Raw genomic sequence first — 72,089 nt, 5'->3', positions numbered from 1 at the left:
GAGAGAGAGAGAGACTGCACTTTCAAATATCAAAAGACATTTTAAAACTTAATTAATAAAACATGTAATTGAAACGGAGGCACAAGAATTAATTAAAGGGGGTTTAAGAAGGATAAAGAATGGGTTTAATGGGGGTTTCATTAAAGGGGTAGGAGGAAGTTTTAGTTACAAGAAACAAGGGGTAGGGGGGTAAGGGGGGCAACATGTAAATGGGAGTAGGGGGGATTCTAAAGGCATACATTGATAGATCAAAAGTGTTTCAAGGATAACACACATAGGAACATCCTAATTTCCATTATGTCACATTGGATATAGAGTTTAGAAGAAAATAAAGCCATGCATGCACATGCATTTACATATACAAATACATATGCATGTGTGTTTGCGTGTGCACGCACACGTGTATGTGTGTACACACACACACAGGTTGCCACTCACTGGATGAGTCTTCCAGGTATCCAAGTTCACCTTAAGAACTTGACCTTCCTTTCTTAGATATATCATATTGGTACCCCAATCATGGATCAGACCAGATGTTCTCATGTACGGTCTTCCCAGGATAATGTCAGATGAGTCAAGCTGGTTGCCAAAGTCCATGACAAAAAACCATACCTTGTAGGATAGTCCAAATGTTCTGATCTTGAGATCCTTGATTACACCTACCGGTCGAGTTGTTGCTCCATCAACAAGCTTAACTTTCAATGTAGTTCTCTCCATGGGTGATCTTTCCCATTTTTCCTAGCATTGTTTGGTCATGATGCTAACTCCTGCTCCTCCATCCAAGATAGCCGTAACTACTTGGTTTTGGTAGGATATTGGAATAACAACATTAGTATCATTGCTTTCAGAATAACATCCCAATTTGTTTATTGGAACTGCTGGTAATTCTTGTAAACCTTTCATGGATGGTTCAGGGGGTTCTGAAGGTCCGTTTGGCACTCTAGACATCGAATCCAAGTGACCATTCATCCAATCACACAAGTCATACCATAGTGTAGGATTTCCCTTCAATAATGATGCTATTGGTGTTTTCACTTCGCTGGATAGGAATGTGGATAGTCCTGTGACATCCCTTGTTCTATCGAGTCATGTGACTGCATCAGACATTCGTTCATCAAAGTCGAATGCAAATCTAGGTCCTTGTCCTTCTTCTTCTAAATGTTTCATACATGGATCCTCTTCAAACATCATGTCCATAAAAAACGAACTGTTGTTGGAAGAGCTCACATGACTTTCCTCCCTCACGACTAAAGAAATTCTCAGAGGTGACTTAGGTGATGGGTAAGATAAATGAGTAGGGAATGTGGTATCCCCTACTATTTGAGTTCTTTTTTGGGCTTCTTCTTTTTGCTCATATTCCGCTATAAGAGCTTAGGCTTGCGCTAGCCGTTCCATCTCCACCGGTGGATTCGGATATTCATTTAATCCTCAAGGGGTACTTGATCTAAGATCTCCCTTGGCTTGTACACTCTGTGGCTTTTGGCTCGTTTGTGGGTTCTTTTCACTAGCCACACTAGCCGTTCTTCATGTTCCTTCGCAAGTGGCTATCTCTTCTTTTGACCCACTTTGCACAATGGGAACTTGGATCCTTGGATGTGTTAGCATGTTTTTCCTTCTCATGCTTCTTCAATTCTTGCCTCATATACCAAGCTTGTAATCTTGTCAAAGCTTTTAGAGGTATGTGGGCAGCATTTAGAGGTATGTGGGCTACACGTCCTCTCTCAATTCCAAGAAGATTAAGATTGGTCATCTTCTGGTCATTTGCTGGAGTTGTGGGTCTTCTCATGGGACAATCTTTATACAAGTGTTCGACACCACACCCACTACATAATGGCATGTTTGGTATTGGGGGTGATTGCAGTGCTTGTGGTTGTGCTTGAGCATTGTTTTTGTAGGGACAATCCTTGTAATAATGGTTGCCTTGACATCCATAGCACATTATGGGTTGTCCAGGTTCATTCCTATATGGACATTCACTTGCCCACTGGCATTGTCTGATAAACATGAATATGTTGATCACCATGAAGTACATAGTGACTTATGTAACTTATATACTTTGGGTCTTCTTCTGTGTATGTCATTGGAGGATTCATCGATACTTCCATCACCACTTCTGTCTCCACCCATTCTCCTAGTAATTCTTCCACCAATACTTGGTTCATTGGTGTGATACATGGTGGTGGCGGTTATAATCATATTACTTTGGGGGGGCAACGAAAAAGTTTGGGCTCTATACTGCTGTCCTTAGATTACAGGTGTTGCACCTATTGGTCCCATTGGCTGGATTGCTTGTCTTGGAGGAGCTGGCAATGCGAGTTGTGGTCTTGGTTGATATATTGGAGGCTAGGGTGGTGCTTGTGGATAACGACATTGAGATGTCTCGTGATTTCCCCATCTCACACAATGTCCACAGTACAATAGAGGAGGTCTTGCCCTTAGTCTAGGACATTCGTTTGTCAGGTGATTTCCATTGCACATCCCACACCATACATTATCTCTTCATGGAAACAAATGTGGGTTGGTCGGAGCCCCTCTAAGTACTACTGCTTGGCCTGGCGGATTTAATCTCTTTAAGAGTTTCTTGGCCAACTCTTCTATATTAAGGTCCTTAGAAGAATGTGGTCCTTCCTTCAAATCCTTTGATGTGGATGATCTTGAGTGATGTGATCCACTATTTGATGGTGATGGTGATGTTGGTCTATCTATGTCATTATCCATCATATTATCTCCAAGTTTGATCGTTGCCTTACTGCATAACTCAAATGATTCAGGGTTCATTACAAATAGTACGTCATGCAACTTTTTGTTTTTTAAGCCCACTAAGAATCTTGGTAGCAGTTGTGCATCACTGAGCTGTTCATGTGGCTCACAATGGGTATTCAAGTGTTTGATCTTAGCAATGTAATCCTGAAGTGATAAGTGCTCTTGTCGCACTTGATACAATTGGTTTATCGGACTTTATCTCGATCGGCTAGGCGAGAATCCTATGATAAAAGCTTTTTGAAGCTGAGTCCAAATTAATCCTTTCTTCTGGTTCTAAGGCTCCATACCGCTATCCTACCTTTCTATCCAAGCTCAGCTCGAAGGCATTCACCTTATCCAAATCACCTACTTCATCAAAGGTTTCACAAATCTACTCGAATCTTTCTATATGTGAGATCGGGTCTCCTTCACCAAGGAACTTGATGAGTAATTTCGAGATAGCAATAGGACGATTTTGGACAAGATTATGATCTCTGCCTCCATGGTGTTGGGGTGGGTTTGCTTCCCCCCCTTCCTAGAGCTTGTACTAGGATTCTTAAGGCATCATCCATAAGAATTGTCTAATTTGCTGGAGGTGGCGGTGGTGGTGCATAATATCCTCCCATGCCTTGATTTGGTCCATTTGGTGGTGCTTGTGTGATAGGTGGATTTTGAGGATGGGCTTCAAATATGGGTACTGAATTTCCCATTCCTCCTATAGGATTGATTGGATTTTGTGTGACTTGTGTCACCGTGGCTCTAAAAGCTATGAAGGTTTCCATATGTCTTGGCATAGTCACGTTCTGAGTAGAACCAAATGTAGTAGCAGCTACTGTGAAGAATTGATCCGTTGTCCAAGTACTAATACTAAACAATGATCCAAATCTTGCTCCAGAAGCTATAGTGGTTGGTTGGAATTGGGGGGATGCGTCAATTTTACGAGCAAAAACCTATGAGCAAGTTTATCCGAGCGTGTTTTTCAAGAGATTTTTTAAAATGTTTTTCTTTAGGAAACATGGTTTTTACACTTTTATTTTCACTAGAACTAGATCCCTTTATCATAAAAATATACAGACTAGTCACTCATTCATTTTTACACAACATAATTTTCTTATTTAGAGACATCCCTTTGTACCCCTGTTATTACCTTAAAAAAGTGTTGATTCCTTTAAGAAACATTCCTCATAATCACTCTCAATGTAATAATACTATGCATATATAATTACTTATTAACACATTTATATCATATGGCAATATCTTTTTAGTGTTTTTATAGCATATTTATGGACATGTTTCTAAAGAAGTTTAAATTACTATAAATAAGTATTAACTTGGGCTTATATATCACTCTCATAAAATACATGTAATATTTAATACTATATATGAAAGATTTTCCAAAATATAACTCCATAGATGTGCTCAAATGGGATGTTCCAATCAATTTGAGTGGTTGAATGACTATATTTGGACATTGGATATGAAAGTTATGTCACTTTTAAAAGTGCTGTCCAAGGTAGTTTCGCCAGCGAAACTACCTTGGGAGACTTGCTTCAAAGGGGTTTCGCTGGCGAAACTACCTGGATGGCTTGCTTCAATGAGTTTTCTTTGAAGAAACTCTTTCATGAAGATAGGTTGAGAGAGGGTTTTCAATGTCACCCCCTATTAAGTAAAAGTTGTAAGAAGGATCATAAGGGAATTTTCATAGAGAAGTCTACTCTACATGTGGGTTTCTTCAAAAGCCATCCCATTATGCTCTCACCATTCCTACAGATTCACCTAAAGATTTTTGTATAAAATAGGCATTGCTATAATACTTTGCATATTTCTAAGTGAAACTATGTTTTCTTCTGATCGATTTTTGCCATATTTATGCATAGTTGGAAGCTTTTTTTTTCCTTCGCTCGGACGCTCGGAAGATTTCGCTCAGAAAATGCTCGTCCCCGAATTGGGGTGGTTCATTTTCCCAAGCTATGGTATTGTAGAGTGAAAATGTGGTCCTGGGAATTCGCTTCGCTACCCTTTCTGTGTTGACAGGTGGTTCTCTAGGATACTCAGGGAAAGGATTGGTTTGTGTGTCTCCTAGGTTATATCTATTCGAAATGAACTTGTGGTCTTCTTGTGTAATCTTCTCCACAATTATAAAATCTGGAGGTTCTTGCTGAGGACTCCCTTGTCATTGGTTCCGTGGTTGGAGGTCGTCTCTATCGGAGGCTCGGTCTCTTGTAAAGTTGTTCTCCTGGAAAATGGGTTTTCTATGTTGTTTGGATCTTGGAATCCAAATCTACCCATGATGTTGGAGATACCTTGGTAGAGTCTAGTAGCTATAGAAGATGTAGGGGATTTCCCTTCCACTGATGCAGAATTAGGAGCCACCGTGACCCTCATCTCAATTTTTGATCCATGCTACCAACAAGACTAGAGGTATCCTCTAAACTTGACTCCTCTGGTTGTCTTGGTCCTTGAACAGAAGATGAACTGTAATTTGACCCCTCTGTCCTTAAGTGTGCAAAGCTAGGAATGTTAAAATGTGAGGACTCCTAATTGGTGTTGGAAGCACTGTCTTCAAGTTCTGGATCAGCTCCTAAGATTCTGCCTGACCCAAGGTGCATGTACCTTGGTCACTAGCCTTGTAGACTCTAGACTTGATTTCTTGGTTTTTTGGACACTCTGAATCTTGGAACTAGGTCCCTTATTGTTTATTGACCTGAGGGAGGCTTTTGGGTACTATCTGGGTGATATGAGTCCTGTAGCCACGACATGGCCACAAAATCTGGAAGTTGTGTTATGCCTTGGAAAGTCTTTCTAAATGTCCCTCAACCCTTTTGGATGGTCATTGGCACCTGGAAATTCTCCAATCTAACTCAAAATGACAACGTGGCCACAACACTTAGTGTACTCTATCAAGTTCAAAAGTTGTCTTTTTGCATTTTGGCAAGTTCTAGGTCATGTTTCACTCCTAGGGGAAGGTTTTTGTTTAGTTTGGTGATGGTCAATTTCTATAGCCACGGTGTGGCCACATAGATTGGCTTGTTTTTGCTTGAGCACACTTCCCTTAGGTTTTTACAAGTCCTTGGACTTTCGTTGCCCAGTCTTGGTCAAAAAGTGATGAATTTTGAGAGTCTAAGACTACGGGGGCACACCTTAGTGCAAATGATCAGTTATGATGATTTTGATAGTTGTTCGTCTTGGTTGATGATCATGAGGTCCAATTGTGTTGTCCAGATGAGTTTGACACCTTTTAGATGACTTTAGTCTATGTAGCCACGGCGTGGCCACAACTTGACTTGGTGGGAATTTCTACTTGGGCAACTCCTAGATGTTTCCTTAGTCCTATTGAGTCCCAATGACACACTGGTGACTTTTCTGATTTTGATGCTTGATCAATCCCAAAATTCTTTGGTACCTTGTTGGAGTGTTTTGGCACAAGTCCCAGTTCAATTTTCTATCTTAAGTAGGAGTAATTCACCACGTGGGCACACACCCTACTCACTTAATATGACTCATGATTGATCTTCACAATGCAGGAATGAGCTTGGGTATGATCCTTGAAGCATTTTCTAGCTTTGGGGGGTGCTTTCTGAATCAAAAGGACACTGCCTACTCCTGTAGCCACGGCATGGCTACACTTTTATGTTAAAAGAATTTTGTGCCTTAGCAGTTCCTCAGTGTTTTGGCACTGATTTGGAAGGTTTTGGGCACAACTCTCAGTTCACTTGGATAATTACGGGGGAACCGTGGCCACAACGTGGGCACAAACTGGACTTAACTTATTTCAATGGTTGATGAAGTTCTCAAGTGTAAGCAAGTGTTTGGGAGTTGGACACGTGTTTTTCAGAGATGTTCTTGTCTTGGGCAAATTTTGCTAGCATTTTGTTTCCCTCCTTGGAGACTCACGGGGGCACAAATGGCCAATGTTCAAGTTTTAGTTAGATGTTGTCCAAGTGCTAGAGGCACTCTTTGTCCAAGTCCAAGTTAATTTTAAGCGTGTTAACGTGATGATTTTCAGTACGGGGGCACACTTTTGACTTGTGTTTTTTAGGTGCTTTTTGTGTTTTAGCCACTAGATCTAAGGCCTAGAAATGCAATGCAACAAGTTTCAAGCACAAAGAAATGAAAATAATTCAAGATCCAAGGTCAAAGTGGACTACGTGGGCACACAAAATATCCCGTGGTAGGTGGACACGTGTTAGCTAACTGGTGGCTGTGAGCAGATAAGAATTATGTCGAGGATATCCACCCCTAAAGCGGTGCCCACGGCGTGGCTACACTTGACTATGGGGGCACAGAGCCATGACGTGGCTACATAGGATAGCTACCCGAGACTCGGCCTATGTCAAATTTTGGCTCTGTCAGCCTTGTTTTTTGAGTTTTTTGCCTATGTTTTTTGCTACAGAGGTGCCTAGAGTCTACTCTACACTATAATGACAAAGAATCAACAAAAAATAATAATAATTTGAAAGATTTCGGAGGTTTTCGAGACAATGGCCTGTCACATCAACTTCGAGACTATGACCTTCCAATCCCTCTAGCTTGACAATGACAAGTGATTTGACTCCACAATCTTCGTAGCAATCACCTCACCTACTTTTCAACACAAATATGCATAAAAAACACAACAAACATGCCCGAATTGGCCCCTAGACTACTCGCCCCTAAGGCTTCTACTACTCCACAACCAACCTTTCCATGCTAGTCATTTCAAGGTGGGCAATGGGTGGTTAATGAGAGAGATCGGTGCTTAGAAAGCCCAATGCATCTATTCCCGACAACGGCGCCAAAATTGTCAAGTCTTTTCAAACTAACATGTCATGGGGATCTTGTAATGATCCTACAAAGCACTCATCTTTGTGGTAACCTTTGTTTGGAAGCAACTAAACCTACCGACTGGCAAGAGTGTCAATCTTGCTCCCATTCTCACACAATGCAAGCATTCACCATAGAAGGGAAAGAAGAGAGGAGAGAGTATCAATCGTGAGCATGGTGAAGGGTGAAGTACGTAACACGAATGCAAGTAAAGGGAAGTAGAAGGATGCAAGAGCACAACAACAATGGTGGAGATGAGTTGAAGGAAACTCGAGCTCTTCTATTGCCAATAGTGAGAATCAAGACCAAAGACAAAAAACTAGCCTTTATACAGAGGCTTTTTAGGGTTTATCCCTAACCCTAGCGCATAAAAGTGCTCTTTTCTTCCTCATTTGTTTGCATTACATGGCCAAAATGGCGAGGCTTTTCGTAGCTCTTTCTACTCCTAGTGTAGAAAACAAAATGTTGGTTCACTGCATGCGGTATTCCACTAGATTCTACACTATAAGCCGAAGTAGAACTAGGAGGTTAACAACTAAGGACACAACAATTTTTGCATCTTCTGCAAACCAATTCATACAAAAGCACAACCCTATTGCTGCCATTCAAATGTTGTTCCCGCAATTTCTTGTATTTATTCTTAGGTAGGTATATGTTTAGTGCAATGGGTTGGCTATTCGTTTTGGACACAACATTTCTCAACACAAAGTGACAAAAGCTAATCGTCTTGAATCTTTCCAGAATTTTTACATAGTAAGAGCGGTGATTGCTCTAGAACATTAGCTACATTGTTTGCAAAATTAAGAATCTTATAATCTAATAGTGCAAAACCTACTACAATTTAAAGAGACACTTCATAAAGAAATGGTACCATAATTCAATTGTCTACATCTTCAACATCACTGATGATCGAATTGATTGCTACATCAAGTGTCCTAGCTTGGTAACTCTATAAGTGCAATTTTTTTTTGAACAAATACTGGATCAACTATAAACGGTTCATGGAGCTCAATCCTAGTGGAGGACAAGTCAAAAGTTAAGTTATAGTCAAATTTTCAAATGCCATTGTGTGCTTTTTATTGCAGACGGAGAATCACCAATGTTTAAGGTTTTGAAAAATTTGGCATGATATACCTCACCTATGGCAAGGGTAATGCATTCACCTCCCTCCCTATCAATTAGGTCTAATTTCAAACTCTGATATCACTAAAAGAGACAAGCCATTCATCAGCATCGTCAACCTTCATGCATAGACATAGAGAGACAACCACAGTCCACATATATAAGTCCAAGAGTGGAAGATAAGTTGTTAATACAAAGCAAATAGTCACCGATGTTGGGCATGCACAAGTTCTAGAGTAGGTGAATTAAGGGAGCATAATGCAAAGAGCGTAATAGAAGAAAGCATGTACTAGGTAGGTTGTGATATCAACAGACACTTGAGCCAACAGCAGTTTTAATGGCATGTGTTTATCGAAGAGCTATCACATGACAAAAGAATAACAAGACTTCACAGCGTCATCGAAAGAGACCAAGGTGAGAAGGCCAACCATAGATACACAAACATAACATCCGACATGGGGAAGAAGGGGGTGCACATGAGGTGTAACCATCGAGGGAAGCACCTCGAGGGCCAAAAAAGGAGGGGTTTCTATTGAAGGATGGTGAAGGAGAAGTGAAGAGTAGCAGTAAGAACAAGTGTTGAATCTTAATTAAGATTCAAAGGACATCACGAAATAGAAAGTAGGAGAAAATAGAAAGAGGAAGAAAATGGTGGAGGAAAGAGAAAGTAGAGAAAAATAGGGAGGCCCAACCAATCACAAAATAGCTATAAGCAAGAATATGCCATTTGGGAAGTTTACATGCGATGAATTTGATCGAACACGTATTTATCAAAATTTCATAAAATAAATAGGCCCAATTTTTATTTCTGCAACGTCGCTTTCACTTAGTCCTGCCAAAGGCACACAAAAAATGGACGCATGCAACATGCTACTTCCCACGTCCACAACCTTGTAACTATCTTCTGCAAAAACAAAACAATGTTGTGAATGCCTCACCTCACTACACGCTCTCTCTCCTCACTACAAACTCTCTCTCCTGTGTGCTACCTTACAAGGTCACTCTTGTCTCTCCTACCTTACCTCTTCCTCCGCTGCAAGCTCTCTCTCGCTCTCTCTCTCTCTCTCTCTCTCTCTCTCTCTCTCGCACAAGACAGAAGCCATTTCTAGTTTAATGTAATGTGACCTCCAATATTTTTTTGATTTGAAGTTTGAATTTAAAAAAAGGAAAAACCTACAAAAAACACTAAAGGTTTTTTTTATCGACAATTAAGCTAAGGCAGATCACTCTCCCTATTCTCTCCCTCCGCTCACTTCCCTCTCTCCCTGGCTCCGCCCTATATAGTCCCTCGAGGGCTTGTCGAACACATGCCACCCATTTCGAAAACTCTCGATTCGAGAAAATTATGTCACCGCCTTAATTTTTGCACTGCCTTAGTTTTCTAAGCCATCTTTGTCATCTTGTTTTCATAATGGCTCTGCTTTGCCTAAAAATTTGTGACTTTTGATTGGAATGCCCGATCAACTGAATTCTAATACCAATATTTTTAATAAAAAATTAAGATGCTAGTAGGGACCCCAATGTGGCACTTTAAATTTGACATTCAAGCACACTAATGTTGCCTACAACAACAGTTAATTAACATATTAAGAGCAACATTCGATTAACTCACCCACCTAACGTAAGCCATGCCTAAATAGATCTCGTAACGCAAAGCTAACCTAACCTAGCAAACTTACCTAATTAACTCACCCCACCTAACCTAACCCATGCCTAAATTGATCTTGTCACACAAAGCTAACCTAACCTAACAAACTTACCTAACCTAGACCTAACCATTCCCTAACCTGGCCATCGCTCCTTTGTGCTGCTCTCCAAGCCATTAATATCCACAGTGAGCCTAGGACTTTGTTTGCATGTTAGGTCAGCATAAGCCGAGCATCGATCTCCGTCCTGAACTGATTTGGGGTCTCTAGTCCGGGCCCGAGTTAAGCAGGTCCCTTGTGTCAACCCCCTGGCATGCGGTTCAAGAACGCCATGGCCTGGTCCTTGATTTGTGGGGACAACAAACAAAGTTGACCTAGGGTAATGTTGGGCCTGACTTCCATCAAATCCTGGATCAAGGAGTAGAATTGGGTCGTTGCCTTTTGTAACCTCATTCTCCTAGCTTCTATTGACGTAGGGTAATGTTGGGCCTGAATTCCATCAAATCCTGGATCAAGGAGTAGAATTGGGTCATTGACTTTTGTAACCTCATTCTCCAAGCTTCTGTTCGAGTGTCAAAGCTCACGCGAGGTGGAGGGTGCAAATGTGATTGTCCAACCATTGACTCGTGATGTCCCTTCTAGCTTCCTCTCACCTTCCCTCTTCCTCTTCCCTCTTTCTCGCATGAAACCACATATTGCAACAATTCGAAGGCTGCTTGCATGAAACTTGTGAATGACTCATGCTATGCATTGATCCCACAAGGAGTAGCTAGGAGTGGAGACTCTGTCAGCATACCTTCAACATCCCCATGACATGTGAGTCACCGTCGCTGAGACCCTGCCGCTGAGACCCACTATATTTTTGGCACCGCTGCCGGGGATAAAAGGTATGCTTTTGCATTTGCACTTGTCTTCCATATATTCCCATTGCACAAGTCTTCAAGCTTACCTTGGAGCTTGTTAATGGAGTTGTAGAAGAGAAGAGAGGTGGAAAGTGAGAGAGGACGAAAGTCTACTTTTCTTTGTAAGAAAGCTATCTGTGAGCATGGGAAGCTTGTCTTTGATGCTTTTTGGTATTTCAAGTTGATAGGAACTAAGTACACTTGATTGCTAAGGTGTATGTAAGGTCGAAACACCTCAAAAAACAACAAAAATAAGGATTCTTGCCAAGTTTTGAAGTAGTTGTGTATCTTAGAACTCACCTTTTCTGAATTTTTGCATTTTGGCTTTCAAAAGGTGTTTTGTTTTCAAGTTTTTTTCATTGAGTAGGTAGATTAGGTAGTGTAGCATCCCCCCATCACAAAAAATCATGAACAGATACTGCAAAATCATAAAAAATCAACAACTCTCAGTCGGTGACATTGTGTGACTCCCGCTGAGTCGACGTTATAGCCCTATCGCACCGACCAAATACCCCGCCGATCGACGTTCTAGCCGTATCCTACCGGTCAACCTACGTTGACCCGATGTCGTAGTGCTATCCCATCGACCTAACCTCTAACCACGGTCTACCCTCTCGCACCGAGTTAATGTGTCAGAGTTACTTCTGTGTCGACATGACAACCGTTGACCGACACAGTAGAGTTACCCCGCCGAACATTGCTATCCTACTACTCTGCCGCCGACGTGGTGAACCCACCCCCACGCCCGTGGTCATAGTCGTTCCCCTCCGCTCATCGCGTTACTCCCATCACGCCACCCATCGCTATTTTAATCCCGCCGTTCGATATTTTACACTTACCCCGCCACTCGTCGCAATACACTTATCCCATTGATCATCGCCGTTCTGATTCCCACGCCCGCCGCGATACTATCCCACTGACCGACGTGTTAGTAAGATCCCTCCGAGACAACTATCCCGCCGCCCGTTGTTATTTCATACCCGTATGCCTGCGAGGATAGCCCTTGCGATCGTTTGCGCCAACCACGTGGCAATAATTATCCCGCCGATCATCGCGATACATCTATCCCACCACCCGATGTTATATTCTTATTCTACCACCGTCACTATACGCTTACGCCACCGCCCATCGCTAAAACCGTATTACACCGCACGTTGCTATACCCATAGCCCACCAACCAATGCTATAGATCTATCCCGCCGATCAATGCGATACCTCTGGGGTAGCCAAAGAATTAAAACAATTCTAGAACCTCAGTTCAACCTGAGTGTCCTCAACCAGAGGCATCCCACATGCACTTGACGTTCGTAAGGATTTTGCCAAAAGATCCCGTGCCAAAAGAAAGCACTTCGAGCTACACTCAACCCACCCTCCGTCCTAGCTGGGAATCCGGAAGCTCAATCCCAAGCTTCCACTCGTTCATAGGCCCCCGACCAAAAACTCTATCACATGGAGAACCCCTTTGCCAGCATGTCCGCAGGAAGGGAAGGCCAGCAGCAGACAGCTCCCGAACCCCAAACCGAGACAAAAACCACCTTCGCCGATCCAGATCTCTCTACCTATGCCAGACCTCCCAAGTGGGAGAACATGGATGATGAAGATCCATGGATGAGGAAATTCTGTAGACAAGACCCAAGTCGAGGGGAGACTAGAAACTTCCAAGATGGAGTGCCTTATGACCCTCTAACAGTCCTGGCGCCACCAACCATCGTCAACTATGGAGCACCACAGTTTCCACCCTAGCGCCCGCCGTTGCATGGAACTAATGTTACCATGCTCCAAGACCCACCGCCTCTGGGAGTCCATCCCTTCCCATCTATACCAATTGCACCAATGAATGCAAGCCTGGGTAGCTCCGTCCCAATGCCAACACCGACTACATTGGGACCACCACCTGGGCCACGCCAAAGGCCAACCCGAGGCGAACCATCCGACCCACAACCCCGGCTCTGCTAGCTGCTCAAACAGTGTTGACTATGTACACACACATGCATGTGAGTCCGTGCGTGAGCACGCACACATGCATGCATGGGTTAGATTTTGGGCACTCTAAACTTCATGGAAAGACAAGAATCACTAAGTCTTTTAAGAGTCTGCTCCTTCCCTTTTCTTCTCTTTCTGAATGTCACTGAAGCAATCCTTTTACGATTGTCTACCAATTCATCGGGTGATTTTAGGCTCTATTTGTCTTATAATGAGATTTTCTAATCTTGTACTTGCTACTCTCTACTTTGGGGATGGCATCTTTGTAAATATAAAGACATGGATGTCACCGAAAAACAAAATAAAGTGTTCACACATATACATGTATATGCATATGTAAAGATGCACTTTGGCGACTTTGGGCCCAATAAAAAAACCGGGTATAGAAGCCCCAAATCCTAAGACTCAGACCTCGGTGGCCTAGAAAAACAAACCTAGGGCTCGACAAAATATCTCCATGATTGCCCTTGGACCCCTAGATCTCGACGACCGAGAACCAAAATTAGAACCGGCTAGACACTTGACCGATACGTAACCCCTCAACCTATTGAGAGAGAGAGAGAGAGAGAGAGAGAGAGAGAGAGAGAGAAAGAGAGAGAGAGAGATTAACATGTGCAGAAGCCCTCACGGGACTATGAGACCAAGTACACATCCAAAAAAGAGAAACCCTTACATCTCTGAGTGTGAGAGAGAGTAGAGTGCACAAGGCATCTCAGCTCTATTTATTTAGCACATTACTAAAGTCTATTACTATTGTTGTGAAGTGGCATTCATTACATCATTTTTAGATTGACAGTCTTTGGGTCTAGGATTAAAATCTCGTATTAGTTCTGTACCATCTCGATAAACAGCCCATTTTCCTTCCTTTCGCACTTCTTTTACTTTTTTCAATTCTGCATTTCTTGCCTTGAGCTGAGTCCGGGGGGGGGGGAGAGAGAGAGAGAGAGAGAGAGAGAGAGAGAGAGCACATGCCAGCAGGAAAGGGTTTTGCCTTTAAAAGAATAGTAAATTTTGCCCATTCCGATACAATGTGAAAGTGTGCTTGGTAGCGCCTTGAAATCTTTCTTCTTGCAAATTTCTCCCCACTTTGATACAAATACACAAATGTGTTTATCAACAGCTTAAAGTCCATTGTCATTGTAGAGTCACTACATGTGATGATCACATATTGAGGAATTAAGTGGCATGGCAAAATTTTAACCCCACCACTGGATACAACAAATATATTACAAGCAGGAGAGATTATGACGTCAAGGCTTTCCTTTAAGATATGATAGATATGGATCATGTGCAGCTGTTAGGACATCTGGTCGGTCTATTTGATTGTAGGTCAGACATCTCCGGATAAATTCCTGTAGATAATACCATTTTGTTGATTTTTAACCAATTCATGTCTACTTAAATTAGAGGTCAAAACCATAAGCATCATCCAGAGTTGAACCACAATATACTATGGATAAAAGAATGTAAATATAGTTTACCTTTGCCTCCATTGAAACAGCTGGTTTAGAAGGAAATTCAACTTTGTGAGCCTTTATTATAGTATCCTCTCGCAGTATTCTTTCTTGGGTTTGACCATGTCCAAAAGGCCGTCTTCCAAAGAGCATTTGGTAGAAGAGGACTCCTGCTGACCAAACATCTACCTGTACACGTATTACATGATACTACAGATGGTGAACACTAATTCACTTTTGTAGGAACTGAATAGTGTGCACAATATGCATGGAGTATGGGGAGAGAGAGAGAGAGAGAGAGAGAGAGAGAGAGAGAGAGTTTTAAAAGTCTTCGAAAGACCAAAGGGTCTATGAGACTGAAAGAACCTAATAGAATGAGATGACAGGCCAGACCCCTAAGCAGGCATAAACACCCATGATGAATACAAAATAGAAATAATCATAAAGATGGTAGTGTGTTTGAGTGCCTTCCTAGTTTTTGCCCTGGGGAAAAGGAAAGGGGGGGAAAGGGGGTGGGCGGGGAGGGTCAGAGAGAGAGAGAGAGAGAGAGAGAGAGAGAGAACCTTAGATGATATAAGTGGGGTTTTGTTCACTTCAAAGCACTCCGGAGGTAAATACCTGCAATCACCATCTTAGTCTATGTATGAATAATAACTCTGAATGTGTTATCTCAGTCCCCTTTTCCCTTTAAAAAATAAAGCTTTTCACAAATACAGAGAGCACTAACCACAATTCTTATTGACAATTTCAGTCTATTTATTCAGGAGTCTTCTACCTGTGCTAATCTACTCTAAAGGCATGGATCAGGATGGATGGTAGGGGAGAAGCATGATTAGTTGCTCTTTTTTCTTGTTGCTGTTAATGTATGCCAAGGATGTGATCATGCTGATAAAAGCAATCTACAGAAACTCTTTACGCATTGCATCAATTCAAGGAACATACACGAATGCAGGAAATGTCAGATTGAAGGCAAAGTCTTGGCAGATTGAACATAAAGCTGGATATGCACTCTGCTTTTGCAAAGGGGAGAATTTGTACAAATGTAGGCTGTAGCTTTGTCTGTACAAAAAGCTTCACGACTCAATGCAATTGTGGGCTACCATACTAGTAGTCCAAGAACACCTAGGAAGCCCTGAGTGTCCACAAGGCTGTCCTAGGATCTATCTTTCAGGTTACTGCCATGAGTATCATGACTTGCTGGGGACTAGAGGTGCAATATTGCAGAATACTACAAGGGCATGTGTATGTGACAAAAGCTGAGTGGCATTTGTCACATGCATAGAGGTGGAGTCCACAACCTAGGTGGCAGTAGAGTTCTTCCAACCAGTGAGAACTGTCATGCTTGACTGTGTGATGACACTCTTACAAGCATTAGCTGTACATGGTGACAGCTTGCAGAATTTCTGTTAGATGTGCTTCCTTGATTCTTACAGGTGCTATCAGACAAGCTTATGTTCCTGGAAGACAAGAATTAGTGCATCTAAACAATGATCACACAGGGATTGACATAAACGACGACCGAGGCTTTACCAAAAAAACCTACAGAAGTGCTGTCAAACACATTATCCCTTCATTGATTAAGCACCCAGTAAAGTTTGGAAGAGAATAATGAGCATGGTTTACATGTTGGGCTAAGTAATGGGAGGTTTCGATTGCTTACACCATCCATATAGTTTACCCAAGTCCAGACTGTGTCAAGAGGTGTAGGGTATGGAATGAGATCAACGAGTATCGTGCTATCTCGTTCAGAAGATCGCTAGCCTCAATCTAGATCGTGAGACATCACGTCTAAGGATGTCAATCTGTCACTGCTGCTCGGGCTCTCCAACTCAGAGAAATTGTATCTCCATAGAAATCTGCTATAAGAAGTCTAAGAAGACTAAGGACTGCTATGGTGGATATGCGTAAAGACGGGAAGCAGTGAGAGGGTGAGTTGGAGAATGCATCGAAAAGCGTTTCGACACAAGACAAAACTACACGAAATGCTGTTTCGCCCAAATCCTGAAATATTTTTTTTAACAGCTTTTTTTCGTTTTTCAATTATTCAATGTTCATATATCTAGATTCTAGAATCAATATGCTTTTCAATCCATAAAGATTGGTTTATCTGAAGTTGAAACTTGAGAATCAAGATTGAAAGCTTGAAATAAATTTGAAGAATGTGGTTTACATTTTAAATCTCCTTTTTGGGTGTGTCTTGACTTATGTTCCTCTTTGTTCACTCTAAACTTGAGTATAACATATCTTATTTGCCACTATCCTTGAATATATTAAGTATCATTTCAAAACCTATCCGCTTCGTCTGACAACGCGAAACAAAACGAAAGAAAACCTATTGAAATGCCGAAACAAACGAAACGTTTCTTGTGACACTGGATGGGATGTGAAGCTATGTTTGGTTTTCTCTACCTGTTCTCTGTCTTTTGACAGCACATTGTGTCAACTCCACTTTTCACAAAACCTTTCGCATTGTCAACTCCCCTTCGCTTTGGTCATCTAACAATGGCCCAAAACCGAGATGTTAATGCTTTGTTATACTATTGCCTCTTTAGAGATCAATGCTATAGAAGTCACTCACAGTCTATGTGGAATTCCATTCCATGCGGAATGAAACCTCTGCCTGATTTTTGCTTGTTGAAAGCTCTGCACAATTGCCTTCAGCAACTTGAGCTTTTCTTGCTTGTCCAATGCTTTGCTTTTCATTTATAAATAAATAGAGGTTCTCTCTACCCCATTTGAGCACATCCACGTATTGGGTTCGCGAGTATTGCTAAGGCGGGGCAATTTATCTGAAGTGATCTCCTTTTGTAGAGAGTATAAGGTAACGATTAGTTGTTCACTCTAAACTTGAGTATAACATATCTTATTTGCCACTATCCTTGAATATATTAAGTATCATTTCAAAACCTATCCGCTTCGTCTGACAACACGAAACAAAACCTATCGAAACGCCAAAACAGACAAAACATTTCTTGTGACGCTAGATGGGATGTGAAGCTATGTTTGGTTTTCTCTACCTGTTCTCTATGTCTTTTGACAGCACATTGTGTCAACTCCACTTTTCACAAAACCTTTCGCATTGTCAACTCCCTTTCGCTTTGGTCATCTAACAATGGCCCAAAACCGAGATGTTAATGCTTTGTTCTACTATTGCGTCCTTAGAGATTGATGCTATAGAAATCACTCAGAGTCTATGCACGATCGCCTTCAGCGACTTGATCATCATCTTCAACGCTGCATCATCATGATACCCTTTAGAATCACCATCTACATCTAGTGATTACCAATATCTTCGCTATGATGGAAAAGGAATCGTTAGAGTGCATGACTACATATTAGTTCAACCATGAAAACTACCTCGAAGAATGCTTTTGGTGAGCAGTTGAGACCACAAAAGTTCTTTATTTATTTCGTTTTGAGAGCCGGCTTTGCTGTGTGAGGCACTTACACCCACCAAACATCTCATGGAGAACTCTTTCCCCCCACCTTATTTATTCGGCACCATCTCAAGTGTGGACCCTCCGTATTTTACGAGAAACTTAGAGAGCGGAGAAGATACCAAGACCCTGACGGACCCAGGCATGCGAGACTTGCCTTTGACCCCCAGGCCTCCAACTCACCATGCGCTAAAACTCCATAAACCAGAGGGTGCTCCGACTAGAGCTGCCATACCCATACCGAGCGTTGGCTCAATGGTGGTGTCACCAAGCATTTAGAGTCTCACCCATCTCCTCATGCCCTGCATCAACGTGGTACCCTCTACGTACTTGCATTCCCAACTCTTTTCGCTACGTACTTGCATTCTTCTTCTTCTCTTCTACTCTACGTGTTGTTGAAGCGCATGCGAACACTTTTTGTCAAGAACCAATGTATATGTGATGACGTATTACTGCCGTAAGTTCTAGTCGACAAGAGTTTTCCTCCATCATGGGCTACACATCATCACGATCTCGCCCTTCCCCCGAGTCCCCCTTGACACTTACACCATCATGAGGTCACTTGTACTTATGAGGACGATGTTGATGACACCATTGATGCTATATGACTATGTATTTTTAGGACTTAGCATTCAGCATGGATGATGGTTGGTGCTCGCTTAGTAACTCCACCCTTTTGCTTGTTTGTATCAGGTTTTTATCACTCTCATAGACACATCGGTCTTTCGTAGACTTTAATAGACTTTCTTTTTTTCTTTCTGCTCAAGCGTGCATGTACTATGATCCACACCTTTGCAAGATCTAATTTTTAGATCGTTTATCACCTATGTGGAACGATGTTTTCCAATCAAATGAGAGTTCGGTCTCCTAGTGTTTCTCCTCCAAGATTATATGTAAAGAATCTTATGCAAGCACACTAATTATGATGTAGATATGATTCCATCAGCTATTGCATGAGGCTGAACAATTATGCAAAATCTAGATTGTCTCGCGTCTATCAACTCGGTCCTATTAATATTGTTGATCTCCTTCAAGAGTACTTTTAAAAAGCGTAGATTCTGTTTTTCATTATCTCAACCCGCAAAATTAATCAGAGAGTGACCTCTAAACTATATCATGTCTAGTATCTGATGAAAGCTTTCACAGAACTTAACAGTGCTTTGCCACTACGTGCTTGGTTGATGTCCTATCAGTGTTGTTCATCTCCTTCGAAGCATTCTTTCTATCTACAAATCGCGCTACGTCAGTTTAGCACAGAAAATTAGAGCACCCCCACGCTTCTACAAAGCATACACTTCGTTTTCCATGATCTCAGCCTCCAAAATGAATCAAAAAGTTTCCTCTAGGGTAACATTCAGACCCGGTACTTACGGCTCACGAGCATATGTTAATTGTGGAAGTCCCTAGTCCACTGTTACCAAAATGATTGATCCATCCGAGAATTAATTTATGATGCCTTTAAAAGAAAGTGAACTGTGGTCAATTAGAACTATCCTTATTTAAAGGACTGTGAACCGTTTGATATTCATGAGTTTGAGTGTTTGTCCTTTCTTGGATCGATTTCAGGTTATCTTTCTCGAACCTACCTTCCCATTCTGTCGATACTAGGTTCCTAAAATCTCATTTATCCCACAAAATTTGGAATGTTTGAAATGGATTTCGCGAATCTAGTTTGGAAGCTGACACACTTGACAAGTATTTGCGTCCAGATTGTCCCTCTCTCCTATTGGGTGATTAGGTGAGCAGAGCCATGGATCAGTTGCAGCAATGATGGTCCTCGTTCCATGTCACACACGGATTTAAAATAGTTGTGGCATCAGAGTTGTTTTCTTCTTCAGTATCATCCTCTTGAGCCTCTCCATGGTTGTCTTTCTCCCCAAGTTGAAAGGGAATGCCAATGGTGAGACATAGAAGAAGAGAGTTCTCTTTGACCCTCGCATAGGGGCTTGAAATCGCTTGAAGATCAACCAATTTCAGTGAGTGGAATTCAGCCCCTCTCCTGTCACATGCACCCCTCCACTTGGGTGCAAGGTGACAACTGGCTACATCGACAAGTGCTAGTGGATCCCGATTCTAGGTGATTTTGTCATGCCGTGATCCCATTGTGAGCCCTAGTCCAAGGACAATGAGGCACGAGCTACATAGGTCAGTCTCTCAAGCCTTAGATCAATCCCTGTTCACTAGTAACCACTGGAGAACACAGTAGGCTAGTGTTTCCATCTTATGGTTTAGCTAGGTCTAGGTCTCAGCCTAGGGTGGGAACCCATAAAGGCCCCAACGGCTGGACCAAGAGAAGAGGACAGGAGCAGCCAAGATAGGAGCCCAAAAGGGCCCGCTGAGGCAGCTCCACATCAAGGGAAATGGGCCAAGGAAGGCAACTTTTATAGGCTTCCTTCTGCCCCTCCCTAAGCAGCCTGGAGGGGTGGATTTAAGGGCCAACCAGCCGACTGGCTATTTCAGGCTGGTTGGGCCAGCCAACCAACCCCCTCCAGCCCCCCATATAAAGGGGGGCTTTCTGCCCTCATTCCTCATTCAGTCCCTCCTCAGATCAGCCTCGTTCTCCAGCCCCAAAGCAGCCTCTAGCCCCTCTAGAATTCCCTGCAGGACATCAGCAAAATCAGCAGCCTTGGGTGATTCTAGGAGGTGTGTACGCAGCACCATAGCCCAGGCTCTGAGTAGAGGTTTGGAGTTCTGTTTCAGCGGCTTCCTTTTCCAGTTTTCAGCTTTTTCTTAGCTCTCTTTAGCTCCACAGTTTGCCATGCCTTATCTACATTGTTGCCCGATTCTCTTTCATGTGGCTCCAAGTGTGCCATGACGTCTTGAGTTTTAAATCGATGATTCACAATGCTACTATAAGCTCTACAATTGGCGAGATACTGGCTTAATACTTTACGAGGTAAAGCTTGAGCTTCCAAGTAGCCTTGGTTGCTGTTTTATTTTACGCCATTGCAATCGTAAGGCAGTTGCTTAGTCTTGGTTTTCATCCTCTATGTACAAGGTTAATGTACAAGGACAAGAGGAGGCTATCTATGATGTAGACATCCATCATTAAGTAATGTATTTAATATAAAGAGAAAGGACTCTCCAACCTTTCTGGAGTCTATACCTCATGAGTGGTTGGCAACACAACTCCTTTGCTTCATGGCTATGCCGAGCATTCCAACTCGAAGGTAAATAATGCTCTCTCATCCCTTTTACTATTGTTTATGCGATACAAAATGCATGGAATGCATTCCAACACGAAAGCCACACAATTCACCAATTAAAGTAAAAGGGACGCACAATACACTTATTTGCTTTGATTGAAAATAGACGTATAAGCTCAATCATAGCGAGTAGGGAGGGAGGTCAACAATAAGAATGGCAAGTGCAAAATTGCATGTTTGTGGGGTTGCCAAAGCACAATAACATCTATATTCTAGGTAAGCATTTCCCGATTGATTACAGCAGATACTGTGAATTTTATGAAGACTATAAACAAACATTTAGCGGCTTTAGTACTAAAAGGAGAACTAGAGTTTGACAAAGTTGTCATGATGATTCTTATAAAGACCATAAACCAGATTTTGCAACTAAAATAGAGCTGTAGTCTTGGAAACCATAGGGACACACACACTTTTTTTTTAAAAAAAAGTGAAATCTTTATATTTCTGTGTGGGAAACCTCAAAAGAGGTAAAAACCCACCAATAAGTACAAGAAAAAAGTTTTTTACAAGTAAAACCTCAGAGCAAAAGTCATGAGGTAGCCAAGTAAAAAGTTACATATCAAGCTGGAGGAGAGTCAAACACAGCATCCTCCAGCTTCAAATTGTTCTGCTGTAAAAACTGATGCAGTGATGAAACCACACCATCAATAAAAACAAGCTGTTTTTTGCCCTTGTGATTCTTCTTGATATAGGCTGGTACCCGAAATTTTTGAATCAGAGGGTCAAAAACATGTTGTAACATGGGATGAAAAGATTCCAGTAAAAAAGGTACTTCTACATCCCTGACAGAAGAAGACTCTGACATAGGCATCAAAGGCAGAGAAGCTATATCAACATCCGTATCTTCCGATGAAAAAGCTGCATCTGATGAAGCAGGGTTCAGCATTTGAGCTTCATTCGGAGGATCAATCTGAGTAAGAGCAGGGGCAGTATCCTGAGAGAGCATGCATGTCATCTTGTAAATTGCCCTCTGCAAGGGGTACATCCATATCCTGAGTAGAAGAAAACTGATGGTGCTCAACAAGGGTGCAATCCTGAGCTTCTTCAGCAAGAGGAAGATTTGCCTGTGATTTATCAACCTTCCTCCAGTAGTGCTTCGGAGTAGTAGAGGGCTTCGCCAAAGAAGCCATAGCAGAAGCCGGAGACAGCTGAAGAAGGAGCAGGTGGTATGGGCCTGGATATAGAAGGGCAAGCACGTGCAAAATGACCAACCTGTCGGCACCAATAACATGCAGTGGGGAAAGATGCAAAATGGAGCTTGATACGCATCAGATGAGCAAATCCCAAATCAAGATCCAAAGTAGATGGCACGGGCTGCGTCATATCCCACAGGATGCAAAGACGAACATCACAGGAGGCTTGCAAGAACTCCTGTCTCGAAATACGGAGAGGCCTTCCCAAAAAAGCTGCAAGAGTTGGAAGATGCTGAAAAAGAGGCACAGGCAGCGCTTTGAGAGTAATCCAAACCGGACAGTGAGTCAGAAGTGTTGCAGAAGGATCGAAAAGTGGATCCCAGGGCATTACATGGCATAGTAAAATCCTTTTCCTAGAAAGACAAAGGAAGAAATACAATCCAGACCCACTGCAACATCAGCCCAATGACGGAGCTGAGCTGAAGATAAAACCCTGCCCATGAAGTATAGGCAGACTCCAAATTGCTGAGCATGTCCAAGACCAGAGACCAAAAGAGCATAATCCAAGGAACAAACAAGCGGGAAACTCGATGAAGAAACTTCTGTAACAGAGAGCACAATTGGCAAAGAAGATCCAGCTGGAGAGAAGAATAAGGGCCATCAGAATTATCCAGCTTTACCAATTTGATGAAAGGGGAGACAGGCAGACCATCATGCTTTCGCCGAAGGAACACATGAGGAGCAGAGGCAGAAGGAGGTGCCGAGGCTGAGAAAACAAAAGAGAGAGGGGACTGTGCAGGGGACTGTACAGGTTGTACAGTCTGCCGTACAGACTGTAGGGTCAATCGTACATCCTATACGAAAGTCCGTACAACAGGAACGGAGGGTTGTACGGGGGGGTCTAAAGGGCACGGGAAGAGTATGGGAGACTGCGCAGGAGATTGTACGAGCGGCGGTACAAAAGGCAACAGCTTGCACGTTAGCGGTACGAAAAACCATACAGCTGACGATAGCTGTACGAACGACAGAAGAGCCAGCAAGGTCTGGGATTGTACGAACCGGGATTGTACGGACGGCGATGGTATGGATGGGGATGGTACGGATGGCGATGGTACGGACGAAGACAGGGAGGGAGAGGAGAGGGCTCCATCGCTCCTCACCCTCACACACACACACACACACACACACACAAACACACACACACACACACACGCACATAGGGACACACACACACTCATAGAGATGATATGATATGATTGTATTAAAGTCCTTTTGAGACCCTCAAGATCTATGGGATTGGTGACCACTATTAAATTAAATAGTGGTCCATTACAACCATTGAAATAAAAGTCTCCCAAATCTTACTACACTGTGAGTATTTGCTGGACTATTTTCTATACTAGTCCTAGAATTTTGCTGCAATGTTCCAAGACTTCTTTTAAGTAGCTTCCAAACTTGTGGGCTGGCCGTTCCAATAGATTCTTTAGAGTACAACTATTGTTGCCATGGTTCTCCATTATGTGTACGCATGCTCGACATTTTAGGAGTATGTGCTGCTCGTCTTCTACCTCCCCTATAGGGCAGATTCTGCATATCGTCGCCTCCCTTGGGATCTTGGGTCGTATCCATCTCACTTCTAGATCATGTGAGCTGGTCCTTATTTTGCATATTAAATTCCTTTTGAATATTGAGATGTCCTCCCCAAGATATTTCTGCATTGCATAGCTATCCATCAGGTTGATTTCCTGTTTGTAGAACTGCATTTTTGTACTTGGATCGTGCCATATTTTATGTATTCAGCGTCTAAGTCCCTCATTTCACATGATTCTTCAGGTATATCAGCATAACAAGGACCAGGAAAACGGAACCGTTGCTGGAATTTTTTGGGAGCCGAAGCGGGGTAAACAAAGGTTTTCAAGGGAGGGAAAAGGAGGCACCAATGACCGTTCAGAATTAGTACTCACATTTGAGATTATATGGAAAAAGACAACATTTGCGACTCTTGCGCAATGCAAAGTCCAAACATGGCATCCCTTTAATGCATTATGCAGCACTAGGAGGAGCAACTAGGAGAAGTGGATTGGTGGTTTCCACTGGGAAACGGTCATAGGGGGCTTGAGCAAGGTCGGTAGACTGAGTGACTCTTTCAAGCTGTTTGAAGAAATGTTGGAAAGGGGTCTAGAATCAAGTACTATTTCTAGCAACCTCATGAAGAGATAATGCGACGCAAGGATGGTGAATGAAACCTCAAGACTTGGCAAACATATCATTGAAAAGGATGGTGAATGAAACCTCAAGTCTCAGTTTCTCGCTCGCAGGAGGGTGGCTCTCCAAAAGGAGGAAACTTTTCAAACATCCACAAAGTAATATAGGTTCCGCTGCAAGGCTATGTTGACTATGGTTGGAGTGTCCAACCTTATAAAACTTTGGTCAAGGATATAGATCGATGCTCTCTGTCATTGCCATTTAATAGAATCCTCCAAACAATGGCAATTACAGCCTTCAAGGTCAACTTTTTTTTGCAAGTAGAAGCGGCGAGTTTCCCCTAGGGCAGCTTCAAACATTTCCCTACTGCCTAGGAAACGTTTCCCAAGAAATTCGCCGTTTCTGTTTTTGGACAACCCCAAAATGGCAATTGTAGTAGCAGGGAGAAAACCTAACTCACTCTCTCTCCTACTCACTACTAACTGAACTGAGGAAATAACGCACTCAAACACAAGTGGATCTGTGGAGTGAGTGAGAATCTGCAGGAGGAATATAAGGGGCCTCCAAAGAGGAAGAATAACTGAACATCTGTCTGCCCAATAGAACTGAATACAACTGAGAGAATAAGTACTGTATGAAGGGGATAAAACCCTCAATGCAAAAGGGAAGAATATTGTACGGAGAGCAAGCTGGAAACTAAGGGCTGCTCTTATGCAGATCCCTTACTGATGCAATCCGGACTGAACCATGTCTGTAGGTGACCCTGTAGAAGGCGTAGAAGGGGAGCTGGTCTGCTGCCACCTAATCCCTGGTCTGATTCTCCTGGAACCCTGTTGTTGGCTGAAGACAGCTGCCCTGGAAATGGCCCTGGAAGTGGATGGAAGGAGTGGCCAATGAGGCTGCCTTATATAGGCCCCCTTGGGCCCTGGAACTGACTGCCAGGGCAGCCTGTTTAATGACCGCTGGCCAGATTTGTCCCAACCAGACTGGTCGGGTCTGTCCAATCATCCGCCACGTGGCACTGACGTGGTGCTTGTTGTTGCGGGGCTGTGCTGACATGGCCGTCCACGTGGAAGTCCAGCATGCCACGGGTTGTGGTTGTGGCATCCCTTTCTGCTGAGATTCAGACTAGGGTATGGAAAAAAAGGCTCCTTGGACGCTGAAAGGAGGTAGGGATGATCTGTGAAAAAATCCTCTTTAGCCCATGGTGCCTCGTGGGAACCCCTATGCTTTAATTTCACTGCATACAAGCACAATTGCATGTGCCTTTCTTGAACCGATGAAGCAAAATCTGCTCGGGCTCGACCACCTTTGCCTAATCAACAATCCCCGGCTGCTCCACATCTCCGACTGATGTTAGTGCCAACTCGCATATGGCTTAAGCCACGACACATGGGAATCGTTTGATCCATGTCGTAGATAACTGCAACTTCATGGCAACCTCATTGATAAACTTGATAATCAGAAAGGGGCCACTTGATGTGAGAGATTCGAGCACTTCTCCCCAATCTGCTTGGGTCGCTTCTTCATGTTCCAAAGATAAGCCCACTACCCTTCCTTGTAACCCACATCACGCCTTTGCTTGTAGGCTTGTGTTTGGTAGGCCTCCGATGCTTTCACAATGTTTTCTGCTCATAAGTCTTTGTGATGCGATCGGCCTCGTATACCTTCACAGATGTCCTGGTGAGAAGAGACTTGAACTTCTTGCCAAAGGCTGCTTCCTACCCACATAGAGGAATCGGTGTCATTTAGGATCCCCTGAACTAATGGTAAATATTGCTCCCATAGAGAAATTGGTGTCATTTAGGATCCCCTAAACTAATGGTAAATACCGCTCCCATCAAGACTGTGCATCTGCAACATAGCACTTCAGAATGTCGAAAGAAAGCTCGCTGTAGACTTTTGACTATGGACGGGAGCTGTTGGAAAAGCTAAGGTTGGTACCCAAGTTGTCGAAAAGGCTCTCCAAAACTGACTAGTAAATTTAAAATCCCTATCTAATACAATGATACGTGGCATGCCACACGTCGGATACCACCATCTAAGGAAAACTCGAGCCGTACTTTGTGCATCAATGGTACTGTTGCATAGAATAAGCATGACAAATTTGTTGAACGTGTCCACAATGGTCAGGCACACGGTGCTCCTGAAACCAATGGCTGATGGAAGGTTTGTGAAAAAATCCATGTTAATATGCTCGAAAGCAGGTCCGGGCAGGTCCAGAATCTCAAGGGGCTGAAGTAGACCTGGCAACTTCCCATAGGAAAGCTTCACTTGCCGGCATATCTGGCAATGAGACACATACTCGTGGACATCACTGCGTAAATGAGGCCAGAAAAATTTGTGCTTGATCTTCTCAAGAGTGCCTGCAACCCCTGTGTGTCCACCAACTGTGAAACAATGCATATCATGGAGTCTGGTAGCAAAGTATTGGGGTAGTACTGTGCATATCTACAGTAGGTGGTGGGGCTCTTTTGTTGTTCTTCATAGGCTGGGGATTGATTGTTTCTCCCCACCTATGTCCGTTTTCTGGTTTCTTTATGGAGTATGTGGGATGGAGATTACTCTCCCACCTCTACTGTAATCGCGTTTTGGCCATTTTGAATGGAATATATTACTGTTTTATCGTAATTGGGGCAGCACACAAAGGTATCCTCACCACCTGGCATGTATAGCATAATGGTCGGGCTGGTTATCAAGCATGACCTTGTAACAATGCACCTGAAAATATCGTACTGGTTGTGCCTCTCTGCAAGAAATATCTTGGTACTGCTAAAGTAATGCTTCCTCCTGGGGGTTCTTGACTAGGGTAGTTGTAGTGGTCGACTTGACGTAAAACACGTACACTTCACCACCTCGGCAGATCTCGCAAGCCATTTGAACTACTGAAATCAGAGGTCGAGGAAGTGTAACCTCAAGCCAAGAAATAAACTTGGACATAGCCTGAGATTTTGAAATCCAAGCCCTTGTTTTGGTAGTCAGGTCGAAGTTCATATTGGTGCCACCATCGTGCTCCCAAAATGATATCCGTTGCCTGAGTTAGTGTGACTCTGAGTTGCTGCTATCTACCCATCTTGAGATCTTCAGAATTGCTAAATTGACCTCCATGTTGCTCTCTGTCTACTTTCCCACAATGTGCCATTCAAGGCAATGGAATTCGTGAGAGTCAATCAGGCTTGCTTGGCTACCTTGGTGGAGATATCCTTGGAGGAGATAATATCCTCCGAGCTCCCTAAATCTGCAAGGATGAGGATCTTCATAAAAACGAAACATAGTGGGAAACGTGTGAGGATCGCCTGTTGGTTGAACTTCAATCTCCTTGATGACCACCTGGAAACTAAGGGCTCCTCTCATGCAAATCCTTTATTAATGTTGTCCGGACTGATCTGGATCTATAGGTAGCCTTGTAGAAGGCGTGGAAGGGGAGCTAGTCTGTTGCCACCCTATCCCTGGCCCAATCCTCCTGGAATCCTACTACTGGCTGACGACTGTTGCCCTGGAAATGGCCCTGGAAGTGGATGGAAGGAGTGGCCAATGAGGCTGCCTTTTAATAAGCCCCGCCCTAGACCTGACCGACCAGGACAATTTGTTGACCAACTCATGGCTAGATCTATCCCAACCAAATTGGTCGAGTATGTCCAATCATAGGTTGCCACATGGCATTGTTGTGGCACCCACTGCTACCATGGCACCCGTGCATGGCATGGTTGTTGGTAAGGCAATGCTGACACAACCACTGGCGTGGCAATCCATGTGGCAATCTAGCATGCCACAGGTTGTGCATGCCCGTGAAAGTTTTTTCCAAAAAAATGGCCTTTGAAATGCATTTCCCCATAGCTATGGTAAGGGGTTGCAAGGAGGCAAACACGAGTGGCGAGGGTAGGAAAGGTTGAGGGGAATGGGGCTGAGTAGGGGAGCTCGAGGTAGCAAGGGTAGGGGTGGTGAGGCTGAGTGGACGGACTGGGTACTGAGTAGAGGGTCTCGAGGTGGCTGAGCAAAATGGCTAGGAGCCGAGCGAGGTGACTCTGGGTTGCTAACAAGTGCAGGCTGATTTGTCTCCACCTCCAAGCGAGACTTCTATTGCCCCCTCTTTGATGAAGACTAAGGAGGTGAAACAGTTTTTTTCTGTTCAGGACAAAGGGAAAGCACCGGTTGCTTCAAATGGTGATGTTTCTCCTTCTGTGCCTTCGGTCAAAGGTGGGCACAAGGGGGGGGGGGGGAGAGAGACAGAGAGAAGGAAAGAAAGATGTATTAACATCTGTAGGAGGCCTTGCGCGCCTATGAGACAAAGTACGAAACCAGAAAGTAACTCATACAAGCCGCTGTGGGCTGAGGCAAAGGGCTCACTAAGGCCCTTGCTGAAAGCTAAAGTGCTGAATTAGTACAACAAAATAGCCAAAAAAAAAGCATCGGATACTCAAAGCTAATTCTCTGAGTACATGCCCACGCTCCAAGTATCGAGGTACGATGGTGGCTCTCTGATGAGACGCAAAGAGCTCTCGTATCTGTGTCTGTTGAGATGTCTCTCGAGGTGGCGGAGGACATGGTCTCCTCGATCTCTGTATCCGATGGGCTATGTCAAGGCAACACCTCATCTTTCACAATCTTCTCTGAGGAGGGCTGAGATAGACCGCACCTTGATCATGTGTGCTCTCAGTCACTCTCCGCGCCGCATGTGGTCTGTGCTCCTCTCGTCTAGCAGCATCGTGGCAGTGGCTCTCGCTGCTAATCCATGATGCCCTCATCTCATCTAGCTCTTCCTCCTCAACCTCCCTTGGAGCTGACTCAAATGCATAGAAGTCTATGACCCATGTCTTTGCTCGGTTGATCTCAATAGCTTGTGGCATCACCTCCTACTGCTCTCTGGTCTGTCGCATCAGTGTATCTGTGTGTCGTTGCATCTCAATCAAATAGAGTCCGTCACAAACCTGGGTGGAGAAATGGATCAGTGGTGTGAGCGGACCGAAGCCCGAGATAGTGATACCGCCCCTGGATCTCATAATAGACTAGGCAGACACATTGAAAATTCTCCTCTGTCTCGACCTACCCTCAAGAAGTGGTCATGGTAGAACTGGATCTTGGTGGGGAACTCCTCGTCTCCCCCCTAGTTTGGGACGTATGGAGCTGGAGGAGATCCAACTGTATGATACGGTCGACCTCATCTCGTGGGACCAACTGGGGCGGTGCATCCATGCTGTACTGAAAGGGGGGAAGTCTGTCCATCTGGATGCCGTGGCTATCAAACCATGTGGACACTCGTGCATACCATGATGTATCAACACCGCTCTCTACCGGTCGTCTGGATGACTCTAGTGCTAGCCTTGGTAATCTCCCCTGGGGTAGGCCCAAACTCTGTGAAGGAATGTCACTGTCTAGAAGATGGCTTCAACATGGAGAGGGGTCATGCCGAACTCTGCCTATATGATGGGATGCAAGACCAAGGGCTTACTCCAGATAATCCTAGATCCCATAGTCACCTGTAGCCTCTCAAATCTCTTTCACTCTGTCGATGAAAGGTCACCCCTCCAGAAAGGTGATGCATACATGGCAATCGATCTCACCAAGGTGTCAAAAAGCCAACCCTTCGTTGGGAGGTCTTGAAAGTGCGCCTAGAAGCACTACCTCTCTCGTCGGGCCAGAGCACCCTACCGTCATGTGAGTGGTGCTCTAGTTGCATGGGTCATCGTGAAGACTGGTCCTGTGAACACTGCCCCCAAAAACATGTAAGATTGCACTATCTCCACGGGCTCACGTCCATACGTGAAACTATGTCAATGAAGCACAGCTCGTGAGGTGTCGAAGATCATAACCTTGGTCTTCCCAAGGTTAACTATCACTTCTGTCTCTCTACAAAACACCTCCAAAGCCTCCAGATGTTTCTGCAATCCCTCTGCTGAAGATGATACGAGGACTACATCATCTACGTACAGCAGTATGTGCACCATCAAGTCAGCCAGAAGTGAACCGCCGTCTCCGCCTAGGCGGTCTACCAAGGATGTAATCTCATCGATATAGAGCCCGAAGAGAGTCGGTGAGAGGAGGGAGCCTTGCTTCACTCCGATAGTGCTCTCAACCTAGTCTGATAGACCTCCTGATACTCTTACCTCTGACGGGCTCATATAGGCTCATCAACCCCCAAATCATGACCTCTGGGAGCAGCAACTCATGTAACCTCCTGATCAAGCAGGAACGTGGAACAATATCAAAGGCCTTCCAAAAGTCTACAAAGCAAGTGTAGACTTTCTAGCACTTTTACTTCACCTCCGCAATGATAGCCCTCGAGGTGAAGAGATTATTAAAAGTCTTAGAGAGACTGAAGGGTCTATGAGACCGAAAGAACCTAATACAAAGAGCTGAAAGGGTGGAGCCTCTAAACCCACAATCATACAGATGCCAATGCATAAAGAGAAATCTCTGAGCTCATGGAGAGGATGGGAGCCAAGTAGCACTATGATCATCTGAAAACTCGTGGAGAGGTCATGCTTCAGAGACAGGCCGCAATGTACGAGGTTGCAATAGCAAAAAAGCACTGACAACTGTCAGCATGTGTAGTCCGTTGTGGTCTCTTAGCTATGGCCATGTGACGGACAAGTGCCACTATCACTGTCGTCGACCATGCCTCTGATCTGGTGAGCATAGAAGGGAGTCGGTCATGTCTTTCGCATGGTCCTCAGATCTGCAGTCTCCCTAAGCCCTACTGGTTAGTGCTATCTAGCTGCTAGAAAAACTCAGTGATCATGCTCTGAGTGGAATTTAGCTATACACCCTAATCTCGCCTATGTGCCTTGAGCAAAAGCTTCCAGTGTTAGAAGGCCTCATGAATAAAAGTCACCAAGCATCTCTGATCTAGGTCGGACAAGAGACTAGATAGGAGTCAGAACCCATCCTTCGAGACAGTGTTAGCGACCTTGGATCTCATAGTATATAGGACATCTGATAGCGTGGTCTACAACTTGATCTCCTGCTGATCACATAAAGTGCTCCTACAACTCAATCTCCTGTTGATCAGATAAAGTGCACATGCAGCTGTCTAGGTATGCCCTCAGCCCGTCCATTTCAATGTGCAGTCGGTTTGACGGAACGCTAAACTGCCCAATCAATATCCTTTAAGGAGTGGGGGACATCATCCGTGTGTATCCTAGTGCATCAATGAAGCTCTCTGCTGAAATCTTTAGGCAGTTGTCTCTGTAGAAACTGAGCTTCATACGAAGCACACGAGGTGCCAACCAGGCCCTGAATGTGTGTAGCTATAGGAGATCCTCTCGGATAACCTGGTGCATCTCGTGATATGTAAGTGGGACGGAAGGGGCCTCAATGCTTGATCGGGGAAGGGAGGTAACCTGTCTATGTGGATTCCCAAACTCTGAAACCATCTGGCCCTCAGCCACCAAAACTATGGTTAAAGATAGAGCCCAGCACAATAGCCTGTGTCGCCCCGTGGTACAAGAATCATACTCCTTGATGCAGTACAGGTACGTGATAACCTAGAACATTGCATCAAGCTATAGTTGGGATGCTTTGAACTGAGCAGCCGGGACTGACTGATGTGGAGGCTTACTAAGGATCATCCGGGAAAGCAAGAGAACCTGATGCCTCTCCACTCGAACCCAACCTGTCTCTAATAGATCTGGCACCCAACAAGGGCTGGCATACATAACCGCTGGGGGGACCAAGGGAGAGAGAGGGGGGGAGAAAGAGAGAGAGAGAGAGAGAGAGAGAGAGAGAGAGAGAGATGCAATGTCCGCTCTATGGGATAGAATAGATCATCAATATTTCCAGCTCTACACAGTTTTGTGTTCCTCTGCCTACGACAAGTCGTCTGGGCAATGCTTGGGCTCTGTCTGAACCTTTTTCTTGTGATATTCTAGAACTGCTCAAAGAGGCTACGTTGACCTCTAGGTGCTGAAGTGTGTATGTTGTGCTTTAACCTGATATTCCCAGATGCACAACTCAGTAGTACACCGTGCTCCACCTCACCAAAATAACTTCCCTTACCTTTCTTTATTTCAACCCCCCCCCCCCACACACACACACCCCATTCACCTACCCACACTCACACATACCCACTCAAACACACACCCCCCCCCCTAACTAACACCCACACCCCCAAATTCGCATTTTCCTTTTGTGTGTGTGCATGCATATACTGCATGTGTGTGTGTGTGTGTGTGTGTGTGTGTGTGTGTGTGTAGGGGGGAGGACTCTTTATATGCCTACACGGTTGAGTCAGTACCAGTACGTTCCTGCACCTTGAGATGTAAGTTCCATCCCTTGCGACCCAACCTCCTCTTCTAAAACCTTGCTGAGCCCAAAATCAGTCATCTTTGCTACTCCAAGATTATCAAAGAGCACATTTCCGGGCTTCAAGTCATAATGTATGATTCTCTGTGGGCGACTGTTCATGTACACGAGTCCTGAAAACAGTTGCGCCAAGATACAACGTGCCTCTCTTTCGGGTAAAATAGGTGTTGCTTTGAGTACTGCATCAAGGTCTTTCCCTGCAGGTGGAGTACATGTTGCCAGTAAACCAATTTTCAATGACGACAAGTATTATTGGTCCTCTCTAGTCAAACTGTATCATCCATAATTTGTCCTTACAAAAAATGTGCTGCACACAATCATTCTGCTGTTCAAGAGGTTACATTATGTGGATCACTCCAAGTAAAAGATTCAAACAGTAAATAATTTGGTCTATATAGTAATTCATGGATGCATCTGTCTGACTTTCATAAAACAAAGGCATTAAGTCTCAGGTTTCTGAGTCAGGACATTCCAGCCCTTGAATTTGTAGATTTTTGCATGTAGTATTGACAAGTAAACATCAAAGCAATAAATAGGGTACAGGAGATTTTGTGAAATCTTGATGAGATCCTTCCACTTCTCCTTCACATAGCCTTTTTCTAATACAATCTCTAAATCAAAAAGCAAAAATTGCAACATTTCCAACTTATATATTTACATTTCTTCTTCTGCCACAAGGAATCCCAAATTATTTGACAAAAACAAACTTTTCCCGACAGCAAAGGGAGTAAATTCTTAAGCAAGCTGCTCATCTGAAAGTGTTTCCACAGATGCAGTCAACCGAAAATAGTATAATTGGGTCTTTCCAAGCTAGCTCTGGATAAGAGGACACTACTTTACATTTAAGAACTACTAGAAGCACATACTTCTTACAAGCTTTGATAGGTTTCATTGTGTGACTTACAATTCACTCTTGGAATGCTTGCACTCGTCATCCTGCACTCCCACTCCCACTCCCACATATACACGCCCGCCCCCACCCCCCCACAGCCCCTTGAAAAGCTAGAACAGGGCAGAAAATGTTTGAGAACAGTGTTGGGACTGCTAATTCCAAACTAACTCTGTGAAAAGCTGTGCTTTGCCACTAATGAAAGCAGAAAATGGTGTTACTCCCAAGCTCCAGAAGGGAGTAAATTTGCAGAAAACTTTCCTTTCAGGCCAGGTTGGTGCAGTGACCTGACCAGTCACCAAAGGAAGCACAACTTAAGGAGCGATGCGGTCTGGACATGAGGATGCTGTTGCAGATGATTGTTGCTGACGATATATGCTGATGATCGTTGCTTGCTGCTGATCGTCAGTTGCTGAAGATCCGTCACCTGAGCCCTCTTCTGTTCTCTTTCCTAATCGCCCCCTTCACTCTTCTGATTCTGCTCCTGCCCAGTATGTATTGGGCAGTTCTCCAGTTTTTGTCTCAAGCTTCTCCCAGCCCACTTTTGGGCTGGGTGTCTTTCTGCCACCTCTCCCTCAGTTTTTCGCTCATTTTTTGAGATGCACCCAGCCATTTCTGGGCTGGGAAGCCTTCTGCCACAACCCTTTTCACTGCCTGCCCCTAAGCTCAGGTTTGAGCTTTGCTCAGCCCGTTTTTGGGCTGAACCTTTGTTTGCTACCGCCCTTCCCCTTTTCTGCATGTCTCTAACCATTGCCAAGAGCTAGCGGGTGATGTTCTTTGTTTGACAAAGGGATTTGAATCTAGGAAGCTAGAACAGAGGGGCTCACATGGCTGCGCCCTCGACTTCCTCAGCCATCTGGATTTCCTCTTTCCAAAGGATAAACACCAGGTGCAAAAGGCTATATATTTCTCTTTAGGATCGAGCATTGATGGCGCGCATTCCACATGACGACAGGTTTGAGCTTTGGGTTCCGGCGATCTTAGCTTTGGAAGTGACCACATCCAAGACGTCAGCACCCTGGATACCACTCAAGCTTGGGTGGAGCAGAGACCAGTCCACCCTCGACCCATCTAGTTTTCTTTATCCCTTGATATCACAGGTTTGCACTGTATGACATGGAAATGACTCATCATGTACCAAGATATCCCAGTATGCTTCACTCCCAAGTCAACCCAAGGAATACATTTTGCCGATCAGAGCTTGTTTTGGCATTGTTCACAATTGACTATAGCAGCTTTGATACTGTCAGATGATCGAGCCTCAAAGGTGAGGCAAATCGAGGATGACCCAAACACATCCTATGGACAACCTATTTGAAGGTGTCCTCGGGCAAAATGGGTCAAAGCTTCAATCCTACCAGTGAAGTGTCTTCATTGCAGAAAGATGGGCCACCTAACCAAGGCTTGCCCGTGTTTTGCCAACCGTCCTTCCCCTTGCTTGAAGGTCCCTCCAAACCTTTAACAAGAGGGTAGGGAAGTAGGGCCCATCCCCAAGTCAAGAACCTCAGCCTCTTCATTCGCAAACCCACTCGATCACCCCATTAGACCGGTTTGGACTAGAGTGGAGGGCAAGAGAATCTACACGAGCAGCAAAGAACCACAGTAGACGATCTCGTCAAAGACAACAAGGAGGGCAGTCGGAGCAGCCTGACCCAGAGTGCTTGATCTCCCTTGAGAGGGAGGAGTTCTTTGGTCTTCCCCCAAAGATGGTGCCATAGCACGTAGGGCAAGTTTCTTTAACACAAATTCACACAGCTTCAGAGCCAATGCCAAAATTCCTCCTGCCTCTCTCTCTCCCTATCCGCCTCTACCTCCACTAACGCCTCCACCTTCAACCCCCCACCCCTCGCGGGATGCCTCCACCACCTGACCCCTTAACTGTTCCCGCTCCCACTAGACCAAGCCCTTGCCTTTAGACTGGCCCGCCCCTCTGTCCTCATGTTGCCTTGCCTACCTCTCCACCAACAATTATCACCCTTGTCACCCCCTGACCCTCTACGTCTCGTCACCCCCCTGCTGCCTACAATAAGCCCATCCCCTCGGCTTAGGTTTTCCCACTCTCCCCTCTCCCCCCCACCCTTCTTGCGCCCGATCCAAGCCTCATCGAGCTCTCCCTCTCCAAATCCAAGTTTATCATCTTCCTCAAACGTGACTTCTCTCCTTCAAGCTTCTAGGGCATAAGCCCCGCCCAAGTCGACCACTCCCACAGGAATTCTAGCACCTAGGGCCCTGGAACTACGCTAAGGTACCCCTCTCACCCTCGAGATGTCGGCCTTGATCTTGTAGATCCATAAAGTGTGACATGATTGGAGCAATGGGTACTTCCCTCTTCCTTCTAGGGCGTCATCTTCATTGCCATGAGAGAGGAACAATGGACCCCAACTCTCTTTGACCTTACCTTCAAGGTCCAAATGATGGAGATGCTAGAGGCGTGGTCGAGACAGACGGGTGTGGAGCTATGACTAGCACATGGCCACAATGCAACCTTCTAGATTGTTTTTCCCTGAAACAAGAAAGGTTGTGGGTGTGCAATGGCAGTGATCCGTTCAAAGAGGAGCAAGAAGCTCAGCCAAGTGATGCTCCTTGACCCAATGTGCAGAAAGACTAGGAATCTCGACCTCTTTCTTAATGTCCTAAGCCCTCAAAGCCGGTCTAGAATCATTGATGCCTCTAGCGCAGTGCCGTACAAACCTAGACTACTCCCCCTCCAATCCTCCAACAAAGTCCACACGGTCAATAGTGGCCACACACGCGTTCAACCATTGGATAGCCCAATTCGCCACCCCCAACCCCTAATCGTCTCCATGAGCAACACTTGGAACTAGTAAGGTGAAATGTGCACAATTTCACAATCGAGCACGTCAATACCGCAGCACTTGAACTATAGAGAGCCCTTGTTGGACAGTTAGTGGATATTCTCAATGTTTTAGAAGCAAATACATGCGACAAGACACTTTCTTCCAAGAAGGGGCTCGAATATTTAGTCCTCGACTGCAAGGGATCTAAGCAGGATGTTTGCATCTCATTGGGACAAGCCCTAGACCCACAGGTGTTTGATTAGGGTAAGCTCATTGCAAGGACATGCAATGCACACCCACATGTCACCAATAAAGAAAGTCCTTTTGGCACTGACTCACATAAAGTCTTCCAAACATGGATTCCTGGAGATGGAGACGCCTTCAACAACTTCAAATTTGAGGAGGACAAGCTAGAGAGGGTTTCTTCGTTGCCATGCCTTCCTTTATACGGGGCATGTTGGACCAGTTTATCTCCACCATCAAGGACCGGGACCCTTTGCATGAGGACAAGTTCTCCAAAGTGCATGGGAGTCTCAATTTTGCCTTCGGTTAGTGCCGAGAAGATGGGCTCTTGGACAAACTCGCCGAATTCTACCTCGGTGACTGATCCGTGCAAAAGGAGGGGGCCGGGGGGCACATCTTATAAGTTGGCTACAACTAATCGAGGGGTTCCTACACAATCCTCTATCCACGAGCTACCCGCAACACTACCAGATGTTATACACAAAGACACGAAGACACATGGTGTAGGCTAGGGCTTCACCACCCAACATAGATCGTTACAAGGATCATCCCCAAGCTAGAGGTGAGGCATATCTTGGACCAATGATCTCCCAGGTAAGACTACAATATCGTACCACGCATCCCCATCAATGCACTGATGTCGTTAGGGAATCACACGCCTAGACGGGCTCCTTCTAAGGCCCCACTCCGAAAATGCCCCAAATGAGCTGAAGCTCACACTTATATAGCATAAAGTGTCTTAGGTAACTCAACCCTACAACACTCTATGCTTAGGGACGCTAAAGGGACATCATGCCCTCACTGTCTTACTTTACAACTTCGTAAAGGTCAAGGCTGCTCACCTTTCAGGAGCTAGAAGCCATGTTGCTCCAGGAGGAAGCTAGGGCCATGATGGTGAGATTGGCGATGAAAAAGCCTTTCGTGCACAAGGTAAGAGCAAAGGTCGAGGAAAGGGCAAGCTTGGCAACAACAAGCCTAACAAAAAGAGAGGACAAATCTAATAATGAAGAGGACTCATCAAATAACCAAAACCAGCAGCAGATGTGGGTTTTTTTTTTTAAGGAGAACTTTTCTTGGTAACCACTCCGAGTTTTGCTGAGATCAGGTATGCAGATTTAGGTTGAACGGTTTGTAAGTCTAACATTGAGAGATCAGGTATGCAGATTTAGGTTGAACGGTCCGTAAGTCTAACATTGAGAGATGGTCTAATGAGCCAAAGGGACACAAAGTCTTTGGGAAGGTGGAGGACAGCAATGTTTGCTCAAGATGTTCTGAGAAGAAAGCTAACATTACTTGCATAAGGGAGGTGTCTTTGGGGGAGACTACAAGGATCAAAATTAAAGCAGTACGGTGAAGCTGGAGATTGCAATACATGTTACACATCGATGTTAATGGGTCACTCCAAGAGGTACCTAGCTTGTTCTCAAAGCAAGCATTTGTGTGAGTGTATTAAATGGTGAGCATATTCCTTTGTTTGCCAAGTTTTTCTTAGGAGTTGAGAGAATGGAGGGAGAAAACCTCCTAGCAAATAGAGGGGGAAAGACTTATTGCAGAGGCCATCACTGCCTGCTACATGACATTAATCAAGGACAATGACGATTGTTTGGAGGAACATAACCTGTTGACATGGACAGGAGTCTCGAGGCTTCTTCACAGCCCAGACGCAAGATACTAGAAGATGGAGGTGCACCTGTTGAAGCCTTTAGGGTGTAAACAGAGACATCAACAAATCTGGGGAGTATATTGCTACCAATGGGATACCAATGTTGTTCAGAATTTTTAGGGATTTTGGTGATGAAGAGGCACAGGGATCTCAATACTCAACTTCATTATTTGGTTACAGATGGTGCCAGATTGGTGACGGGTTGAAACAGACCATAGGAGCATGGTGCTTGGCAGGAACCAGGTTGTCCTTGGATTCTAAGGGGGGCAACTGGATAGGCCAGAAGTATGTGCCAAGATTGCTCAAGTACGCTGGCGGATTTGTGATCATAGATGGTGGTAACATGGACCATTGGTGCTACCTGGATAGTATCTATGTCCTGATAATTTGCTTGTATGAGACCAAACCTGGAGGAGCAAGAGCTGCAGGGTCAAAGACCGATGATGGAGGATGCCTCTAGCTTGTTCTTGAGAGCTTCTCATGGAGCACCTGCATCAACATGTGGGTGTTGGCCCACAGTGGGTTGTTGAGATGGCTCGTTGCGATTTTAGGGGGCACATCCCCCACCTGTGAGCCCTTATATCAGGAGGACATGAGGGAGGTCTACCGGCAGCAAAAGAGGGACAAAGAGATGCCACGCGGACAGAGAGGAAGGCTGTCACGGGGGCAGATCTGAGAGCTGTAAGCAGAGCTGCCCATGGGCAGCATGCAGGCTGCCATAGGAGCAGCATTTATGATGGCACAGGGCCCTGGGGAGAAGGCTAAGGTGCAGGCAGCAGCAGTCCCTGCAAGGGCAGTATACAGGGCAGTGAACATGGGCTGCCAGGGTCACTAGATAGGCCATGCAGGTGGCAGCAGCAACGAACTGCCAATCGACAGTCTGAAGCAGCCCATTGGGTGCAGCAGGCTGGATCGGCAGAAGTGGGTCAGGCCCAAGACAACACCAGTCAACACCTGCCACGTGGTAGCCTCGTCAGCAGGTACAGGTCAGGGCAGATCTGCCAATATTAGGTCAGCCCAGTCTGTGGGCTGGTCGGCCAGCTCAGTCTGCTGGTCAGTCAGTTCGTAGGGCATTTCAGAGGTATTAAAAGAGCCCTTGGAGGGGCAGTCCACTCAATCATTGGTACCTCACACATTGGTTGCAATTCCTGCAGCAAGGTGGCCTGGAATCAGTGAGCCTTGTCCCTCACCATTGGCTGCAGACAGACGTAGCAAGGAGGTCAAGGATCAGGACACCAACAGTACATCAACATTGGTTGCAGACGGAAGCAGCAAGGAGGTCCGTTGGAGGGGCATCTACTCAGCCTACTGAAGCTCCATAGGAGCACTCAGGCTGACAGTGTTCTGAAGGTGCCAGAAGGAGCTAGAAGACAGTTTTAGCTAGAATGGCCACCTATTTAGCTGACGACCACAATTAGAAGGACCACCTACCAACCGGCTTGAAAATCAGGCACCAAACCTGCCCAGGCCAACCTGAGCAGCCAACTATTGCAGGACCTAGTTCAGCCCCATAACCGTTCCTAGTGATGGGCTTCATATGCACGCACTGGATGATGACCCTTCTCATGCGGTATGTCTTCTTTTATCTTGTCATGTGGTGCTTACAAATGTTTGCTCTCTACCGATTTACCCATTCCAAATTCAAGATTTACAAAGCATTGTAAGATATGTCCATGCCTTTCAGAGGCTTTTTCATCTTATAATTTTCAATCGCTTCATTTACAAAACACAATTTATTCACGCTATCTTCCAGAGTACTCAAGTTTTCTTATCTTTTAAAAAAAGTTAATAGTCCAAGGACCTAATGAAGAAAAGGAGTGTTATCCCCCTTGATGCTCAATTAATATAGATATGGGCGTACCCAGCCATACAATACATATCACTCCTTCAATACTTAAAGTAAATTATTACCTACTGTACTCTTAACCAAGTCTATCCCTTGTCACAACCACAAGATAAAAGATTATTTTGCAACAATGTGTTGGAGAGCATACCACTACAATATTCCAATACAGTGCAAAATGTATTGTGGTCAATTTCAAATATGTCCCAAAGCCGCACAATGTGAGGATGCACAAGGTTCTTATGTATATTGTATTCGCGAATGGCATGCCGTATGTAGCTTTGCTTCTTCTCCTCGCTCCATTGGGCATTGAGACTATGAAGTTTACACGCCACATATCTATATTCCACTAGATCATATGCCTGCTTACACATTCCTTGCACTAAGTCAACAAAAATAGAACACTTACCAAGGTTAACCCAGAAATATTTTCAAGCAAAGCAAAGTGGGTAGAGTGTGGAATTTTCCACATGTAATCATTCAATATATAAATTCACACTTTTGAAACACTACCCTAAAAGAGAACAAGCTGATACCTTATAGACCTCACTGAAACCACCCTTCCCTAGGAGATTCAGCAAGGCATAGCGTTTGTTGAGAATGGGAAAACTATTGAACCTAGATGCATCTTCATCCCTAATTCGCCTCATTTCCCGTAGATGTCTTGCCCTTTCCAGCTCATAGCGATCTCGATCTCTCAAAGCAGCTTCCTCCTCCTGCTTGAAAGCTCAAGTGTGCCAATCACAACACTATTGTTGTTTTTTCTTAGGGAATCCTGGGGGTGTTACTTTTTTTTTCCCAAAACTGGGCGTGTTACTTTCAAAAGCAAGTGGTAGAAAAAAGGTGCTCCTTTCCAAAACAAGATAACCTCCCTCCAAAGGAAGAAAATGGAAAGTGGAGGGGAGACATTATAATAGGAAATTTGAAAAAATGCAAATAAAGTGAGTCCCAACTTTGAAAGCTCACACAAATTGGGACGAATACATCCAAGCATTCAAGGAACATAAAATGCAAAAACTCTGGCTAATGACTTACCCTTTTGATGCTAAGGAGGCGAGACCTACATAGCTCCTCTTGTAGCAAAAACTCCTCATCAACCAATAGGTCCCCTTCATTCCCATCAATCTTATCTAAAATCATATAACATTCTCTGGTCAGCTTCAATACATACCAAAATTTTAATCCTTAGATATGCCAAAAAAGCACATTCCCTGAAAACCGCACGACCATACATGCTCAGCAATAGTCTTCATATCTCTTTCCTCAAATGTAAATGCAGCATAGACCTGTGTGCAGGAAGCACAGTGATTTGAACTGCATACAGCACTAGGCAAACAAGACAGCAAGGAAACGTTGAGCTCAAATCAGGTCCATGCCTTATTTGACTAACAAGCCACACATTAAATTTAGAGCATTGTTAAAGGCAGACACATTGCATGAAATTCAAAAAGCTTATCACGTTTCCCCTCCTCTAAAACTGTTCTAGGCTAACAGCCTTTTCCCGGGAGGCAGCTTGGTTCAAAGGTCACCCCTCCCCTTAGCAGACTTAAGGACAGCCAGAACTGGGGTGAGTGACCATGCAAATGACACAGGACCAATTGGACAGCCCCTGCCTTCTAGACCCGCAGAGTTTGAAACTCCAAACGTTCCATCTGGAACAGCACTGACCTTGCATTACCGCCACCCATTATCTGAATTTATTTCCAACCCCACACTTTCAGAATACCTCTATGGAACCTTAGCATGCACTTTTCAAAATGTAGGTTTGGCAGCAGAACTGAGTGCAAAATCCAAACCAGTTCTTACAAAGAAAAGGGATGTAAACTGCCCAAAGGTCCTGTCCTTACAATCCATTGAGGGTAGATAAAATGTCATCTGATTTCACTCAATTCCTTGTCCCAGTCACCAACAGCATCCAAGTACCATGGTCTTCATGAAACGTCACCATATTGGAATCTTCCCCAACCACCAACTGCCTGCCATACTCCGAGAATTCCCGTTTCACCTAGGGGTAAAGGGTGACAAGTGGGTAACAATAAAGCATACCTTCCAAAAATCACGCTGACAGCCACCTACAAGCTTCACACATAGACAGAGGCCACCAGAAACAAGTATATTTTGCCATCACAGCTACTTTTACAAACCTTGAGGGGGATTCTACTGAGATGCTCTGTATATTATGTTCACATAAATGCATGCTTATGCCCTAAGGAATTGGAATCCAGAGATAGAGTCTTCCCTAGGGCCTATATCTACCCCAAAGGTTTGAAAGTCAAGACTGTCTAGCCTCTTTCAGGACCCTTGGAGTTTGTATCTCAACTTTTCTAAAGCAGCAAGAGTTCCCTCAGAAGGGGTCTCATGTTAGCTCCTGAATATATTTTTTATTAAACACTTGTGGAACAGGAGTTGTTAAGGTCACCTTAAAGAACATCATGACATTTTGTTATACGCATGTGACATGTGTTTTACATTTAGATGATGTGATGATAGATTATAGATGGTCAGGTGGCCTTGAATCTCTTATGTGGCTTGTCTATCATTACTCTTTTCAATTGTAAAGTATTTATTACCAAGGTCAGAAATATGGAAAAGCGAATTTGCCTAGACTCCCAAGTTCTAAGGGACAGATGGGACTAACCAAAAATGTCTCAGCTATGGCAACGTGACCAAGCTCAAAGCATCCTCTATTTACAACAATTACTTCAAATGGCAGTTTCATAGATCCACACCACATCAATGGGAATTTGATCAGGGTGAAACATTATGTGCCGCATGTAGTCCACAAGTGTAAGAGGGCTTAGATTGCTTAGTTTGTTGAGGGCTTAGTTTGCTGAGCCGATGTTTGTGTCACAACTAAGAGGGAGGGGTCAACAAAAGCTGGAGACAATGTAAAGCAATCATTATGTTTGAGGATGCATGTACGACAATCAACAACAAAAGAGAGTGAGTTGCAAAAACAGTTACACCAAGAGCGTCATAGATGAAGACCAAACACTGGTTCTGGCCAGCTGATTAATCAGTTCAGCCTTGATAACCAAAGTCCTTCTCAACTTCTTGAAAGGTCTACTGTCAATTTGCTCTATCTCACCAAATATCACCTCAATTCTTGTGCAAAACGTTGAGTCAAAGGCATGCATTAATCCGTTAAGAAAGAAATAGTTCCGCAATAACAACTACTAAGCCCTCCTAAGCTCAGAGGCAGTGACCACCAATATGATTTCCCCCTCTTATTCTCAAATTCTGAAAATATTTTCAACAAAAGTGGACTTTTTTTAAACCTGTCCTTCCCTTCTTCAGAGATTTCCGGTGTTTTTCTATTGCTTCTTTTTGCTCCAGAAGAGATTTCTGTTGGGGAACAAAAAAAACAATATTTAGATAACTCTCCACTTAACTGCAGACAAGAGTCTAAACCAGTCACATGCAAACCAAAAGAAAACAGACAAACATGAGTAGGAGAAGTAAGAAGAAAATCGGTGAGATTGATCCTTCTGAGTAGAAGTCCCTTCTTTTGTTCCTGCATACAGATCTCCTGTGTCTTCCCATCCATAAGCTAAGCTTTATGTGGAGGCACAACAGTTCCTTGCAGTTCACTCTAAAAGTGCCAGACTCTGCTTCCCTAGCCTTGTCTAGCACTATACAAATCCAAAACAATGCAACTTCCCTCTTTATCTCACAGGAAGGTCTGCAGACTGGGAGATGATCACTCACCAAATGGGCTTGTATGTCTTTGAATGCTTGACCATCTTCCCATCCCTCTGAAATAACCGTCCCTGCCCTGCACAAGCAACCAAAATACAACATGAGGTGTACAAGTGGCATATATTGCCAACTTCTAAGATATGTCTCTATCCCGATTACAACGCCTTCACAAGATTTGAAGACACTCTTAAATCTTATCATATCAAATCTACAAAGTCTTGGACAGCTTTCAGACAAGACAAGACACACACTACATATGCATGTAAATGCCAGAATGTATCACTTTCCTAAAAACAAGAAGATACATGCAGAGCTCTATTGTCTTCCAAGGATGTCAAGCATTATAGTGCATGCATATATTTAGATGATCTTGCATGTCAATCCGTAACATCTAGGGGATTGTGCATGACACCCAAACAAGCTGTGCGTTGCAAAATTTCTCAATATTTCCATCCTGTATGTAGTAGATAGGCCTAAAGACTTCATCTCAAGCTTTTCATTTTTCTGAGCTGTGACATGGTTCTAATTTGAAGAAGAAAAAGAAGGCATGTGTTTGGGATAGTATGCAGAAGATTACACAAAAGACAAAGCTGAACACAAAAAAGAAGGAAAACCCTCAAGTGGCGAACAAGCTGGAATGAGCTCACTTGGCACAAGTAAACAGACTTGTTTGTTATGAGAATCACACAGCATCAGAGGTCCAAGATGTGCCCCCACAACAGAGACATCATAGACACAAAAAGATGGTACCGTAAAAATACTAGACACGATCGAGACCATGTCTTACACAAGCAACAATAATACAAAAGAGAGAGATCCAAAGTCCCGCTAGAGTGTGGTCCATTGATCTGCCAGATATCTCTAGACTTGAGCCCACGTGCTCCACCTCGAGCATATGTACACTCTCCATCTAGATCCCTTCCACCTTGCTGTCTTTGCACCAGCCTAGGTGGGCAGCACACTGAGCTAAGTCTGCAGCTTCTAAAAGGGCTCTCATAACAAGGGCCCCTGGCCCACAAAACTAGGTCTTTGGCTCTCACTATGTGAAGTGCTGCCCATGTGGCAGCCCCTCTCTTCCTTTTCTCTTGGGCACATCCTGCCCTAGGTCTCCCTCCCCCACATTCTCCTCATATGGGGGCTTACAGATGGGGAGGTGACCTTTCCAACCAGGGAGTACCCCTTCATCAATGTCCCTTGAGATCACTCAAGTTCCATCTTCCCATTTAGGCCTATCTTTAACCTATGACCCTTGCACCTATCATTCAATGCACTCTAATGCACCTGTCCCTTTCCTATTGCCCCTAGGACCTAGACACATGTGTGCACATCTTTATTAATAATCATTGGCCAATGTTACATAGTTTTGCGGTACTACTTACATCACTTGATCGATCATAAATACAAACATATACCGCACCATCAAATTGTCACCTAACAATAATAATGTTATAATGACTATTAATTAACTAAATAATCATTTCCCTTGTCATACACTCCCTCCTGCTTTAATGAGCAGAAGTCCTCTTCTAGATTATCTCTTGTCTCTTTCTCTTGTGTGCACTTTCTCTTTTTACTTCTGCAATTGCATCGTCTCCTTATAATCTACGAATATCTATGGAAAATCTCTAAAGAAATCTTTTTCCATCCATTGTGCATCACTTGCTGGCCGGTTTTTAAACTTGAGCAGCAGATATATATATATATATATATTCTTTCCACAGGTATTCTTCTCTTGATGGTACATGGTCTATTCTCGAGTAAGAACTTCAATCCCATCTTCAAATTCAGGTTCCTCTTAATGCTGAATATCCAAAAACGCAAAGTTATGGCCATGGTATTTCTTCAAAGTGCTACCATAAACTCCATCACGCATAGCAGGGACTAGCTACTATGACATCCCCACTGACGTCATCAGCGCCTAACAGGGGGTGTAGACCATAGTATAAAAGTATGCTCTCACACATACAAATCCACACACCCACACATACTTGAGCATCCATTTATACAAAGTCTTCGTACTGAGTTCCTGTCGGCACTCCGAGGGCAAACTCAGCCATGATGAAGGCTAGCACTAAAGGAGAAGGCTAATCAAAAAGTAGTCCAAATCTCTTCATTCAAGCTACAACTGCTTGTGAAGTCTAATCGATTTCATTTTAGTCTCTCCCAAACGAGCATCTAAATCTAAATCTAGCTGGTAGAGCAACGCACCATTTAAGATAGAAAGAATTATTGCAATACCAGCAGGTCGCAACTTGGACGAAAACTTCACAAGGTGAAATTTGCATGTCCGCTAATACGGCAGAAGCATATACCTAGATGAATCCAGGAACATTCCCAAACTCATCCTCTAAAAACACAACATAGTGCAATTTCAATCTCACGATAGTCACTCATAAGATTGAAAACCATAAACTCCATCACGCATAACAAGGACTCTTTGTTTTTCTACGTCCTCTTTCTATTTTGTTCATCCTGTATGGGGCTCTACATGGAGGAGAAGCTCGTGGCTCGAAGTCTATGGCATGATCATCTTCTCTCTCCATAGGCAATTCGAAAGAGTCGTCTCTAGAAAATCGATCCTCATAAGCTCTAAGGAACTCATTTCTTACCTGATCTTCTTTTAAGATATGAAGATCTCTTGATTCTCGTATATGCACAAGATTACAATTTGGCCCTCTTTTTACCAATCTTTTTTCTTGGGTAGAAGTAATCAATGGAATCGTATACACGCCTCGATCCCCTATGATCCATATGTTTTCATCCTTATGTACAAAGTAGCAATCATGAGTATGAGTTGAATAGTAGGGTTGAAATCATACCGCCGTGGTTTACCTAGAATCATGTCAACGTCCTATAAAGGAGCTACCAAGAAATCCCTTCAATCTCTGTATTTTTGTATACAAAAAGGAATATCCCGTACTATGGATGTATCTTCTTCATTCTGTCCCCTAAAAGCTCCTGAGAGTGACATGTTTCAGATGGAGTAATTTTTTCAATTTGTCACTCATTAAGTCATAATTGCATCCATCATCTAGGAGAACCACTATTCTTTGTCCATTTACGAACCCATACACCTTAAAAAGGTCACGAGGCCCAAAGGTATTAGCAGCATTCACGATTGGCTCAATAGTCATAATAGACTTCGAGCATGATGAGGTAGAAGCCTCACCCTCCTGCTTGAATGCCTTGTCTTTCCCTTTTACCAAATTTGTCTTGGCAATTTTAGCCAACAGAATAAAACACTTATGCCTAATGTACGTCTGAAACATTTTCCCTCCTTAATCAACCTCTTGCTTCTCTTCATCCGTCATAGGAGAAATGGCACCCATCCAGGATGTGATTGACTGTTCACATTCCTCAAAAGAGCTTTTCTCTTCCCTTTATTATTCTTAAACCGATTTAGTTTCCTAAATGTGAAAATGTTGTTGGTCTAAGATGTTGACCCACCATCCTTATTGAAGGGTTTACGAGGATTCAACTTCCTCTCAGCTATTTCAGCCAATTTAGTAAGGTCTTTAAGCGCGGTTGGGTTGAACATTTCAACTTCGTTTCTTGCTTTTGGGCTTAGGGCTGCTAAATATTTCTTTCTTCTAGCTTCCTCACTCTTTTCGTGTAACTTTAAAGAGAGTTTCCAAATCTTGGCTGTAAACTCAGCATTACTTTTATTATCAAATTGCCTAAACCTTCCCAATGAAAAGTCAAGTTCCCTTCATGCCTCGGTGGCATGAAAGTGGCTTTCAGCTGCTCCACAAACTTAGCCCATTCAAGGATACGCTCTCTTCCTGCTTGTGACAAAGAGCACCACTTTAAAGCATCCTTTTGCAGATGCAATGTTGCAAGAGCAAGCTTCTCTTGCTCCATCTTGTCTTGATGGTCAAAGTACAGCTCAAAATGGCGAATACATTTGAGGATTTTGTCACCCCCTTGCTCCATCATATTTGGGGAATTCGATCCTCTCTCATGGTTGGAACTTGGCTCTCTTCGAAGGGGTACTCGAATCTTCGTCCCAAAATTTAGAACCCTCTTAGTCCCTAATCTTGTCATAATGGACTGTTCAATCATATTGCTAAGCTGAAAAATCAGCTTATCAAAGTCTCCACTCTTCCTCTTGCACTTGATTATAATCCATGTGTGCAGGATTTTGAGTTGAAGGCGTAAACTCATCGCCTTGCTCTTGGGTGGTCTCGTTTCTTCTTTCATTACCAAATGAGAACTCCCTCTCAAAAGGTTCTTGAAGGAAATACAAAACTAAATCTATTCATGGGTTATAATACTCAAGATTTGTGTAACTCTCATCCAATCTATCCTCTTCAGAAGGAAGTGAAGGTGTTCTTTCTCTCTCTCCTTCGAGTAATGGAGGAAAAGGGACAAGTTCATTGTTATATCTCCGCTCCCCTTCCATTCTTTCCTTTTATTGACAAAAGAGGGGAAATGACCGCTTCGCTTGTGTCAAAAAACCACCTAAAATGAGCTCTTCTTCCTCCTCTCTTAGGCTTTCTTCCTTGTTTTATGCTGTAAACTGGTACACTCAATTTGGGCTACTTATTTTGAGTGGATCAGAGCTCTCGACATTGTTATAGAGGGTACTTGGTGGATGGATCACTCCCTTAAAACCTTGTTTCAATCCAACTCCCGTTAGGGAGAACGCCACCCCGTTCCCCATCCAGGGAGCAAAACTTTCAAGGAAAGCCCTTGCTGCAGGCCCTCCAAATTCAAGGTTGAAGAAAACAATTCAAATTCATGGTTCAAACACAACAATCCAAAATTCGTTTTTAGGGATCTGGATCTCAGATTGCTGTGCTCGAAAAACTTTCATGGTTTGTCGCACCTTGTTTGTTGATGTCTTGTTGTCACACGTGTGGCTCCCTTCCACGCCCAACTTCCTCGCTACTTGTATGCCTCTTCCCCAGACATCCACCTATTGTACACCTGCCTGCACGGCTGTACACAGTCCGCCTACCTGCGCGCCTCTTCTCCTCGCTTCTTGTCAACCTTTTCTATTTTTTCTCTTGTCGTCCCTGTACCGGATCGTGCCGCTCTGATACCAAATGTGAAGTTCCAAGCTTTTCAAACATGCAAATGTGTGCAATACATTGGCCACTGCCTAGAATATAATAATAATTCTAATACCCCCCTGCAGTGCCAATGTGGCGTACAAGGTAGTGATCAATCACCAAAAGGAGATAAGTTTAAGGCACTGCAATGAAAGGGACCCTGAAGGGGGAAGAAGAGCAAGAGAGTGAGAGTCAGAGAGAGAGACACTCAAGTGCGGGTGTGAAAATAATAAGCCACACCACAAACTCACTTGTGTTTTATTAGGATTAGGTTTACCCTATGACTGTCTTAAGACAGTCATAGGTGTCCTATCTTTTAATGAAGGGTTGGCAATGTGCCTTTACCCCAACAACCTCCCACCTAAAGGCCAATGTGCCTAAAGGGGAGAAAAGAATAAAAATTACAGCAATATACAGTTACTGTATACAAGACCATAAAGTAAGAATGGTCTCATCCTAATCCCATGATGTGGCGGCAATGTGCAAACCGCTCTGTAGGCAAGCTCTTAGTGAGCAAATCTGCAGGATTATCATCAGTATGCACTTTCACAAGCTCAAGTCGCTTGTCTTCCAGTACCTCCCTGATGAAATGATATTTCACTTCTATGTGCTTGGTCTTCTGATGAAAGACCGGATTCTTTGCCAACATGATAGCACTCTGACTATCACAATGCAAAACTGGCATATCTCCTGTAATGCCCAAATCTCCCACCAGCCGAGTAAGCCATATTGCTTCCTTGCAGGCCTCAGTGGCTGCAACATATTCAGCTTCTGTGGTTGACAGTGCAACGCATTTCTGCAACCGAGACACCCATGATATAGCACCTCTTGCAAATGTGAAAATATAACCGGTAGTAGACTTCCGGTTATCTGCATTCCCTGCATAGTCTGAATCTGTAAAACCATGCACCAATGCATCCTGCCTACCATAGCATATGCACAAGTCTTTGGTACCCTTGAGATACCTCAAGACACCTTTCACTGCTTCCCAGTGCCGCTTGCCTGGATTTGCCATATACCTGCTGATGACTCCCACCGCAAAAGGAATATCCGGACGAGTGGCAACCATGGCATACATCAAAGATCCAACTGCAGATGCATACGGAACCTTGGCCATTTCAGCCTTATCATCATCTGATCTGGGGCTGTCCTTACTGCTGAGTTTTAAATGTGGAGGCAACGGGGTACTAATGGACTTCCCCCCCTCCATTTTAAACCTCTGCAGTACTTTGTCAATGTACTCTTTCTGTGACAGAAACAAAAGTCCCTTGGACCTGTCACGAGTAATACGCATGCCAAGAATATGATTTGCATTACCCAAGTCTTTCATGTCAAAAGACTTATGCAGTTGTTTCTTCAAAGCACTAATCTCATGCTGAGATTTACTGGCAATAAGCATGTCATCCACATATAGAATGAGTAGCATCAAACTGCCATCCTTTGCCCGTTTGGTGTACAAGCAATGATCGGTCTCACACCGATGATACCCTTGGGACTGCATGAAGGCATCAAACTTCTTGTACCATTCCCTTGGCGCCTGCTTGAGTCCATACAAGCTCCTCTTGAGCTTACACACAAGCTGCTCTTTCCCTTTGACAGCATATCCCTCTGGCTGACTCATATAGATCTCATCATGGAGATCTCCGTGAAGAAAGGCTGTCTTCACATCCATCTGACATAAATCCATGTCATCATGAGCAACAAGAGCCAACACTGCTCTCAAAGTAGTCATCTTGACTACAGGGGAAAAGATCTCATCAAAGTCAATGCCCTTCTCCTGCTTAAATCCCTTGGCAACCAATCTGGCCTTATACCTAGGTAAAGCATTTGAATCCACTTTGACTTTGTAGACCCACTTGCATGGCAAAACCTTTCTACCTGCAGGTAACTGCACCAAGTCCCATGTATCATTCTGAAGTAGGGAGTCCATTTCTGACTGCATGGCTTTCTCCCACTTCTTTTTCTCTGTTCTTCCCATAGCTTCCTTGAAGCTGGAAGGCTCACCACAATCTGTCAGCATGATAAAATCAGCCACATTATTGGCTCCTAAAACAAACCTGGCAGGAGGCCGTTGTGCACGGGTGCTCCTCCTAACAAAATGTTCCGGATTAGGCTGCTGTCCAGCCTGTTCTTCATGCATAACGGGTGGCTGTACCACCATATCTGGCTGTGTTACAGCTCCATCTGCTGGCATATCCAGTGGTGCATCATTGGCAAAATTATCTGGCTGATTTTCAGCCTGTATACTCGCAGCCAAATACACGTAAGTGCTTATATGAAGGTGGCTTGCCAGACCACACCTCTTCTGGCACTTTCAACTCCAAAGCCTTGTTTGGCGACCTGTTAATAATGTGAACTGCTGTTTGCATGGCTTCTGCCCAAAAGCCATGGGGTAATGCAGCATAAGACAACATACATCGAACCTTCTCCTGAATAGTTCGATTCATACGCTCACTTGCACCATTTTGAGATGCATTATGAGGGGCTGTGAGTTCCTATTTGATGCCCTTAGCTTGGCAAAACTGCACAAAAGCATGTGACAAATACTCACCCCCATTATCGGACTTGAGGCATTTCAGCCTGCATCCTGTCCGATTCTCAACCTGAGCAACAAACTTCTTGAAAGCATCTAAGGCATCTCGCTTATGCTTCAAGAAATAGACCCACACCTTACGTGTGGCATCATCAATGAAAGTAATAAAATATTTTGCACCCCCTAGTGATAACTGTGGCATCTCACACAAATCAGTGTGCACTAGATCAAGCGGTGCTCTATTCTGGGGAGTTCTCCTCTTATGAGGAGTCACAGAATGCTTGCCAAATATACAATGATCACAAGTAGGCAAATCTGAAAAAGAAAGAGGCGGCAGATAACCCAAGCGTGACAGTTCTTGCATTCCTTTAACAGACATGTGTCCCAACCGGCTATGCCACAATGAAACCTTTGGCAGCTCGGTTATGGCAACAACATGATTACCCACACTGGAAACATAAAGAGGGTACAAGGTATCACTCTTAAAACCCTCAGCCACTACAGTCTGGCCATCAGTAATCACCCATTTGGAATCCCCAAATGTGGTGTGGTAACCACTGTCATCCAATAAGCCAGTGCTAATCAGATTTTTCTTGATTTGCGGCACATGGCGAACACCATCAAGCATAAATGACCGTCCATCAGGAAATACTATCTGTATACTGCCAATCCCTGCAATCTGACATGCATAGTTGTTCCCAAGATGAACAACTCCATGAGTACCTGTGTAGGAAGTAAACCACTCCCTATGAGGAGTAACATGAAAAGAGGCACCTGAATCCAAGAGCCAGGTGTGCATGTCACGGCCATCAATAACCAAAGCATGTGCTATTACAGCAGAAGAGCATAAAACATCATGTATGTCACTGTCACTATCCTCTGCTGCAAATTCACTGCATCCAAGTCATCTGCCTTGGCCTTGCCTTTGCCTTTGCTTGCATTTCCTGCATCCTTTGATTCAGCCTTCTTGGCTTTTTGATCCCGTATGAACTTGAAGCACTTAGACTTCACATGTCCCTTCTTGCCACAATAAAAGCATTCAATGTCCTTTTTGCCACGGGACTGACTGTGGGATTTGGACTTACTAGCAGATCTCCCCTTCTGCTGAGTCCTGCCTCTGTCCTGTACCTGCAAAGCATTTGAAGACTTGCTGCCCGCATTATTCTTCCTGCTCATCTCCTCCATAAGGAGAGAGCTCTCTACATCAGCATAAATAAGAGTGGCATTCGAGTTTGACAGGGTGGTCTTGAAAGTGTCCCAACTCTCGGGGAGGGTACACAGCAAGAAAGTAGCCTTGAACTCCTCATCAAGGTTCAACCCCTGTGCAATCAGCTGTGTAAAGATGGCATTGAACTCACTCAAGTGTGAGGTCATAGCTGTACCTTCCTTCATGCGAAGATCGACCAGCTTCTTCAGCCAATAAACCTTACTGGCTGAGCTCTTTTGGGCATACAATTCTTCTAGTCTTTGCCATAGACCATAAGAGGTCTTTTCAGCCTGTACATTGAACACAAGAGTGTCTGAAATAGTGAGCATGATAGCTGCCCTCGCGGACAAATCAAGCTCTTCCCAGTCATCAGCTGCCATGTCAGATGGCTTGACACCCTTCACCCTTATGGGCTTAGCAATCTTCTTTAACAGAAGTACATTCAAGCACTGTTCTGCCCATAATGCATAGTTGTGTGCTCCTTCCAGTTTCTTTATGTTCAGAATTGAAGAACCACTTCCCCCTGATGCCATATCAGATGAGGAAAGTACCTGACTCCCTGGAAGTAAAAAGACTGAATAAAAATTCTGATTTCTCAGAAAAACCTGCTCTATTCAAGAGCCAGAAGCACTCTCAATGGTGCTGTTTTTACTGTCAGGAAAATCTGCAGCAAAACAGTAAATGACCCTGCAAATACTGTACCTTCTGACACACTGTACTGTGCTCAAAGAGGCATAAAAACAGTAATTTCAGACTGCTGCAGCTGTTTTTACTGTCAGGAAAATCTGCAGCAAAACAGTAAATGACCTTGCAAATACTGTACCTTCTGACACACTGTACTGTGCTCAAAGAGGCATAAAAACAGTAATTTCAGACTGCTGCAGCTGCTCAACAAGTGCTTAACAGTGCATAATCATCTGACAAACCACAAACACTGCTGTAAACACTGCTGTACTGACTGTACTGATCACTTCTCCCACCTCAGATGAGGTATTGCACTGAGTTAAATTGCAGAAACCACTTGGCAAACACCCAAAAAAAAATGACACTTCAGCCTGTCACAAAACCTGCAACAGTAAATGGGATAAATCCCAAGCAATCACCCTTATACCAAGGGGAGAAAATGCATCTGAAGATCTCTGTCGGTAACCCAAGTGCTATCAAACAAAGTCTGGGCAAAAGCCCCTTGATCTGACACCTGAACCAAGTGAAGAACACCTCAACACTGAGGTAGCATGCAATATGAAAATCTCTCTCACACTTTTACCTGACAATGTGCAATGCATAGACTGCCCCTGTGTACTCAGTAACAACACAAATCACAACGTACAAACACCAAGAAGAAAATCTTTTGAGCACTGTCAACGATGGGCAGTTAGGGACCGAGTAAACTCGATGCGCCCTGACCAAGCGTGGCTCAACTGAGATTTTCAAAGTGCGCACAAATAATGTGACCTGCAACAAATGTCACCAAATGCACTGCGGAAACAAAGCAAATGTGCTCCCCCTGGCTACACACTGCCTCAAGGCATATACTGCAAACACGTCCAGGCAAAAGCCCTTTGGAATTGTCACCCAAAACTGAGAATTGCACTCAGTAAATGCATAGAAGCTTCTGCAAAACAAGCATCTGACCTTCCTGAAAGACAAGTAACTGCGCAAACACCACCACTGTGGCACAAGTCACCTCAAGCGTGAGGGACACGAGAGTACCTGCTGTACCTCAACAAATGCACAGTATACAGCTGAAATGCTTCAGGAATGCATTAGGAACGCTTCATGTACTTCCGTACTTGCGCGTACATGCATGTACCACGCACAAAACAGAGTGCTTCAGCACTATTCCTCTTCCAAAAAATTTGTGTGCCTGCTGTACTTTTCTGTACCTGCAGAGTACCTGGTGGACTGCGCAGTGTACTGAATCCCAGAAGGGGAAAAACAGAAAATGTCGAAAGGTTTGCCCTGATGGAACTCCCTGCAGGTGTGGTGAAGGCGTCGTCCGTACAGTTGTACGGCAGTCCGTACGACTGCCCTTGGAGTAGCTGCGCGACGCCGCTTAGCAGCTATGTAGCTGCTATGCAACTGTAGCAGCTGCTGTGCAGCTGCCTGATGCAGCTCCGCCCTGCTGATGTACAGCCCGCGACTCGCGTCGTCGCCCGTGCCCACGCCTGAGCTGCTCCCGTGCCCACACCACAGCCCGCGCCCGCGCCCGCGCTGTCGCCCTGCAGCCCGCCTTCGCTAATGCGCCGCCGCCCTGCACAGATCTGGCCGCTCGAAGTCCGTCCGTACGACTGTACGGATGACGTACGGTCGTACGGCGCTGTCCGTACGTCCGTACGGAAGGGGTTGGGTAGACTAGGGAGTGGAGGGGAATGGCTCTGATACCAGTTGAAAGGGACCCTGAAGGGGGAAGAAGAGCAAGAGAGTGAGAGTCAGAGAGAGAGACACTCAAGTGCGGGTGTGAAAATAATAAGCCACACCACAAACTCACTTGCGTTTTATTAGGATTAGGTTTACCCTATGACTGTCTTAAGACAGTCATAGGTGTCCTATCTTTTAATGAAGGGTTGGCAATGTGCCTTTACCCCAACATGCAAAATGCCTCAAACTTCTCACGTGGAAGTGCTTTGGTGAAGATGTCTGCAACATTGTCATGTGTTGACACATAGATCATACTGATCTACCCTGCATGCAACTTCTCTTTGACATAATGATAATGAACCTCTATGTGCTTCGTGCGAGCATGAAACACACGATTCTTTGCCACTGCTATAGCACTCTGACTATCAATGAGAATTGGAGAAGGACCCTCCAATAAGAGATGAAGATCAGCAAACAAATGAGGCAGCCAAACACATTCAACTGTCGCTATGAAAGCTGCCATGTACTCAGCTTCACATGAGGAAGTGGCCACTGTGGATTGCTTCTTGCTCAGCCAAGAAATGCAAGCTTTGCCCAAAAAGAAACAATTACCACTAGTGGACTGCCTAGTATCATAGTCTCCAGCCCAATCTGAATCACTGTAAGCATGCATCTGCAAGTCACCCCCCCTGGGAAACATTAAGCCATAAGACTTTGTGCCTTGCAAAGAACGAAAGATTCGTTTTACAGCCTGCCAATGTGTTGTCTTTGGGCTGTGCATATGCCTACTTACCCGAGATACTGCATACTGAATATCAGGCCTTGTATTGCACAAACAGATGAGGCATCCAACAGCCTGGCTGTAAAGTGTGACATCCATTGATTCACTTGCATCATACATAGTAAGCTTCAGCCCCGGCTCCATGGGAGTGGCTATAGGCTTACAATCATGCATGTTGAACCTATCCAAGAGCTTTCAATTGAGACATAACGATGCCACGCTTGTCTTGTATGAACTGGATTCCCAAATAAAAATTTAACATGCCCAAATCTATCATGTCAAATTCAGCTTTCAACTCAGCTTTGAAATCTGCAATTATTTCCTCATTTGACCCTATGAGCAGCATGTCATCTACATAAAGAATGATGACCAAAATATCCCCCCCATCCTTCTTGAGGTAGAGGGTGCTTTCCGTGGGACTATTATGTAACCCCTTACTTGCCAGGAATGCATCAATCTTGGCATACCATGCACGTGGGGCTTGTTTCAGCCCATATAAAGCTTTATTCAGCTTGCAAACTTGAAGTGCATTGTCAGAAAGTTCAAATCCAGGACATTGTTTGACATAAACCTCTTCCTGCAAGTCCCCATTAAGGAAAGCTATTTTTATCTCCAACTGATGGACATTCCAAACAAAATTTGCAGCCATGGCAATAACTGACCTGATAGTCATCATTCGGGATGTAGGAGCAAAAGTCTCCTCATAATCTATGCCCTTCTTCTGTGCATAGCCTTTGGCAACCAGCCTTGCCTTGTACCTATCAATGGACCCATCTGGCTTCCATTTCACTTTGAAAACCCATTTGGTACCAATGGCATGCTTCCCTGGTGGCAAATCCACAACATCCCAAGTCTAATTTTTCTGAATGGACTGCAATTCATTGTGCATGGCATGCATCCAATGCACATTATCCTTGGCTTCTTCAAAAGAGTCAGGTTCTTCTTCATCAAGGAAGAGTACCTGCGTAAGCTATCTCAACAGAAAGAGCCCCCCCTGCGTGCCTTATTGCACTACGAGTTCTGCTAGGCAAAGGTGCCTCAAGCCTACTCTCCTTGAGAGTCTGTAGCAACCAATTCGGAACTATTTTGGCTGCATGTATCTCTTGAATCTCTTGCCTGACAACTTCATCCACACCCTGTGGAGGTACAAAATCAGCCTGTGGCTGAATCGGGGCATGTGGATCAGGAGGAGGTTGCTGTAAATTCTGATTTTCAGCATGAGCCTCAGTTGGGGAACCAAATGCTATAGAAAGCATCCCCTCAAAAACATCATCTGAAGAAGCTGGAATAGTAAATTCAGCATGTATATGTGCTGAATTCTTTGAAAATATAACATTTCTACTCACAAAAATCTTGCGAGAAGCAGGATTGTAGAGACGATAGCCTTGCTTTGTGCACTATACCCAACAAAAATGCATTTAAGTGCCTTATCTGACAACTTATGTCGAAACTCCACAGGCACGTGGACATATACAGCACAACCAACAAATCTGAAGTGATCCACCGAAGGCTTTCTCCCATGCCATGCCTCATAGGGGAGTGATTGTCTTCAAAGCCTTTGTGGGAACCCCATTCAAAACATAATTTGCACACATGAGGCCTTCGAGCCAAAACCTATGAGGCAACCTTTTACTAGTAAGCATGCATCTATCCATCTCCATAAGAGTGTGATTTTTGTGCTCAGCTTTGCCATTTTGTTGAGGTGTAAGCCTCACTGTAAGCTGATGCGTGATGCTTTTCTCCTTCAAAAATGCCTCAAACTCATGAGACATATACTCCCCCCCTCTATCTGTGCGAAGTGTCTTCACCTTGAGTCCTGTCTCATTCTCAACCATAGCCACAAAGTGTTTGAAATGCATAAACACTTCTGATTTTTCCTTGAGACCATAGACCCAAGTATAATTGGTGAAGTCATCCGTAAATGTAACATAATAGAGATAACCACCAAAAGCAGGTGTCCTCATGGGACCACAGACATCACTGTGTATGAGCTGTAATTTACGAGTAGCTCTTGTTACATCATCCTTCTTAAAAGGAAATCTATGCATATTGCCAAGGATGCAACCCTCACATGCATGAGGAGGAGGTGACTCCAAAGGAGGCAATACATCAACCATAGCATGCTTCTGAAGTGTCATCAAGCTGCAATAGCTCATGTGCCCATATCTGGCATGCCATAACTCCGCATTCTGCATCGCAGTAGTGGGAGTGCTTACTGAAAATGCAAGATTCGGATCTTTTCTCATAACTGTCAAGCTGAAATAGACCCCGATACAAAGTGCCAGACAACATCAAAGCATAGTCATTCTCTTTGTCTCGGACTGCACACTTAGCATCATCAAATATGACCTAAAATCCTCCTCTATTGAGAGAGGACACTGAAAGCAAATTCTTCTTTATACCTGGCACATAAAGAAGATCTGTAATTCTGAAATATGTGCCATCCATGGATGTGAGTATGATGTCCCCCACTCCACACACTGAATAAGAAGAATTATTTGCACATGTCACCTTCTTTTTAGTAGGTGGTGGATGCAGAGAAGCAAAAAGGCTCGTTAGTCAAAGGAGCACTTTGCCTTTATATTGCCCGTGTACTCATATATGAGATGAGAGGACAACACCACCACCTATTCAAGGGTGAATTTGGACTACTCTTAGCTTTCCTCATCTACCCCAATCAGAGATGTGTCTACACGAGGCCCAACGACACAAAGACCAAATACTAGTGCAAAAATGAGGTCAAGAATGTATCTTGATAATTGTTCCCTCTCCTTTTTAAAATGGTCTTAGATATCAGCCTTGGGTGTGGATGCCCACGTATCAATTTTTCTATAGAGCCATCGATCTTTCGTAGACTATAATAAACCTTATTACTTTTCTTTCTTTTCTTTGTTTCTTTTTCTTTCTAGTCCATTGATTAGTGTCCTATGTTCGAAACCTCTGTCGGCCGGGCTCCAACTCTGAACAGAGAGGGGATATCCCCAAGTGTAATCTGCGCGTCAACCCAAAGAGAGAGAGAGAGAGAGAGAGAGAGAGAGAGAGAGAATCGGCACAAGAATGAGGCACTGGCAAACGTATATACAGCAAAGGAATCAACCAAGTGAGGTGGAAAGAAATGATCCAAGAGATACCTCCAGCAATGCAGGAGGCAGGCCCTTTTTAGGCCTACCAAGTGGCCGACCCAGGTCCATCCAGGTGGCCGACACAAGGTAAGTCAACCGACTAGGTCTGGTCCGTTGACCCGACCAAAGTTTGGCCTAAGCTGGCCTAGCCAGGTGGCCCTACAACATGGGCCATGCAGCCCTCTGTTCAGCCTTGGAAAAGACCTCTACCCACAGGGAATCCTATCCTGAAAAGGGCGGGCACACCCACAAAACAGCCCTCGCTCACTATGAGATGCACTTCCTCCATACATTCTTGTGCACATGTGAGTGTGCTTCCATATTCATCCAAAGAAACCCCATGGAACTATTCCATACCCCGCACCCTGCTATTGGTCCTTGCAAAAACCCTCTGCCAGATGGACAAAAAGAGACGGAAAAGGGAGGTGGGGTATGGGGGAGAGAAGACTCAGCACCATGCTGCCTTCTCCAACAGCCTTCCCATGCTTCTGCTCCAAATTGCTGCCACACGTCACTGTGGCCAGACAGCCCCAAGCTGCTGCCAAATGTTGTCATAGGTAGGCTGTTCAAACCTCCGAATTCCTCAGCCTCATGTCAGGCTGGGCCCCCTATCACCGATCTCCACTAACAGTCCTCTAGGAACTGCCGCATCAGATCGCCCAAGGCAGACTGATCCTGCTGCCCCAGGTCGCCAGTGGGCAGGCCGCTCCTGCTGCATCAGCAATCCCCTAGAACGAGCCCTTCAAGGGCCTATTTTACAAGTGGCCTTGGTTTGTCCCTACCTGTAGGTAAGAATCACACAGATGCCAACCACTAGGGGAAAACCACAGCTTGGAAAGGCTGCTGCAAACAGGAATCCGATCAGCACAATGTGTCCACGGTCTGGGCAGACACCTATTCCTTGCTCTTCTGCAGCAACACGCCTTGAACCAAATGCTCGGATCACTGACCAGCCCTTGTGCTTGGAACTGCAGCCTCAGGTCGCCTGGGCAGACTGCTCCAAAGCTCCAAGAAGCTGTGCGTTAGCTCGTCGTGCACCAGCCGTGCACGCAGCAAACCAACCCTCAATAGCACCTCGGATCTATGTAGTGATACCTTCATAGATTGTGCCTGGAAGCTGCCCTCCCTTGGTCCCTGTCCGACTTAATCATCTGATACCATGTGAGTATGGTGCAATGCGAAAGCATACATGAGTGAGTGAGAGAGAGAGAGAGAGAGAGAGAGAGAGAGAGAAAGAAAGAAAGTTTATTAAAGTCTTCGGAAGACCGATGGGTCTATGAGACTATGAAAAACCTGATACAATGAGCTGTGGTAGTGGAGCTACTAAACGAGCATCCACACCAATGCAGAGTGCACAAAAATGCAAAATGGCAGCACTAAGTCCTAAGTACAACATAGTCATATCCCGACTATATATATATCAATCTCAGCATCATTGTCGGCATCATCATAACCATCATTTTCATCATCATCACCAGCAAGACATCAGGATGGATGAGGCTGTGGAAGTGGAGGCATGAGGCCAGCAATAGAACGCTGTCGCCCCCTCAAGGGTGCAATCCTGGTACGTCTCCTGGTCATAGCTCTGCGTCTAACCAAGGCCACTGTGACCCCCATTGGTCGGGCTCCGACCCTAAACAAGGAGGGGATGTCCCCAAGTATGATCTGTGAGTCAACCCTCTGTCTGAGCAGTTGGGTCACAGGCTCCGGGTCACGGTCATGTCGAGGTCTCGCCTCGTGGGGGTCTACGTGATCTGGCTGAAAGAACTCCGTGATAGAGCTCTGAGAAGTATCAGTCGAGGGAGAAGTCTACTCCTGTCTCCATGCTCGCAGTATCCTATCGCGGTGTCTGGGCATCTCATGAATGAAACCAGCCAATCATCGCTGGTCTGGGTAGGAGAGGACACGGGCCAACATCCCATAACTATCTCTAAAGAGGCAGTAGAAATGCCCTCAGATCTCATAGTAAACAAGACACCTGAAGATGAAATCCTCCTCTGTCTCAACCTCCTGCATGTCACATAGTGTGCATATGTGCCTCTGCCTGAGTAACCACTCTGCTCGGCCACTCTCGATACGAAGTCTGTGTGAAGAGACCCGGAACTGCCCAAGGGAGATCCTCAGCGAATGGGGTAGGTGAATTTGCATGTATCTTGGTGGATCAATGAAACCCTCCACTGTGGAAGACTGATGGGTCTATGAGACTGTGAAAATCCTGGTACATACATGACTGAGAGAGAGAGAGAGAGAGAGAGAGAGAATAAGCACAAGAATGATGCAATGGCAGCTGTATATACAGCAAAGAAATCAACCAAGTGAGGTGGAGAGAAATGCTCCAAGAGATACATCCAGCAACGGAGGGGGCAGGGCCTCTTGTAGGCCTGCCAAGTGGCTGTGTATTAGTCAACCAACCAGGGTTTGGCCCTCAACTGGCCTGGCCAGGTGGCCCTACAACATGGGCCATGCAGCCCTCTGTTCAGCCTTGGAAAAGGCCTCTACCCACAGGGAATCCTATCCTGAAGAGGGCGGGCACACCCACAAAACAGCCCTCACTCACTATGAGATGCACATAACTGCAATAGGAGCCTCAAGGCTGGTCAGTCTGGCCAAGCAGTGAACCTGTTCACAGTGCGTCTTGGTTGGGCACGGATTGTACGGTAGGGTGGGTTGGCTAAGGGGCCAGCCATTTAGCTGCCCCTCCAGTTGGGTGATAGGTGTCCTATGTGGGAAGCCTACCGGGACTGCTTCCTACTACTCTTACTCACCGACCTCCACTGGGGAGAGTGCGGATGAAGAGCAGCAAGCAGGTGACTTGTACCTACAGCTGCTGTTGCCCAGTTTTGTTGTCTATACATTCAGCTTTGTGTGAAAGACAACCTACAATAAAAACATGTAGTGGGCTTGTTTCGTTGAGGAAGTATCCAGTCTTGTAATTTTAGCTTATACTTACACTCCTCTGATACCATCAAAGAGAAAACTCTCTAGACAGACTACGATCCCTAAATGGAATCCTAATTGTAATACTTGCATTACTCCATCAATTTCTCACTCTGTCCATAGAGATTTTATAAGTTTTGGAGAGGCAACTAGGATCATAACCCTTCATAACAGCTATAATAAGCTTTCTTTTAGATGAGAATGCCAGCAAGCTATTAAAGTCACTTCAGTTTTCTTCATGTATATGATTGAATTTCCATTTTAAAAGACATTGAGATAACAATATTTATCAAAACAAATCAAGGTTCTATTTATATAGTATAGGTCTTTCTGTGTACCTTACAACACTAACGTTGCCAAGCCTTAAAAAATCATTTCGTATCCGCATCCTAGCTTCGTGTCGTTCACTATTGGCTGCTGCGATCAGAAGATCCGACAGAACCTTCAAACGCTGAAAAGAAAGAAGTAGCATGTCACACAAAGGCATTGTAGAGCAGTCAAAAACACAAGTCTGCAGCAATAGAAGTAAGACCTTTTGCTCCCTGTGTTGCTCTTGTTCCCTGACATCATTGAGCTCCTATGACACAACCACACAAAGGAAGTAAAGCAACAGTTCAAAAAAACGATAGTTTAGCACAAGAACAGTTTCCTAGTGCTTGCAATCAACGAGAACCATTACTCATTCCTGTCAGTCACAACCATACTTCGCAATAAAACAAAAGGGTGACCCAAGATGCTGATAAATACTTCTACTCTTGATCTGACATGGTAAAAAAACGGAAAGCATATCAAGAAAAGTGGTGTGTAAGGATTGATCCCTGATTTCAAGAAGATTTTAACCAGCATTAACTGTCCACAAAAGCTTTGAAATTAGAATACCTTCTCTAGTTGTTGATTGCTCTGTTGACAATCTACAAACTCTTGTCGTACTTTAGAAAGTTCCTCTTCAAGCGTGCTGAATTTAGTCCTCAAGGATTCTAACTCATCCTAATCAACAAAGAGAATCGCTTCAGGAGAAATACTTGAGCTTAGGCATCTGCCAAAGCAAAAACCTCTGCATATACAATACAAATTTGATTCAATCCGCAAATATGCAAGATAAAAATCTTGCCATTTTATTGAACCCAAAACTTTGCAGATGGGAATATGACTATACGAAGAAAGGCCGACCACAGACATGAGCTTCAATGGTTGGTTGACATTATTGCCATTATGGCATTAAATGTCTAGGAGCAAACTGTTGCTTAATGAAAAGCCAAAAAGGATTCTGGTGGGGTATGAGCATTGCTTCAAAAGAATTGAGAAATGTTTCCCCAACAACTGCTGCATTAACACCATCAAGTGACTCGAGAGCTTAGGCAGACAGTCCGAGGTAGATGATCAATGAACAGTTGAAACTCATCATCTGTATGCTGAGTTTAACAAGCTTCATGATTCTGAGATAAACCTGCTCTTCAAGAAGAAATAACAAAGAAACTCAATTGATTTTATCTCCCATGATTCAAGAAAACTAAATAGACTACACATACTTTTGCAGATGAGGCTTCCAAGTGACCATTAAGCACACCCTTGCTAGAGGGTGAGGTAGAGATATGCTTCTGATCATTGGTCTTGGTAGTACGCCCTCTACCTCCATTGCTCCGGCCCCTACCACGACCTCTTTTCCTACTTGTCTCATCCCAAACAACAAACTGTTGTTGCTCTAAATCATCATCTATTTGTCTCTTCCCATCAGCAAGGACCTGGAAAACATGTCAAACTCATGCAGTGAAAAAAAATCTTTCATTTTTTAAAGAGCATCCTCTTAACATAAGCATTCAAAACAACCAGCCACTTAACAAAAGCATTGTACTCACAGCAGATTCCCCAATCAAGCTAAACCCACCTGATGACTCATGTTCTCCTCCCCATCTACATAATGTTTCCTTTTTTGAGGATTTGGCTGAATCAGAAACCCTCCTCCACCCTACATCGACGATCCGAAAACATAGACAGCATAAATTAGCAAATAAACAATGTTCAGTCAAGCTGTGATTTAAAATAAATCCCATAGTTATAGCCATTAGAACTATGGTCTTAGAATCTTCCTACACACAAAAGTACTGTAGCCTCTAGCCTGCTTAAGATATGTATCTTCACAAGAGTGGAACACAATTAATCATACTCAAGACAAAGGTAGGAAAGAACAAGAAAAAAGAACAAACAGAGTGAACAGACAAGGTAGTGGGGGAGGGACAGAGCCTGCCGCCACAAGGATGGGGGTCAGCCAATCAGCGCCAATCTGCTGGTCGGCGGACCTTGCAGGTTGGCCAGCTTGCTGGTCGACTCAGTTGGGAAGGCAGATTGCCTCCCCTTCTTCCCCTTGGCCTATCCACTCTAGCCTTTGCATTGGATGAGAATATGCATGCTTTGCAAGGGATGTACAGGCTGAAACAGGCACCAAGAGCTTGGTACAAGATAATCGTAACTAGTTCACGAGGATAAGTCTCACTCGTCATCTGTAATATGCCAACCTGTATTTTGTCTTAGAGGGGACAAGAGGATGGCCATCATCTTATCTGTGGATTTACTTTGATCATCACTGGTGATAACACCCACGGGGGTCACTAGAATGACAGCACAAGGGTACCACATATCTCAGAGATACATGTGATGGATCATTACCAGATGGATACCACCCTAGGTGAGTACTATGATTGAGACAGGGCTAACGATTGGGGGTTCCAACATGGTCTACTAAAAGATATTGCTTCTTGGTGGGATCATGGGCCATTTCAAGATGCAAGAAGCAGCCTCACTCACTCTTTCTTCGACAGAAGAATACAGAGGGGCATCTTGTGAGTCAATCTGGCTCAAGTTATTCTTGGATGCCCTTCATGAGGACACAATGTTATTCTTTATGAGAACCAAAATTAAACATTTCAGTGCCAAGAACTCGGTGTCTCAAGGTGGTCGAAGCAGATCAAGGTTCAATACCATTTCATCAATAAGATGATTAAAAAAAAAGCATGTGAGAATATCTACTGACTGACTGCAGATAGCACCCGACTGCAAATAAAGTGTTCAGAGGGACTCTTCCCTAGAGCTGATGCAGCAGCTCATACAACAGGAACAGGCTCCAAACATGGTCATTGAGAGGAGGTCGTAGATTTAGGCATATGCCAAGTTTGTGAGCCTTCATAGGCTATTTTGGGGCCCCAAAACTTTGCTAACGCTTCTCCAATATACCTTGAATCTACAACCTTGCAAAACATTGATGAGCCCCTCAAACAGATCATGAAAATGGGTCAAGAGTCAAGCATAAAGAGTAGCCGAGCCCCTCAATTAGATCATGAAAATGGGTCAAGAGTCAAGCATAAGGAGTAGCAAAATTCAAGGTAAAATTTTTTACTTCAGTTTTTATAGCACAAGGTCCAAGGGAGGAAAAATGCACCATGTCCAACATGGACTATTCACTTGACAAAAAAACAAGGGGAGAAAAGGAGAGAAAATACAATGTCATTTGGGCCAATGCCAAAAGATAGGTGACCAACAGGTTAAAACTTGCATAATTACCATGAGGGACATTTCCAATACGCATGATGGTGACATTGAAAACCTACAGAAGATGCTTGGGGATAGCAAGGATGTGGATTTTAATGTTATGATGCAGGACATGCATACCTCCCTCAAAGAGGAATTGAACAAATGGAAATTAGATATGCATATACAGATGGGAATCTAGATTGGTAAGGTACGTGAGGAGATGAATTGCATGGTGGATGCCAAGAGTAACCATCACACACTATGATTGAAGAGCTAGAAATGTAGGTCGCCAAGCTTTCACTGCCTCCTATAGCAAGGGCATGCGAAACATACATAGCTCTATGTTGAAACCTAGAAAGCAACTCCTTGAGCAATTTCCTGGCGGCAGACACTCAAACTAGCTGCTAGACAATGGACAACCACCTAATTGTAGTCCCACAGTGAAGTAGGGATAATGGAAGTAAAGGAATCAGACACCTCTCTCCAATCTCTCACCAAATGCGTGCAGAAAGAGATAACTTGGATTTGGAAATTCCTTTTCTGTACCTGTATGGACGGGCTTGAGTGGATGAGGGAATGAGGCCAAGGGGCTCCTTTTGTACTGAGCCGACCATCTGGGTCAGCCAACCAGCAAGATGGCTCCAACTAGCAAGCTGGTTCAGATTGGCGGGGTAGGCGTATAACAAAGAATGCTCAGCGAGTCCATTACAGCCTTTGGCTGGGCTCCAAAACAGTCTGGACATTTATTCCCTCCTAGTCTAGTGTCGATGTCCCTCACGACCATGCAAGATGTGGCAGGATCTAACTCATATAGAGGAAAGAGGCTGCACCAAAAGGGTGTGCTGCTGAGTCTCCACTGATGCTTGACTACAAACCAGACAAAGCCACCCATCCCAGGGTATTCACTCATGTCTCTCTATGTGCCAACAGCGTGACTCAACTTAAGTGATGTCTGGATGGAGGCCATGGCCCACCATTCTCTTTGTCTGGTTCAGGCTCAGTTCGAAGCCCTTGTTTATCAAAAAAATGGAGGGTGTGAGACCCCACAGGAGGAGGGCATGGGGGAGGTGTACCAGCAGAAGATAAGCATCTGAGAGAGGCTGCCATATGGGCAAATCTAATCGAAAAGGAAGGGCTGCCACATGGGCAGCATGCAGGCTGCCATGTGGACAGCAAGTACAGGCTGCTGTTAGAGGGCAACACCAGGCTACCGCTATGCCCTAGATGGTGGGCAGAAGGCTTACAGATGGGGCAGGTACAAGATCCAGCACCAGACATAGGAGCAGCAGCAAAGGCTGCATAAGAGCAGGCCTCATAGGCCCTGCATACAGGTCGGAAGCAGAACAGACAGTCAGCAATGGAGCTGGTCGGAGCAGTGCCAGAACTGGTCTGGGCAGTGCCAAAACAGGTCACAGCAGTAAGCGGCTTCCATGTGGCCGTCAGGCAGCCCCATTGGCCGCAGACAGAAGCAGCAAGGAGGTCAAGGAACGGGAGCAAACAGTGCCTCACCATTGGCTGTTGACCAGAGCAGCAAGGAGGTCTGTTTGCAGGGCATCTAATCAGCCCACTGAAGCTCTAGGAGAGCACGCAGGCTGACAGACATTGAAGGTGCCAGGAGGAGTAGATGACAGTTTTGAGTGGCTAGGAGTCCACATCTAGTCACTACTTCATCTCCTAAATGGTGGCACACTGAGCACACCCTTTTCGTATCATGTTTTGTTCATTTGTTAGGAGCAATCTTTAACGCATGATGGTGGCACAAGATGCATATGCCCCTTATGTGGCCTACAGGAGGTTGAGTCTGAGGGGCATTTCATTTTCAGATGCCCAGTGTACTATGAGATTCGAGGGTGCTTCTATTGTCTATTCAGAGATACCTAGGGGTTGTTATCCCGATTCCTCTCTTTTCCAGATCAGAGATGCTTGACCGAATTCATTCACAAGGCAGTCAGACTTCGTGAGCACCTACTTCAATCACACAGAAAGGAGGAGCATACCCTAGACTCTTCTCAAAGCATGATCACGGAGTTCTTCCAACTGGACCATACAGGCTCCCCCCCTACAGCCCCTAGACATGATCAGGACCTCTGCCAGTGACACGACAGCTCAAATAGAGGGTTGACGCACAGATTACACTTGGGAACATTCCCTCCTTGTTCAGAGTGGGAGCGACCGACAGGGGTCACTATCGCCCTTGTTAGACCTAGAGCTATGACCATGAGACAGCACAGGACTGCGCCCGCAGGCAGCTGACAGCATTCTATCTCTGATTTTATGCTCTCACTCCCCCACCTTGACGAGGGGAGACCACCGTGACATTGGAGCATATTTCACTTCGTATTCTGATAACAGTTGATATGACGATGATGATGATGATGATAGTGATGATGTGGAGGACTATTATTCTGTAGCACGTAGTTTTTTTGGCTTTTGTACAGGTGTTGATGCTCGAATAGTGCTACAACCAATGCATCATTTTTTGTGTAATAAGGTTATCAGCTAATGAAATGTGTTTCTATCCTACTCCCACCCCACCATGTGCTAATACTGAAGAATATTAGAACAGGTTACGAGAAAGGAGACACATGGCATCATTTTGATGGGCTTAGGAGATAAGAGACTGCACATAGCGTCATTTATAAAAAAAGAGAAAGCATTCTCATCCCAAAGGTCTAGAGGGTAGGGTTTAGATTGGGACAAAAGTGAGTAATTCTATTGTGAACCCATCCTAAACCAAGTAGTCTAGGGTGACAATTCCCATCCTTCTACGGCTCTAGGTCTAGCGTTGTGTATCTTTCCCATACTCTTGTACATGACGTCCCTTCCCAATTGTGAGAGCTGGATGTTTCCTTCAAACAAGAACAGATGGCTTCCTAGGAAGCTTGCAGGGAATCTTCTTTCCCATCATACTGCTGGCCAGCCCCAATCAGCCCAAAGCAAGCCAAAAGACCTGTGAGCCAATGGTTTGTATTTCATTCATAAAGCCAATACGAAGGCAATCACAGACGGACCTCTTGTTTCGTTTAAGTCCTCTTCTCTGATTGCAAGAGCTGGAAATGTGTTTCTGTTTGAGTTAGATGCATCTCTTGACGTTTCTGAGATATGATCAGGGATATTATATTTGCCATGGATGAGTTAGATGCATCCATTGACTTTATGCAGTATGGTTGAGAACATTATAACAATGTACTATTTGAAGATTGCTTGGAACTGCAATTGTGTATTCTATTAGATTTGACATTAACTGGTGCATTACCAATTTGGTGATTTTATAGGCATTATTAAACAAAAGCTTTGCAACAAAATGCCAATCTGACTACTAACCTCATCATCCTCCTCGTCGGATTCGGTAGAAGACCCAGGCACTGAACAGTCGGTTGAAGGTGCAGCAGCGCCTGCCAGCGCGTGCGTGCCTTGCCAGGCTGCATGTATAGAAGTGGAGGGAGGTTTCCCAGCCATACGGGCTTCTAACTTCGCCAACTTGAGGGGAAAAGAGGGATCTGATTGATTCGAATTGGACGTAATGTGTGGGAAAACGTCATCGGGCATTGCTAAAAGCTCCCTGCCGCTAAGAGCTCGACGTTGCTACAGCATGGATTTCTCAAAGGTGAACTCCTAAGCAGTCATTAAGTCATTAGGAGCTTACCCTTGAAGGGTAGTTCTGAGTTCACCTCCTCTCCGAAATCATTGAAGGGTCTTTGAGCTGTTGGTGAGGATGAAAGAATGGGTGGCAAGTCTATGGAGGGCAATGCGAGCTTGGAAATGGAAGGAAAACAATCGCCCACAATGATCCTAGCAAGGGAAGAGGCAAAAGGAGTAGTAGGAGGATTTGGGCACAAAGCCCGCCAATCGCCCACATCAAATGCTAGACCAAAAAAGGCTTAGAGATCTACTCTAATATAGTGATCACTAATTGAGCCCAAGAGATCTATACTCCATATGGTGAGTTCCCTAGGGAGTCAAACACAACATCTCTCCCCCTCCCACTAATGGTCGGTTGAGAGCTTGGGTTGAGACGACCCACGAAATAGATTTGGAGGATGGCCCCCACGTGTACCAATTCGCAGTCATGTTTTATAAAACAAAGTGCTAATTATGTCACCAACGTGTGATTGGTGTGGCAGTTGGAGGAGATGGAATGGCCCAATCATGTGATGGTGGTGGCTGGAGGAGTTAGCCATGGAGTGGGCGACCGAACATAAAAAATTTCGTGTCTGTGTTTGGGCATGTCCCTCCTAGTGGCCAATTCACCACCTTCGATAGGATGGAAGGCGGGTGGTATGAACCCAACCTAAAATTTTAACCCATTCTCCCCCGCACATGTCTTTGCCTTTTCCCAAATACGAGTAGCCTCACCCATCTAAGACGGGTTTGGGACCCACCTTCGTCAGATCTCATGTTGGGAATTAGGATCCTATGAATAAAATTTTAGGTTTCCTTTATAAATCTCAATATCTGAATGCTTTTAGGAATTTTTCAAATTGGATCTCCTATTATTTGATAGAGTACTTGAACTTAAACGTGTGCTAAATAATCTTGAGCTGAGGCCATATGCACTCCTAGACTCTCTAAGTTTCAAAGCGACTCTTTTTTTGTGTGTCTCGTGAGGGCTTTTGAAGACATTACTCTCTCTCTCTCTCTCTCTCTCTCTCTCTCTCTCTCTCTCTCTCTCTCTCTCTCTCGCGTCCAATCTCTTGCATGTGAAAATTCTGGCCTCTTCTCGCTGCCTATCTCTCATTCTCCCCTCTTCTCCCCTTCTCTCTCGGCCTCCCCCTCTCTATCTCAGCATCTCTCTTGTCTTCTATGTTTTCCAGTTCATTCTTCTCCCTCTCTCTCTCTCTCTCTCTCTCTCTCTCTCTCTCTCTCTATATATATATACATATATATATATATATCTCCGCCCCTAGCCTCTCAACCCCTCCGCCCCTAGCCTCTCAACCCCTCCGCCTCCCTAGCCTCTCCGCCTCCCTAGCCCCTCCCTCTCCCTCAGCCCTCTCTCTGCTATCGCGCCAACCCCCCTATTGTCGCATCTCCTCTACTGCCTATCACCTCCCATCTGCCATCCTCTTCTGCCCATCACCTCCTCTGCTATCGCTACTACTACAACCTACTATTCATGTGGGCAAGACTCAGCCTACCGCAGGCCTCTAGGCTTGGCCATACATGCTGCCTTAGGCCATGAGCAGCTGCGCCAGCTGTCCCAGCAATGGCAAGCAGATGCGCCTACTGCTCAGCTGCCCTTAAGCCTGCTACTAACCTTAGGCTGGTACTGGGTATCCCTGCAATCCATTGGCCCCACTCGAGGCTCCAACAGGCCCTCATGGCCTAGTTCCACAGCTCCGCATCAGCTACAGGCGACCTACAACACACCAAGATCAAGAAAGGCCCGCAATCAAGGGGAAAAGGGGAGGGATCCTATGCAAGAATGTAAGATCAATATTTCTCCACAAGGGTTTTTTACTTCAAATTTATTTTGCACTATGCCTACACGAGGGTGTGTGGAGGACATTTGGGGAAAACAAGCCTTGGAATCTACTCTAACAGCCCTCTCAAATGGGACAGCCCACAAAGATACCACTAAAGTGCTCACATGCCTCAAGAAAATATGTCTCGTGCTAATTGAAAAAATAAAGAGCCTAGAGGCTACAAATGTGGCCTTATTAGCTAAAAAATCCCATGTTGACAAGACCCTTGCTGAGTTTAAAAAACAGGGAGGGAAATACAAGAAGAATGGAGGAAAGAAAAGGCTAAGAAAGAGGACTGGGAACAAGAAAAAATAGAATGGATTAATGAGAAGGTAAAGCTCCAAGACAAGATGCATTCACTGGGTGTCTACAGCAAATGAAGGATATGCAAATGCCTTCAGAGGGGAGTTGTAAAGCCATGGAAATACTCAGAACAGAGAGTGCAGCTCTCAAAAAGAAATGGCGGTCATGCAAGCCACGATGATTGGGAAACATGCTGAGAGCACACAACAACTCAAAGGGAAAGAAGAAATGCTTGAATGGACAGTAGTGGTTAAAAAGGGATCAGTTGCACCCAAGAAGAAGTTTATCTCCGAGACCCTAGAGGAAGAGAAAAGGAGATCCAGCAAGGTCTTGAATGTGCTTGTGAGGGGCTTGATGGTGGGAGATACCCCTATGGCAGATGCCCAAGTTTTGTTCACTAAAATGGGGGTTAATCTCACATGCGAGACAGCCTGGAGAATAGGTAAAGCTGAAACACCAATGAGACCCTTAGTACTGAAATTCCAAAATGCCATGGATAGTTCCACCATTATGAGCATGAGAGCAGCATTGAAAGGGACCAGGATATATTTGGATGATGATCTAACCCTCCTACAATAGGAGCACAGAAGGGAGGGAATGGTACGGGTAATGGCAGCAAGGGAGGCAAGAAAATGAGCTATATATAGAGATGATAAAGTCATTATCCACGAGAGACCAGCCAGGGAAGAGAAGGAAGATGGGGAATTATGATGGTGTTGGACCAATGGGATG

The 72,089-nt window shown here is 44.6% G+C and overlaps 1 protein-coding gene across 1 annotated transcript; it reads right to left on the bottom strand.

The window, feature by feature from the left end:
• Positions 1–14,193: 14,193 nt before the first annotated feature.
• Positions 14,194–69,450, bottom strand: TSL (Protein kinase superfamily protein). Its single transcript, XM_087402268.1, has 15 exons — positions 68,914–69,450; positions 63,950–64,030; positions 63,594–63,806; positions 62,944–63,051; positions 62,597–62,641; positions 62,403–62,515; positions 44,079–44,145; positions 43,649–43,715; positions 41,406–41,500; positions 40,907–41,086; positions 40,522–40,732; positions 32,867–33,131; positions 15,216–15,270; positions 14,680–14,841; positions 14,194–14,550 (listed from the first exon to the last, which is right to left on the bottom strand). The coding sequence occupies exons 1-15, from the start codon at positions 69,136–69,138 to the stop codon at positions 14,449–14,451; spliced, it is 1,989 nt and encodes a 662-aa protein (XP_087258394.1). The 5' UTR covers positions 69,139–69,450; the 3' UTR covers positions 14,194–14,448.
• Between the last annotated feature and the right edge of the window lie 2,639 nt (positions 69,451–72,089).

Source organism: Dipteris shenzhenensis, chromosome 3, assembly GCF_047967505.1.
Source record: "Dipteris shenzhenensis isolate YYH24624 ecotype China chromosome 3, Dip_SZ_1.0, whole genome shotgun sequence".
NCBI lineage: Eukaryota > Viridiplantae > Streptophyta > Polypodiopsida > Gleicheniales > Dipteridaceae > Dipteris > Dipteris shenzhenensis.
Note: the sequence above shows the minus strand (reverse complement) of the source record. Positions and strands in the feature narration are given on the sequence as shown.

Coding starts and splice junctions, on each gene's coding strand:
- TSL (XM_087402268.1), bottom strand. CDS start 69,138: ATGCCCGATGACGTTTTCCCACACATTACGTCCAATTCGAATCAATCA. Junction 33,132..40,521: donor TGTATTGGAATATTGTAGTG/GTATGCTCTCCA, acceptor CTCCACCTGCAG/GGAAAGACCTTGATGCAGTA. Junction 14,551..14,679: donor CTGTTTCAATGGAGGCAAAG/GTAAACTATATT, acceptor TATTATCTACAG/GAATTTATCCGGAGATGTCT.